Genomic DNA, 63,878 nt, shown 5'->3' with positions numbered 1-63,878 from the left:
TACAAATTTAATAAATAATATTAACAAGCTGACCCCACAGAGATATAACACAAACCATGAAAGGTTTTTTTTAAAAAAAAAAAAATGGGTAAGACCAGATATTTGGCTGCTATGGTTTGTTTTAGTTTTGCATGGCTGTGCTTACAAATCAAGTCAGGGGTCAGCAAACTTTTTCAGCAGGGGGCCGGTCTACTGTCCCTCAGACCTTGGGGGGGGGCAGACTATATTTTTTGGGGAAAATGAACGAAATCCTATGTCCCACAAATAACCCAGAGATGCATTTTAAATCAAAGCACACATTCTACTCATGTAAAAACACACTGATTCCCTGACTGTCCGTGGGCCGGATTTAGAAGGCGATTGGGCCGGATCCGGCCCTGGGGCCTTAGTTTGCCTACCCATGAATCAAGAGATGTGTTTTTGTGAAAGCTTCTGGCACAAGGAAACATCCTTTGGCTTAGTTACAACAGGCTATCTGTAAGCTGAAATAATTACATACTGCTGCCCCTTTTACTCCTGCCTCCTTCCACTTCTGTTGGCGTCTCCTTGTGTTGATTTTAAGACAGGAAGGTGTCGTGCATATAGGTGACCATTATATTTTAGTTGCCACAAGTCTATGGTCAGATGTCCTAAGTTTTGCGTGGTTAAAGGCACTTCATCCCTGACCATTATCTAAGCTGTCTGGGGGCTAGTGGGAGCTGGAGTTCAGCAACATTAAGAGGACCAGAGATTAGCCAAAATAGAATAATTTGTGGACAGGTGTTAAGGTTTCCCAACCAGAATATTACTGATTTAACAGCACATGTATAGAAGAAAGCATATTTTGGGCTTTTGGGAACAATGCACACCAACTTTTGTTGTTCTTTTCCTTTTCTAGCAACAAAGCTCACCTCCTTCCAACACCCTACTCACACCTTCCATCATACTTCTTTTGGAAATGTACCTTGAAAATTAGAATACTTTACAATGAAAGTGCAGAAGTTGCATTTTTCACCTATTTGTCACGCAGGCCACAGTCTTATACACACTTATGAGCAGATATACATAGGAGTGTACTATCAATTTCAGCATATTGATGTGGGAGAAAGATCCTGCCTACAAGGTAGCTGAACTAGCAATACTGGGTCAAAGTACTTTCTTTATCTAATCTCTCACAGTAGCAATTAAAGGTTATTCTGACCATCATCTCTATTAGCATTTTTAAAAATGCACACATATGCAGACCCACCCTAGGCTGGTTGCCACTGTGTCAGACAGAAAATCAAGGAAGCAAATCATACCCTTTAATACAGGGAACCTCAAGTTCATAATCAATATTGCACTGAATGCTAGTTTACTGAGCTACACACCACATGTTCCAATGTGCCGCAGCACTAAACTTGCGCATGGTGAATTAGTAGTAAAGCAGCAGCCATGCAGTTAATTGTTAACTCCTTAGTAGTGTGAATTAGCGCATAGCTAATTCCTCCAGACAATGCCAGGAGGCATTGATGAGCAGCTGCTCACTTCTGCAAATGGGTACACAGAAAATATTAACAAATGGCTTTTTATGCGCTCCAGTAATACATTCCAGTACTGTAGTGCAAGAGTTGTACAACCCTCAGGATGATTTTTTATATTTAAAAAAAACACACAGAAAAATGCATGCTATTTTCCTTTCTGCCACCTCTCCCAAGTGGGCATGATTTAGTTTTGATCTTTATTCCTTGCATTTCTCTCCAAGGTCCTCTTGTCCCCTAGAGGAACAATGCTTGCCTTGTTTCCATTCAGTGACCTGATGCAAAGATTAACATGCTTGAGTGGCTGTTCCACTATATTCCATTGTGCTCATTCCCTTCAAGGGGTGATGCTGTTGGGGCAGTAGGACTGGCCTTCAGTCACCATGCAGGGCACAGTGGCTCATTTGATTTTGTCATTTAACCACACACACACACACAGAGAGAGAGATCAATGCGGCAAGATACAGAAAGCCTGAAACTAACAAGCAGCTGAAATGTGTTACGCTAGCTGTGTCTGGAAAGGATGTTTGCTATGCATTGACGATGTAGTGTAAACTCAATGCAGAGTGAGAAAAAACATGTGACCTGCCAACTTTGTGCAGAAACTAGCACATCCCAATGTTTCAGCAAACAAAAATGCAATGGCTGACACAAATATCTTTATATATGTAAGTTCTCAGAGTGCCAGTACTCATGTGGCCAAAACAGTACCATCCACATACAATGGGATGTATCAGCAATCTGGGGTGTGTGTGTATTCCCATGGTTTGAATACAATACATTTATTTAGAATGTCCACTTTAGTAAGAGTTTTCCCAATAGCAGGAATATTGACTGAACATTTTCTTAAGACATCAATATGCACTGACATACTTGGGGTGGAATTCAGTGTCCTAATCATTTCATCTGGCAGCATCCCAGACCCCTTGAACTACCTTTCCAAAAGCCCAGTGGCGCCTTCCTTACCAGCCTCTAGGAAAGAGGTGCAAGGGCTCTGTGAGTGTCCCAGAAGCCGGTAAGGAAGGCACTTGCTTACTGGGGGTCTGGAAAGGTCGCAGTCCCCAGGGCCCTCCCACAACCTTCCCAGACCCTAGTAAGAAGCCCTATACTGGGGTCGGGGGGCAGTTCTGGAGTTCCTGACTTTGAACAATTTTGCATTTGCATAGGGACACCCCCCCCCCAACATAACAGAACCTCTGCGTAAGCGGCAGGCCCACTGCATTTTAATTAAGACTGGGATACAAGAATGCTAAATGAATAAAATATTAGACAGCACTGCCCTGCAAGTTGTGCTATGCTTCCTTTTGGTCACAAGTGCCAATTTCCAATATGAAGCAAGCAGAACAGCTGCTACTTAATTGGCACACATTTTTGCTCAATTTTGGCATCTCTCTCTGAACAAGACCCACAGTAGAAGCAAAGTCAGCTGTTGGCAGAATCAGAGCGCGATATCCAACAGAGTCGTCCCATTAGAGCAACATATTCTGCTTGCACAATGGGACTTGCTTTCCTTTCCCCAAGTGTCTGCCTCCTCCCCAAATCTGCTCAAGGATTCCTTCATTCCTCCAGAGCATATGGGAAGTCACATGGAGATGGACAGGAAGAAGACACCCCATTCTACACGCCCAAGTCATTGCACTAACAGGATGATTGCATTAGATACAACCCAGAGTATTAAGTTACACACCACAGCAGGCGTGGAAGGAATGCATTGTGTTCATTAGATACAGCCACATTTCACACCAGCAAGGTGTCTTAAAGCAAGGTGTTTGGGCCTGCAATTCCACCCCGATACTGCAGTGGCTTCTGAGAGAGTAGAGGTTGTAGGGTTCCTTCCAAAGGACAGCAGATTCAACTACAGCAGACTTGACATGATTAGAATTTAAACTGCTTCAGCAACTAATTTCCCCCTCAGCCACATTTGGCCAGCACAGCAAGCGCACCTCAAACTTATTGATCTAATAAAATCTATAGAATGTTTGTAATAAAAAATCTTAAGCGGTTGGAGAGAATTGAGCATCTCAAACTTTCCCCTGTCATAGCATTAGCATGCCAGGAAAAGCCTCAGCTGATTTTTTTTTCTTATCTACCATGCTATTATTACGGGTACTGCAGCCGTATCCCAAAAGGGAAGGGAACTGGACACCTCTGCTCACCTTCACTACAGCCTAGAGATAGTATTCTAAAGATCTAGCACAACTGAGGGACTTTCAAGGTCTTTTGGAGAAAGTTTAGCAGTTTGCAAGGCTCAGTGTTTTGTTCCCATCCATTATTTACCGTCTCCAATTAGAAGAGAGGTGGCCACGAAAGAAATGCTTTTTAGTTCTTAAATAATCAGCTTGCTCCTTCTTTGACTACTTTCCCCAAAGATGCTGCCAGCATTAAAGAAAATTCTGTTTCTATGGTTACAAAGACCTGCTTCCAGATAAGTTATTATAATCAATAAAACATGCCAGATGCCTCTTGAGGCACTTTGGCTAACATGATACGCTTCAGGTTACAGACTCCGCTAACCCAGAAATAGTGCTTCAGGTTAAGAACTTTGCTTCAGGATGAGAACAGAAATTGTGCTCCAGCAGCGTGGCAGCAGCGGGAGGCCCCATTAGCTAAAGTGGTGCTTCAGGTTAAGAAGTGTTTCAGGTTAAGAACAGACCTCGGGAATGAATTAAGTACTTAACCCGAGGTACCACTGTACATAACTTCAAGAATGGCTGCCTGAGATCGCTCGTTTTTATTTTCCCTTCTCATCCCAATTACCTTTTGTATGGTATGATCTAGACTATAAAACTCTGGGTAGGGACTAGCCTTTTGTTATTGATTTTACCTACCGCATTTTTCTGTGTATAAGACACCCCCATGTATAAGACGCTCCCTATATTTTTAAACCCAAAATTAAGAAATTAAGTTGTTTAGCTTTTTGAGGGGGAGGTCACTTCTGGCAATCACTCACCCACTTGCCCGCTACTGCCAATCGCCTGCCACGGCCACTGCCGATCGCACACCCCGCTGCAGCCTACAGTCTGCCCACTCACCGCCACCAACTTGCCACAGCTGCCAATCGCCTGCCCAATTGCCGCAGCCACAATCACCAGCAGGCCTTGCCACAGCCACCAATCACCTGCTCAGTCACCGCTGCCAATCTCCTGCTTGCTGCTGCAATTTATCACATGTCCCCCCCCCCGAGTCACTATCTGTATATAAGATGACACCCAATTTTTGCCTATTTTTTATAGCAAAAAGCATTGTCTTATACACGGAAAAATACAGTAAGTCACTCATGAACTGGCAGGTCGACAGGGAGGAAGATCCTAGCGGGGGGTGTAAACAGGACTGGGACAGACTGCGCAAAGCAGGGGATGGGGAAGGAAGTACTCACAGGGTGATAGAGGATGGGGGTAAATGCCCAGGAACCAGAGCAGCAGACCCCATCAGCAGAGTCAGAGGGGCCCCTTTATCTACAAACACAGCAAGATCTGAGGCGTAGGGAGTAGCAGAAGGGATGCTCCAGGAGGCTGAGGCAGGCAAGGGCCCAGAGCCCATCTCTCTAGCTGACTAAGTGGAGCTCGCTAGCTCTGGGAGGTGGTGTGTGGTTCCTCAGCTGGAGGAGGCTTGGAACAGGTGAGGGTCATCTGCCTCATCAAGCCCAGATGCTGCAATCAGCATGCAAAGTACAAGAGGAAGCAGAGCTGGGGTGCTGTGATTGAATAGCCCTGGTGATATAATTCCCTCCCATTAGAAGCTAGACTTGTCGGTTGCAAAACAATTCTCCCTCTCCCCAGCATTTTCTTCTTTTGGCAACCTTGGAGGGGAAATACTTCAGCTTTTGTGGACCCATTATCTGCATTTTTTAAAAGTCCAAATTGCTTTGGAAATCCAAACTGTTAACAAAACTACACTTTTTAATCACAGTGAAACAAAATTTCCCGTATTTTTCCATGAACAAGATGCCCCCATGTATAAGACGACCCCTATTTTTTTGAACCCAAAATTAAGAAAACGAAACCCTAAAATAGAAGTGAAAATCTGGATGACTGGCGGCGGCAAGCTGTTGATCTTTTTTGTGGCGATCGCCCTCAGTTTCCAGCATGAGGTGATTGCAGTGCACGGTGGAACAGAAGCAAAGACAGTGACTGGGGCACCATACGCCCCCCCCCCTCGGTGGCAGCTCCTGTTGTGGGGAATCAGGCTCCCAAACAGGATTCCAAGGGGGAAGGCAGCGGCTGCTCTGCGTCCAGCCATGCTGTCAAGCAAACTGAGCTGAGGAAGGTGGTGAGCGGGCTGGGGGCAGGGTGGGAGTTTGAGGGGGAAGAGGAAAAAAAGAAGGGCAAGGCGAAGTAAGCTGAGGCATCTCTCAGCGGCAACAGCTGCTCTCGATCCGGGGATCAAGCCAGTGGGGGCTTCAGGAGAGCCAGTCGCCAGCATACAGCCCAGAAGCGGGGGGGGGGGGGGGAGAAAGGGGGGGATTGCAGCAGGAGGGATCGCCTCAGCCCGCCTAAGCCAAACTCCCGGACATATGCTTAAATATGCCCATGTTCCGTATACAAGAAGACCCCCAATTTTTTACTAATTTTTAAAGTAAAAAACCTTGTCTTATATACGGAAAAATATGGTACTTATTCCTACTTGGCAATGAAATCAGAGTCCAACGGCCACAGCAAAAATTATCACCTGGCTGCTCCTACTCCAAATCTGAAAAACATCCCATTCATTACTGCAAAAAAATCACCTCCTACCTTACTTTGCAAGGAGCAAAGAACAATTGCAGACATGTCCTTGTGACGTGCAAATGGCCAGCTCTGAGTGTAAGACACCAAAAGATTCCTGAAGCATCTAATCTCTGAGCATTTGCACATTATAAGATGCATGTCTTCAGGCTGGTTTCTCTTCAAACTGAAGTAGAAAGCAACATTTATGCTGCCATTCCTCAGAGCCTTCCTGCTTTTCAGTCAATAGCTCAAAGATTTCCAGGTTCTTAATAGAAGTGATTGTTGCACCCCCTAGTGGCAAATATTTTTAGATGAATTCATTTCTGTTCACCCAGCCAGTTGGTTAAGATGTAAGCCATCAGTTCCATCACGTTATCTGGAAATGAGGTTTAAACATATTTGGATACAGCTGGAAGAGGGGTACACACTAAAATGTACAGGTTGACTAGCAAACAAAGCATGCGTTTTTTCTTGGTGTGGAAGTCAGCTTTCCAAAGTAAAAAAATTAGGACACCAGAGCCAGCCAAAAGCACGCTGCTTCTACCTACAGCAATCTACATTACTCCCCTTCAAGCTATTCTGACAAAGCTATCTAGGCCGACTTGTGTAAGGTCTTAATCAGGCCTGAGGCTGACTTTTTAATTATAAAAATAAAGGATATTTAAATAAAATTGTTACACTGGCAAGATGAGATTAAGAATGTAGGACTTCACTTCCCCAGCTGGTTCACGCATGATCTGAGCATGCACATGGAAGGGACAAGGACTGAGTTTCAGGATGACATCCCTGCGTACACAACAGAATACATGTATCAATATGAAGTACCCATGCAATACATTACCATCCAGGCAGCTTGCAAGGGTGAAATCTTAGGTTGAGTCCTTCTTCCTATGGGGAAAAACCCAGTGTATAAACTGGCCTTTAATGGGAAAATTGTGAGCTGACTGATGAAGCCCCCTTCCAAAATGCTCAGGCTCAATATAGCACCTCAGTACAATATATGGAGATACATAGGTAGAAAAAACAATGTCACCCAATGGCTACGGCCTTAAAAGGTTATATAGGTCTCAATGAAGTTCACTAAAATTCAAAGATTTTCTTTATTTAAACACAAAAACATTTACAGCATGCAGGTAGTTAAAACTATATGGCATCTTCTCCAAACCAGTTATTCTTAAATGCATTCTCATGCATTGAGAAGACATAACTGTTTATTCAGTGGCAGATCCTTGCCACAGGCAGACTCTTGTCATTTCAGGTCTAATTTAAAGTAGTTAATCAGTAATGTTATGCAAATAATTTAGTTTATCTCCATGAATAAATAGTCTTCTTTCATGTCATTCAATTCCTGTCCTAAGCCATTTTTTAAAAAATAGCCTAGAGGAATAAAAATTCAAGAACTGTAAATTGGAACAGTAACGCATTTAAAATTCTATTGCAGATTGAAGATTCTAAATTTACAAAAACCAAAAAATTGTCCTGTCCATGCAACCTACCATAGGAGAGCCAAAGAACATAGGAGTCCTTTTGAAAGTTTAAGTTGCAGTTCTTGATAAACTTCATAAAAGGTTAAAATAAAAAAGCTTAGGTATAAAAAGGATGTACATGTTGAGCTACATGCTAGTTACAGTTTATTTAACTGTTTAATTACACAGCCATGTCAGCACCAAAACCCGTGATACATTACTTACAGGAATGAAACTAACGTAAACAGCCATGAGAAAATATCCTGCTTCATTTGAGTAACTGCCAGGAAACCAGACTGAACTGTGTGAACCGAATCCAGACTGAAATTGTACGGCTATAGTTGAGAAACTGACATAGGCCAATGCAACTGAAAACACAACTTCAAGCACTTAACAGAGATTCCTTCTCCACCATTTTCCCTTTATACAAGTCCCCTCTTATTTCATCTTTTCAATTTGGAGTGTTTAATTCAAGCACAAAAGAAAGAGGTTAATCTTATGACAATTCCAAACTAACAAGGGTCTGGCTGATTAAAAAAAGAAAAGAAAAGAAAACCCCAGTCTCTAAAATAAATGTATTAAAAAAGACACTAATCAGAACTTAAGGTATTTGGGGGGGGGGTGTCAGTCAATTTTTTCTATTACTAGGCTCCGTCTTAATACAAATATTTCAATTTGTACAAAAGATAGTCATAAAGTTCTACAGAAAACCTACCCCACCCCCCGGCAAGTGCCTGTGAATGTACTTCAGTATAATATAAAACTGGCATCAACTTACTCTGGAAAAGCAGTTATTCAATATCTCTGAACTATTGGAAAGCATTTTCTTTCACTTCCTACCAGTCAAGTGACTGTAATGAGAAAACATTTCAAAGCCTTTGGACAATATCAAACAGTAACCCCTGTCAAAGGTGTTCTTTTGAATTTTGTGGCATGTCGTTTCAAGTGCTTTTTGCTGGGCAAAACTTGGTCTCAAAACTTTGCAAAAGTAATGATGATGACAATGATGTCCAACAGGATTGCTAGAGAAAAACACATTTACAGAACTTAGATTTACAAATAAGTTACAGTACAGTTTCAGTGTAGCACAATTTCCATTTCCATCCTACATTTCTGGCCATTTTATGCACTTTCTTTTCCCCCTTTATTCACTTGGTTCCACTTATTCAATCAATTCATTCTCTTAAAGTCAAATTTGTGGTTTGAATGAAATATGATGCACTGATAATACAAGGAGTTCTACAGTGCCCTGATTTCTCACTGGAAAAGTTAACCAAATTCATCCAGTTCTGGTGACCAATTAACAGGCTTATCAAGATGAAGCAGAATGTTTTCACCTCATCACACTATTCTGGGTATAATCAGGAACAGGACAGATGAAAAGTCATTGCCAAAGTCTTTCCATGTAAACTTACATTTACTACTTGTTATACAGTATTAACTCATTAACCTGATAACAGATTTAATCAAACAGTTAAGCAGCCTCGTCAAAAAAGGAAAATTTTCAATCCACTTTTTTTGAGAGACTTCAGTGCCTAAGGGCAGTCGTCATAAGCACACCTCAGTAATTGCAAACTGTACACATAATTTTAGTCTTATGCTCTATACAGCCATCCAGGCAAACTTAATGTACAGTGCTGCTCTAATTCAAGAGTGGGTCAAGTAGTGTTATTAAAAGTGGTAAAATTAAAACTTTACTTCAACATTGTTCCACAATCCCTAAGACCATTAAATATACATAAATTAAGCTAGGAAATTTTAACTAAGATGTTGCTTAACATACATTCAACTTGGCACAGTGCAGACTAAATTTAAGACGTGAAAGACAGATCAGGTAATGAAAAGAGCTACGTTTTAAGTTACACGTCAATTTCCCAAGAAGAAAGTTTTTCCTAGTTTTGTTTGGAGTCAATTAGCCAAATTTGTAGAATGAGGAGAGCTGTACAGACCAGTATAAGTTTATACAATTTTCAAAAAAATAATCCTACAATCCCCAGGGAGAGACAGATAGACGTCACTGTCACGGAATGACTCTCATTGCGCAATATCCAATCCTCTTCATGCTGTGTAGCTTTCAGCATCTAGAAAAAGCCAAAGAAACTTATGCATACATAGAAAAATAAGTGAACAAAATGTTCATAATTTTATTTTACTCTAAAAATTGTGAGATTTACACAATTATTTTCATCTACATTTACTCACTGAAAACTATTCACCATTTAAGTTTGTGCCACAATTTCAGTAGAAGATGCTGTACCAGATCTAATACAGAATTAAGGTATCAATGTTTTTCTAAATGCTAACTTGTTTAGCAATCATTTTAAACTAACTCCTTATATTTATCACTATACGTCTTACTCCCCTGGTTTCTTTGCAATTAATCTTCCAATCTCAACTCTGTCTTCCTTAAAACCCATGAATTCTGGTCTTTCTTTAGCTTGTTCCTCAGTTTATGTACTTTAATTTGGATTTACCCCAGTAATACTGAATTAAAGTATTCCTCTCTTATCCTTAACATTCCTTATAACTTACTGAAAGCCATCCCAGTCAGACAGGCAACTGCAAACGCTGTTTAGTTGCGGTATGGCAAACTCGGGGGCGGGGGGGAGAGACAATGTGTGGAACATGATAAGCTATTCTGGAACCTATTTGGTTCTGAACTAATTACTGTATTTTACGCTCCATAAGACGCATCTGACCATAAGACACACCTAATTTTTAAGAGGAGGAAAACGAGAAAAAAATATATTCTGAATGAAACAGTGGATGCATGATTTTTGTGGTTCATGCTGTGGCCACATACATGATATGTGATTTGACAGTGAGTTTGGGGTGACCCAATGCAAAAATCTAGAGGATCCATGTGGATCTATGCTTTGTAACCACATTTTTGCGCCATTGCGGCTCCACAAAACAGTGGATGCGAGATTTTTTTGGTGCAGTCTATAGCCATGGACATGCTATGTGCTCTGATGGTGAATTTGGGGTGCGCTTTTACCTCCCCACTCCCAGGCAGCCTCCTTTATAGCTAGCGTCCCTTATCTCCCTCCTGATTGCTTGCCGATCAGCTGCTCAGTGGCTTCGTTTCAACACCCCCTTCCCTCATGTTTGCCTTAGTGTCTTTTCCTTAGCTTGAGCAGTTTTTTGATCCTCCTTTTCTTCTAATTTCTCTTCTCATTGCTTGTTTTAGTACTCCTGTCTCCTCTCCTTGCAAGTTCACTGTCTTTACCTCCCTGCGCCCCCCCCCCGGCTGCCTCCTCTACCTGCAGCCTTATCTCCCTCCCAATCAATTGCTGATCAGATGCTCAGCAGCTTCGTTTCAACACCCCCTTCCCTCTTTCTAAAAAAAAGAAGAAGAAGCACAATCTGCTTTTCGCCCCTGGGCAATTCAGCTCCAGGGACCACGAACTGGCTCCATAAAACACACAGACATTTCCCCTTACTTTTTAGGAGGAAAAAGTGCGTCTTATGGAGCGAAAAATAAGGTAGTTTCACACAGCGTACTTGTTCAACTGAAGTTGCCCCCAATCACAAATACTCATATGGATCTGGACTATTATCCAATACTGTATTTAAACAATCATATTCCCTATTTTCCTTGAAACTACCAAACATTTTAAACTGAAGACAGGATATTAAATGGAATAGACAAATTAACTGCCAACCTTGTTAATGTAAATTCATGCCTTCTCCTGCCGTGCTCCGCCTCCACGTAGGGCCACTGGCTGGCTGTTTTGAGTAAAAGCACCTCCCCCACGAATTGCACTTGGATGAGTCGGAGAAGCTGCTGGATGCTGACCAGGGCGAATAGGTTTAGCTGCATGAAACAAATGCAAATGTTAAAGGTAAAGCCAAGTCAAGTTTTTAAACAATTCAGCTGTGCTGGTTTATTGATACTTCATTGTTATTTTATTTCCAAAGGAATATGCATGTTTGTTGTTTTTGCCGCAAACTTAGTCTTGTAGTAACTTAATGACCAAAAAAAGTTATTATGGTACAAACTTTTGTGCATCATGGTTATTTCATACATATGACCAAGCAGACTCAAATCAGTGTAAGTTTTTGCAAATGAATGCGTTAACACTTTTAAGGAGCCAAAGATTTTGCAACTTTTATTGTTACTAATATTTACTATGCTGCCTTCTAAGCAAGTTTTCTAAAAAATGGGTTCTCGGGGCCCTTTTCAGCAGAAGCCCTGTGCAAGCATACCTGCTTGCTCAATGGGACTTTCCCACCCCTCTCCTCCCATTGTGTGCCCCTGCAATTGGCTCAGAGGGGTCAGAAGAACCTTCAAAACAGTGCACTGGGGGAGGAGGGGCGAATTAACCTGGCTGGCAAGCTGCATGTCTGCATGGATAGAACGCTTATAATAATGTTGAATTCCACCCTAGATCTATAAATATTTCTTGCTCCTATAACCAACACCCAACCATGATGAAATTCTGAAACTATCATACCCATTCCATAACTGTGCAAGAATACAAGTTACAAATTTTATGTCCTGTAGTAAGCATCCTGATTTGTTATTTTTTGATACCGCTCCATGGTGATTTGATTAAAGTATTTTGATTTTACCTGTAGAAATATTTCTATTCTGAAAGGTGGAATATGCATATACATAACTATAACAAAACTTATTATAGTATGCAATACTAACAGGATCAATAACCCTCACATATTAAGCTTGTGAAAGTTTTGTTGTAACATGTGCTTGCACTCCAGAAGTATCTAAATCCTAAATTGTACTACTTCAAGCAACTAATGTCCTAATTTCCAGACTATACAAGTAACAACTTCAGATAATCTGGTCAATGGACAAATCAATAGAATTTATGGATATGCAAGTGATCTACCACCATTCTAAGATCCAGGTGTAGAACTAAGTGACCCAAGAACAAGGGATCAATAATTGAATTCATGTCATACCAGCACTGTTAATGTTCCCATTTTATCTACTAACCAATCTGCGCAGAATGTGCCTTTCTGATCATGTTCTTTGACCTCACAGCTTCCTTAATACGATCTACTTCCTGTTGGTAACGCTTGCGATCACGAGATGCATTCTCTTTGGCTTCCTTTAGTGCTGACTCCAAAGCTTTAACTCGCTCAGCTGTAGCTCTAAGTCGTTTCTCCAGTTTTGGAAGCTCACAGCGAAGATCTGCATTATCACGTACCAGCTGTGGGTAGAAATATGTTTCATATAGAGCTATGTTAAATCTGGACTATGGGAATTAAAGCCTTTGCAAATCCTTTCACTCCATAGTTACTTTGAACAGCACTTTAACTAACAAAGAATTCAAGGTAAAGTTAAAGCATCCAGAATAAAAATAAAATCTTCCCTCAGAGCTAACCCCTACTTAAATTTTCCATAGTAATAGCCTCCTTGAGAGACATGGGTGCAACTAATTGCTGCAATGTTTCTTTGGGATTCTCTAGGGACGCAAGTGGCGCCGTGGTCTAAACCACTGAGCCTAGGGCTTGCCGATCGGAAGGTTGGCGGTTTGAATCCCCGCAACAGGGTGAGCTCCCATTGCTCAGTCCTGCCAACCTAGCAGTTCGAAAGCATGTCAAGGTGCAAGTAGATAAATAGGTACTGCTCCGGTGGGAAGGTAAAAGGCATTTCAGTACACTGCTCTGGTTTCGCCAGAAGCAGCTTAGTCATGCTGCCCACATGACCCGGAAAAACTGTCTGTGAACAAACGTCGGCTCCCTCAGCCAGTAAAGTGACATGAGCGCTGCAACCCGAGTCATTCGCAACTGGACTTAACTGTCAGGGGTCCTTTACCTTTACCTTTTTTAGCCTTCTTTTCTCTTCTACTGCATGACTAGATTTAGTAGGATGTTGGCAAGTCATATGAAAGAAAGCATGGCAATGGTTAAATTTGGCCAAAGAGTTCTTGATTTTTACTCAGTAGCACGTTTACTTGAATAGGGCAACTTGTGGCAACTTTAAGAGATAAAATGTGTGAGCCAAAGAACTTCAGTATGTACAGCATGGATAAGCTTTTATAAAGCCATGGAAATAGATCAGATTATAAGAATATATTTCAGATTACCTGTTTGTGGACTTTTGTGAGCTGTTCAAGATTATTCTCAAGAAAAGAAATCTTCTGTTTCTGGGCAGCACTGCCCCCTGTGTCATCTGAGTCAATCTCTGCACTCTATGGAGATAAGATAGGCAATCTGAGTTTCGATCCCCATGGAATTAGTAAAAAAAAATCAATAGTTTCTAAAATGAAGAACTGGGCATTACCTTCTTAACTCTGGTAGCCAGATCTTGAACGAAGAGTTTCCTAAGATTGTGCAGGGTCTGAAGTTCTTTTGCCTAGGAACATAAAGATGGCAAACTGTAGCATTTTTAGGTGATAAATTCAAGAATCTGAAAGATACTTTCTGAATATTTAGCTTACCACAGTCTCTTCTAAGCCTTTCAAGTCTTGTCTTGCTTGTTCTCGCCTATCTTGCATAACCCTAAAGTGAACAAAAATGTATTACCTACTATTCTTCCCGTATCTAACCCAAAGTAGAATAATTCAAAACATCTAAAAAGGATGAAACATCACATAGACAGCTGCTTCCACTTTTAAAAACAGAACTATAAAATAAAACTTCCATTGGACAAATCATCCCTGCCCACATTCTGAAGCCCAGAAGTGCTGGGTTGAAGTAAGTTTCATTAATTTGGAGGCCACAATCAAAAGAGGAACAGAGTATACCCATTGTATTTTAACATGTGGTGTTGACAATGCACAATGAAAGAGGCAACTTGCATCTTACGTGAGGGTTCAGTTCCGGGGGTCCATGAGTGTATGCAAAACCATGTAAAGCCCAGAACCCCTGGAATCAGCCCTCCCCGATGGAGGACTGTTTGATTGGCTTCAGGAAAGAGGCATGAGAGCCTTGCCAGAGACATCGCCTCCTTCTCAAAGCCTAGGAAGTGCTTGCCCATCTTTGCAAAGAGGGATCTAGGACACTGCCAAAGCCCTTGTGCCACCTTCCAAGAGCCAGATAAACCCACAATCACAGCTTTGCGCAAGTGTGTGTGTGTGTGTGTGTAAATAAATAAATGGAGAGTGCATTTCCTAAGCTCTCCAATTATTTATTTATTTCTCCCCCAAACTGTGCAAAGTTGTGATTGTGTAAGTAAGATATATGTGTAAGATGAAAATTATTTGTAATGTGATTCAAAACTGTCTGACCAATTGTTCTTCAAGCAAAGAGTACATTTTTAACCAACTAACCTGTTGGTTAAAATAACCTGTTGGAGAGATAAGAAGGCCTTCTTAAATGAGCAATGCAAAGAAATAGAGGAAAACAACAGAATGGGAAGAACCAGAGATCTGTTCAAGAAAATTGGAGATATGAAAGGAACATTTCGTTCAAAGATTACCATAATAAAGGACAAAAGTGGTAAGGACCTAACAGAAGCAGAAGACATCAAGAAGAGGTGGCAAGAATACACAGAGGAATTATACCAGAAAGATATGGATGTCTCGTACACCCCAGGTAGTGGGGTTGCTGACCTTGAGCCAGACATCCTGGAGAGTGAAGTCAAATGGGCCTTAGAAAGCACTGCAAATAACAAGGCCAGTGGAAGTGATGGTATTCCAGCTGAACTATTTAAAATTTTAAAAGATGATGCTGTTAAGGTGCTACACTCAATATGCCAGCAAGTTTGGAAAACTCAGCAGTGGCCAGAGGATTGGAGAAGATCAGTCTACATCCCAATCCCAAAGAAGGGCAGTGCCAAAGAATGCTCCAACTACCGCACAATTTCACTCATTTCACGTGCTAGCAAGGTTATGCTTGGAAGGCTCAAGCAGTATGTGGAAGGCTCAAGCAGTATGTGGACCGAGGAAGGCTCAAGCAGTATGTGGACCGAGAACTCCCAGAAGTGCAAGCTGGATTTAGAAGAGGCAGAGGAACCAGAGACCAAATTGCAAACATGCGCTGGATTATGGAGAAAGCTAGAGAGTTCCAGAAAGAAATCTACTTCTGCTTCATTGACTATGCAAAAGCCTTTGACTGTGTCGACCACAGCAAACTATGGCAAGCTCTTAAAGAAATGGGAGTGCCTGATCACCTCATCTGTCTCCTGAGAAATCTCTATGTGGGACAAGAAGCTACAGTTAGAACTGGATATGGAACAAGTGATTGGTTCAAAATTGGGAAAGGAGTACGACAAGGCTGTATATTGTCTCCCTGCTTATTTAACTTATATGCAGAATTCATCATGCGAAAGGCTGGGCTGGATGAATCCCAAGCCGGAATTAAGATTGCCGGAAGAAATATCAACAACCTCAGATATGCAGATGACACAACATTGATGGCAGAAAGTGAGGAGGAATTAAAGAACCTTTTATTGAGGGTGAAAGAGGAGAGCGCAAAATATGGTCTGAAGCTCAACATCAAAAAAACGAAGATCATGGCCACTGGGCCCATCACCTCCTGGCAAATAGAAGGAGAAGAAATGGAGGCAGTGAGAGATTTTACTTTCTTGGGCTCCATGATCACTGCAGATGGTGACAGCAGCCACGAAATTAAGAGACGCCTACTTCTTGGGAGGAAAGCAATGACAAACCTAGACAGCATCTTAAAAAGTAGAGACATCACCTTGCCAACAAAGGTCCGTATAGTAAAAGCTATGGTTTTCCCAGTAGTGATGTATGGAAGTGAGAGCTGGACCATAAAGAAGGCAGATCGCCGAAGAATTGATGCTTTTGAATTATGGTGCTGGAGGAGACTCTTGAGAGTCCCATGGACTGCAAGAAGAACAAACTGATCCATTCGTAAGGAAATCAGCCCTGAGTGCTCACTGGAAGGACAGATCGTGAAGCTGAGGCTCCAATACTTTGGCCACCTCATGAGAAGAGAAGACTCCCTGGAAAAGACCCTGATGTTGGGAAAGATGGAGGGCACAAGGAGAAGGGGACGACAGAGGACAAGATGGTTGGATAGTGTCTTCGAAGCTACAAACATGAGTCTGACCAAACTGCGGGAGGCAGTGGAAGACAGAAGTGCCTGGCGTGCTCTGGTCCATGGGGTCACGAAGAGTCGGACACGACTAAACGACTAAACAACAACAACAAACCTGTTGGCTCAGGAAGAAGACGGCTTATTGGGGAAATGAACTTTTATTTTAGTTTGTGGGAAAATGATAAAGAACTATGTGTGGAACTTCAAATGCTGAGCAAAGCATGTGAAAGTAGCTGAAATGGAATTAACCTTCTTGGTCACTTTATAAACATGGAAGTGGAGAGTAAATATTAGATGTGCCTCTTTCACTTCCTTCCTCCAACTCTTTATATATAATTTATTAAAATGCTGAGCTCATCAAGAACAACATTACATCTATCTTTACACAGGACAGGGGGAAACTATGAAAAGGAACTTCTAAATCTAGAATGTTGCAAATGCATACTATAAACTGTCTATATACTAAGGCTAATGGGATTTTGAAAGACAGATAATGCATTATTCTGGTTTGCTAGAATGCATTTTAAAACAAAACCTGTACACGCATTTTGAACAACTAAATTAATACTTACATCATACAACTTATATAGCCTCTATCTATGCTTCAAACATCCAAGCATGTCCGTATTTAAAACTGTAGACTATCCTATCCTTCCAATTTCATTTCAGTAAATATTGATCTAAGATCCAAATCTGCATCTAACAGCTCTTGATTTTTGAGAACAGATGCTATTACAGTTGTTGGGAACTCCTACAGCAATACAGGGTCGCATCAGACTTCCTAATTAGCTTTTATTTTTTTAAATACCTTTCTAAAAGTTGCTAATATTCATTCATAGGTAACTTACATAGGCAAAAATTATGGAACCTTTCTGCTCAAAACAGTATGCCAGAATGAATACACTGTGTTCACACATCAAAGTTTGATTTGACCAACCAGATTGTCCACATTATTGTTCTTACTTACGTTAGTTCATGCAGTTTCCTGCTTTTATCTTGATCGGTAGCTTTCAGTTTATCATGTTCAATTCTGAGTCGTTCCTGCTCAAGCATCATCTTCTGATTTTGACTAACACAGAATAAAAAACATGTAATTATGATGTGAGAGATTTCCACAAAACCAGCACTTCAATCTTGTGACATATTATTAGTTGCCAAAACATGCACATTAGACTGGGATAGGATCAGATTAAAAATTCTGTTGGAACCCAAAGTGAACCATTAGAATTGACAAACAATTCTAGAACTGAAAGCCAAATTTAGAAACCCTCAAAATAAAGCCTTTCTAAAAACACTATGTCAATACTGGAATGAATTTTACATTTTTGGCACTAACATTAAGCTCCCATCTCATTAGGAAAAAAAGGTGCAAAATGAGCCATGAACCAAGGCTTACAGTTACATAAAATGAGGATATTTCTATTCTTGCTAAGGTACACTGCATGCCTGAACACAGGCTGGATTTTTATGTAAATAAATGAAAGTGAATAACACATTTATAAGACTTAGGATGCAATCCTAACCCCATTTATCTGAGAGAAAGTCCATCTGAATTCAATTTACTTCTGAATACACATAGTAAGGACTGCACCGTTAGAAGTTTTTTTTGAGAAAGCTGTTCTCTGCCCTCCCACAAAGACACATGCAGTAGTTGCAAAACTTACTCTTGCAGTTCAGTAATGAGTTTCTCCTTCGCCTCAACCTCATCTCTGAGACTGCTAATCTGCTTCTGATGAGTCTCACGGTGACTTTGAATCTGCTGTTCAACAGCTTGCTAAAGAACCAAATATTCTGATGTTACATCATCATAAGTGATTGCATTTTTGAAGAAACTAATTTTGAATTATTGATTAAAACAGATAAGAAGTTTACTTGCCTTGACTTCATTTGCTGTTTGAACCTTGTTTAGATGCTCCTTCTCCATTTCATGAACTTTTTCTAGTGAAGAAAAGAGCATTTAGTTAGAGGACACAGACAAATTTACTGGATTCACAACCTCAGACTGCTGCAAGATCATAGCATGCCACACCTAAAATATTATGCACCTTACAGAAGTAAGAAAATAACAACTGTACAGGACCAGACTAGTGACCTATCTTGTCAGGTATCCCAATTCCAATTATGGCCAAGTTGATGCCTCTAGGAAGCTCTCAAGCATAACTTAGCAATGTAACGTTTTTACAGAACCCTTTTCATAAGTGATCAAAACACTTGACAGGTACATTTAATCCTTACATACACAGCATATTTCTTAGTATCTTCCCCCTATTACAGAAGTGTGAGACAAACAGCTTGCTGAAGACCAGTTCACAGTTCATGCTCCTTAAACATTAAGCATATAGTAAAGCAATTAATACCTTGTGCTCGAAGTTCGACTAGCTCATCATTAAGCGAATCCACAGACTCTTCAAGCTGTCTTTTCTTCTGTTCCACATTCTGAAGGTACTCTGTAAGTGACTTGATCTTGGCTTCATGCTTTCAGGGTGAAAACAAGAATTGAAATTATAGAAGCTACATGTGAAAATAAACTTAAAACAGCTTGTGAACTTCACAGTTACATTGCAAGACTAGGATATATATCTGTAGAAGCATATACTGAAGTACTATATATGGAACTGCATATCACAAGCAGAAACATTTAATTCTCCAAAATAATGAAGTTTGATCAATTTCTCTATCTCCACTAACATTTAAGGTACAACTATCTTGCTTCAATATTAAAAGCTTCAAGAGTAAATGTTCTTTACATGATGTGGGCTGACATGGTAGCAAAATCCTATGCATTGTCCAAAATATGAAAGCCAGTTACTGACACATTTGATTTGTAGCTGCCTTTTGAAGTTGACCAGTGGTTTTGAAGTTGACTGCATGTGTTGGAAGTAGTTTGCATCTGATATAGCTCTTGCCCTTGTATACTAAGCATGAGACCCACTGTATCAGCAAACCTTTGCATCCAAGATGGGAAACTAGCACCTATAAGCATCCAGTCACTAGATCTAAATTTCAAAACTCATCCTGAAAAGCTGTTGAAATGTTGTAGCCCAAATTAGTCATGCACAATGTGGAAAATATATGAAAGCAAAGTGAACTGCTTATATTAACCAGTTCACTCTAATGCTTATTGGTCAAGCAAAAAACAATTCCTATTATTTCCAGTGTTCAGGCTGTGACAGTCATTGTTTCGCCAACTAAAATGGGATAACTCACACACAAGAGGGAGGTATCAGGAGGCTTGGGGGCTTGAAGAAGTACAAGAAAATGTTTAGGAAAACGTCAAGAATAGCTCCACGAGGACTGACTGCTGGAGGGAAACGAGGAAGGGGAATGGAACGGAGCAGCAGGATTTCTGACCAACAGCACTTCACAACACTACATTTTGATGTAGGTTCCACTTGTGATGATTATAATTTAAGAAGTGCACTTTTACTTACTTATAAAGCACATAGCTAAGATTGGAATCAAGAAGCAAAAATGACATTAACTGGCAGAGCCAAACCATTTCATTTACCTGTGAGATACGGAGCTGACAGGCCGCTAGCTCTTTTTCATTTTCTTCCATTTTCTTATTGCTCTCTGTCTGTGTACTTTCTAACTGCTTACACCGTTTTACCATAGTTTTCACTTCAGATTTCATTTTACTGATGTAGAGCCTTGCAACTGTGAATTCCTCATCTATCATGCCAGTTCCTTCTGGTTGCTGAGGAGGAACAAGTTTTTAGTTCAAAACATTTTTAATATTAGAAAATCATGTGACACATTCACAGTTCAATATAAAAAGGTAAAGGTACCCCTGCCCGTACGGGCCAGTCTTGACAGACTCTGGGGTTGTGCGCCCATCTCACTCAAGAGGCCGAGGGCCAGCGCTGTCCGGAGACACTTCTGGGTCACATGGCCAGCGTGACATCGCTGCTCTGGCCAGAGCCAGAGCCACACACGGAAACGCCGTTTACCTTCCCGCTGGTAAGCGGTCCCTATTTATCTACTTGCACCCGGAGGTACTTTCGAACTGCTAGGTTGGCAGGCGCTGGGACCGAGCAGCGGGAGCGCACCCTGCCGCAGGGATTCGAACCGCCGACCTTTCGATCGGCAAGCCCTAGGCGCTGAGGCTTTAACCCACAGCGCCACCTGCGTCACAGTTCAATATATTATTCAGCAAATAGATCTATGTGCATGCCAGCTGACTTACCTGTATAAAGATCTGCTTTAAACTAGGATTGTGACAAAATGACACCCCCGTCACAACAAATGTGCACTATTTTTGCATATCGTGAAGGTCAGTATAAACAGAAAAGGCAGGAGCAGTTCTTGCCAAACCTCTATAGGCAGTGAGCTCCACAGGGCAGGGCCTGCAACACACTAAATGCTTAGTCTCTATGGGGTGTGGAGAACCACCAGAAATGTCCAATCAGGTTTTTAATGATCCTCAATGTACTTTGGGCCAAATTATTTAAGGGTTCATGAACCCTGAACCAGACCAAGTAGCAAGTCAGCAACCAGTGCAGCTCCTTCAGCAGTTGAGTTTTATGCCTCCAGGAATCTGTTCCTGTGAGGAGTCTGGTTCAAAGAAACTGCTGCTGCCACAACTAAGCAAGCAACCCACCCACCCAATCTTTCACAAATACCCTGCTTCAAATATCTGCTTGCAAATTAATCAAAGTTAGTACAATTTTACGGAAGAGGAGCCCATGACAGCCATTCTTTATGCTGTAATTGTAAGCACCAGCTACAAAACAAACATTCACGGACACTGTCATGCTTGTTTTAAATGCTTGAAATGGTACAGAAGAGACAAGGACAAGGAAGCACATGCTTAATTTACCTACATAACATTTTATAAAAAAAACCTCAGGAGAATATAATATAGCTCAACTTACCTTCACATCATTATTTCCCACAGCAATTCCTATTTCTGCAAGGTCTTTTAGAAGAGATGCCATCATTTCTGTTGCTCGTTTTTTCTGGTGATTGGTCATTTCTTTAAGTTTCTGAAGCTCTGTATCTATACTAGCTAAAGTTACCTGGAATAAGAGAAGTGTGGATCAAATAAAGAACATATGCCAGTAATAATATGAATATGTGTATGCTTACCCAGAAAACAATTTAAATAACCAGAGTCAACCGATATCTGTCAATCTCAAGAACATCAGCAGAAGTTGAAGTTGGAGAATGCATATCCTTAACCAAAAGGAGTGACCTATTCTACAAATACATGCTTTCCAAAGTGTAGTGTTATAAGTAGTAGTAGTGTCAATAACCTTCTAGGACAGAAATGGGAATCTGTGGTCATCTAAATGTTGCTGGACTACAGCTTCCAACATCCCTGACCACTGGCCATGCTGGCTGGGGCTGATAGAAGTTGGAGTCTAACTTACTCCTGATGCTGCCCTAGGTAGATGCAGATACTATGGTGTTTACAGAAAATAATGGTGTATGAATATAGAATCATACAATTGTACAGTTGGAAGGAATCCAAAAGGTCATATAGTCCAACCCCCTGTAATGCAGGAACCTCAACTAGATCATCCATGGCAGATGGGCACCCAAACCTTTGTTTAAAAAGGCAAGAGAGTCCACTACGTCCACTACCTGTCATGGGAGCCACTGTGTAGCAGTTTTTACGGTCAGAAAGTTCTTCCTGATGCTTAGTCAGAATATCCTTTATTGTAACTTGAACATTGAGCATATGGCATGTAATTATGTTTTTTAAAGCCCAATGAGAAAAGAGTTTCAGTTGTAAAACCATTTGGACTGGCAACAAAAAAGGTGGTTTCTTACCGATTTCTGATTCAGCTCCTCACTAAGCATCTCGTATTCTTTTGCCTTGTCTTCCACTTCCTGAGACTTTTGATCATAGTTGACAGCCAGCTCCTCAAGGGCTTGGAGAACTTCTTTTACCTCCTCCTTAGAGGCATCGTTTTCAGCTTGAAGCCGATTTAGTTCAGCTTGCATATTGTCTTGGTCCCGCCTGGTAGATGCTAGAAGCTACACACAAAAGGTTATTTTAGTTGTGTGTTTTTTTAAGCAGTTGTTTCCTAGACTGTAAAAACCATCACAATTTGCTCATTTAGAAATCTTTATGTAATTAGCTGCTTCTGATATTTTTAACTTTGTTGTTGTTGAGTCCCACCTATGCCTACCTATAACTTTTGAGGCCCTTTTAAAGATACCTTGCACCAAATGAGGTGCAGCAGGCGGCTGAGAGAGAACAGCATTTTCACCATTAGACCCCGGCCATCTTTCCTGTGTGGTCTTTCCAGCATCAGGTGATGAGCTTTAGATTTTCCCAGACATCTCAGTCTCTTAATGATTTATAGACCCCTTGGATATTTCTGGAGTTTTAACAGCTGTGACTATTTAGTGCTTTTTATTTTTGCATAAGTGTTCTTAACTGTTATAGCAGGCCATATAGAAAGCTTTAGTGATCAGGCAGCACATAAATATGGTAAGCAAAAACCACATTTCCTTTAGGCTGTAACTAAGCAGTGTACACCAAAATTCAATAAGGACACTGACTACTCCTTTAAATCCTGGAAGACTCTGATATTTTGTGATTGCCAGTGGTGTCCCTGAAGACACTATACAGAATAACAGAAGCCCTTTTGAAATCAGTAGCCTGATCTCAGGATGGCATAACTTTCTGAAGTGTAGCAGTTACTTTTTTGTACTTCAGTAACAGTATTATTCCTAAGAGCAATGCTAACCTATATACTATTAATTTAGTGTCACTTATATACATTGCACTTTTTTTGCTCTGTATTCTTGCAATATGCAGAATTAACTAAAAGATCAAAACTCACCTCTTCCTGATCCAACATCTGTGTTTTTAGCTTTTCTACCAATTGGCTCTGCTGATTAATTTCTTCATCCTGAATTTTTAAAGAAAGAAAAATGTGCTCACTCTAGAATTCAGTAAAAGTGTCACAGATTGTTATGGGCTGATCCTGCCACAAAATTTAGAGAGAACAGTCAAGATCCAAAACACTTTGTGAATAATTCAGCACGAGAGGTCTTTGGGCATCACCTCATGCCAAATGGCAATCCCCTTTTCAAACTGAACTGATTGATATGGCATGGAAGTTTTGTTTTGTAACCAACAGAAAACCACAGGAGTCAAGAATGTCACTGTATGTGCCCAGAAGATTGGGTATGGCCAAAATAACCTGGGAGGGTAAAAACTTTTCCATAAGGAGGACAAATTTATTTTCAATTCATTAACTTTTAGCCACTGTAATTTTTTATACCAACTTACTGTATCCTTAGCATACAATTTTCATGTTCTCTCTACATGATCATGTTTAGCAATGAAGTGCTAAAATACAGTTAGGTTACAATCTTAAATACAGTGCCTGGCAGCAAATCCCTCTGAACTCAATAGGGCTTACTGCCAAGTAGACATATACAGGATTGCACTATCAATTTCAGATCTTAGGCTGGCAATTTACTCTTGACAAAGAGAAATAGCTATCTGCTCAATTACATTAATGAAACAATTTGATTTCTGATAAAGTATGGCAGTTCTTAGTTTAAAGTACATTAAAATTTAAAGACGTACCTTGTCATCTAGCTGTTTGTATAATTTAGCTATTTCTTCCTCACACTTTCTCCTTTCAGCATCAGTAAAGTTGCCAATCACTCCAATAGTAGCAGTTGGAGTTTCATTAGTAACAGTAATATCCTTATCCACTGCAAATGCTTCCAAGTTAGCCTTTTCTTTGTCAAACTGCTCATCAACAGGCACAGTCTCTCCTTTAAAACAAAATTACCAAATGCATCATCACTCTTGTTTGAAATATCTTTGCAAACTAAGTTAACATTAAGTCACCTTAGATAGCATGAGAATTTCACTGAAAATTGCTATTTGGACACAAAATACGAGTCCACTGGGTTGAATACTGCAGCTCTGATATTATCAATAGATATGATGATTTTATTAAACACTAGTCTACCTAATTGTATCAAAGCAGTGTACAATAAAAACAGCAAAAAGTAGCAGATACTTTCAAAACAAAGCTAATACAATACAAAATTGATACTCATAGCAACAACCTTAATATTAAGCCTGTTGTAACACAAATGTCTTTGGCTGTTTTGGGAAAGTACAGATAGTGGACACCTGTTGTACCTTGACAGAATTGTAATTCTATGGAACAGGAGCAGCCATAGAATAGCTCCACACTGTGGAGTGGGCTTCTGGGAAGTTTGGAATGTGCAGGAGACATATGTTAGTAACAGAACCTTAAACTTGTCCTGGTAGCAGAGTGACATGACAGCCAGTGCAAATCAAGCCAAAACAGTCCCCTCAAGCCAAAGTGTTATATGCTGACAGTGTTTGTCTCCACAAGCGACCAAGTCACCACGTCTGCCCCAGCTGCAGCTTCTGTTCCAATTTCAAGAGTAGCCCCACAAATAATGCAGTTTTTTGAAATACCAAGTTATTAGAACTTAAAGGTCCTTAATGTAAAGGATCTTTAAACTGATCAATTGTCACAAGAACATTTAGCCTCAACACTAAGCTGGGAAAAAATCTTGAAGTATTCCAGTTCCCACAGTTCTGGGATTTTTCCAGCTTTGCAACCAAGACTTTAGATTAATTTGCTGTACGGTGACCAAAAGTGGAATTTACTGCCACACACTATAATAATGTATAGCTAACACGGTTGTGAAGATCTGTGACATAACTCACCATTACGCCATCTATTCAGCTCATTCTCAAGCCACTGTATTGTGTTGCGAAGTGTCTTGTTTCTCTCCTTTTCCCTTTCATATTTTTTCTTCCATTGTTCTGCAGTTAGTTCTACATTGACACACACTGTGTTCTTGATAGTTTTGGCTCTATAAAGGTAAAGTAAATGTTAGCCATGCTAACTGAATACAGGGTTACTAGTCAGCTCACAAGGTAATTAATTTTTTTCTGTATAGAATATTTAAACTTTTATCTACAGCCTAAATACCTTTTCTAAGTAATTAAATTATCATCCATATTCCACCCACCCACAATTTCAGATACAGCTGCTATACTTTCTTTCCACAGAACAAAACATTTAGACACCAAGTTCATTTTGCATGTGATTCAAGCAGAGACAGAAGTACAAGGCAGTCATACAGCAGGAAACATTAACCTTAAATGTTATCTGCAACTATAACTTATCTGCAGATAAGAATACGATTGTAGCTGTTAATAAGCTTAAGGTTAGGTTTGGGGTAATGAATTGTTTCCCACTAAAAACATTACAATCAAGCAAAAGTTGAATAATAATACTATCATTGGTGCTGCCCAAATTCCAGGGGAAGCAAAAACATTTTTGCCTGGTACCATAATGATGACAGGTTTGACACCAAGCAGGCCACCTGGAATTCCTGCCCCATAAACAGAGAATGCCTATTCCTTCCCCATACTACAGAGAAGATTCACTCTTTCATAGTCACCCTCCGGACCTGCTTTAGAGGTAGCACACAGAGATGGCATCAAATGATATCTCAGGGCCCAGGCAGATTCATATGCAGAGAGGTGGCTGTATAGGCATAGGGTCCTTTAACTATATAAGGCTTAAGTTAAAGGTCAAAGCCAGCATTTTGATCTGTGCCTGGAAACAAACTGGCAGCCAATGCAGTCAGGCCAGAATTAGTGCTATATGTTCCCATCTTCTTGTTCCAGTTAAAAATCTAGCAGACATGCCTTTTTGCACTGGCTGTAATTTTTAAGTCATCTTTAAGGACAGTTCCACAAACAATGATTGCAGAAGTCTAACCTGGAGGTTACCAAAGCATAAACAACTGAAGTCATGCTATCACTGTCGAGATAAGAGTAAGAGACGATCAGAATTAGAAAGCACTCCATGCCACTGAAGCCACTTGTGCCTGCAAAGACAGTGTTGGATCCAAGAGTACCCCAAACTGCACATCTGCTCCTTCTAGAAGATCGTAACCCCGATCTTGAACTTGATACATTTCACCCATTTGAACAGAGGAACTGTCCACTAAGTGTCCCAATCTGAACAGCAGTTTGTTGACTCATCCAGACCATTAATGAGTCCAGACACTAATTCAGCAAATCAAACAATGTCAACAATGACTCTGCAGGGCAATAATGCATCAATCTCCAATAATATATTCCAGAAAGCACATCATCAATCCATTTGTAGAGCTCTATAGTGACTTATATTAAGAAAAAAGCATTGATTGCTTTCAATAGCATATTGGCTGTGGAAGACCTGCTGGCTTTTTACACTTGGATTGGGAGGGAGGACCCGACTTCAGCTACAAAAGCTGAGGCTGCTGAAAAGATTATTGGGCTGGGGTGTTGTATTGGGGGGGGGTTGTGGGGGATGGGTTGCTGATGTTTGTTTTTTGTATCTTTATTTTAGATATTTTTATTTATGTGGAAATGGTTCAATTTTGTTGTGCACTTTTTGATGTTTTATTATGTATATTATGCATACCTTTGCTATGTTTGTAATTATGTATTTTTTCACACTGTAAGCCACCTTGAGCATATGGAAAGGCAGCATACAAATAAATTGATGTGTGCATGTATATAGCATGCACATGGACAATTATCATGAACAGCAGCTTACTAGAACTTTGTGGGAAGTCTACAGTTTGTTTCCAATGGAAACAAACTGTAGAACTGTGCTCTAGAAGTTAGGCTTAACCTCATTACTCACCTTTGACCAAACAACAGTGTAGATTTTGTTTCAGATTCATTATAAGATGATGGAGAGCAGCAAATAACAATTGTGGTTCTACAGTTGCCACCTAGTGAATCTTGAAGGATTCTGGTCATTTTACTATCACGATATGGAACATAATTCTGCAAATAACAAAAAAGAAAGAAAGATGGCCTTAATGTGATTTATAGAACTATTTTATGAACTAAGCTTCTACATATGCATTTTGCTTTGTAAAGCTAAAGCAGTACCTAGTATTTTTATGTTCATTAACCAAGAAAGCCTGAACTTCTATATAGCATATTTTTGGTCAATACAGTATACATATGATTGATTCGCTCGTAATACTAAACCATGGTTTGGCACTATGTGGACGAGCCTACTTGAGTGAAACATTGAACTTACACACTTTTCTTCAAAGCCCTGTGAAAGTGGAACACCAGAGTTTAGCTTCATTTTTAAAGGGTCCTAGTTTAGTTTTAAATTCAGGCCAGAGGTCCTGGTTTAAAGCAAACCCTGGTTTCATTTCAAGCCAACTTCAAACCATAGGTTCTAAGGCTGGCTTGCTAAACTAACCATAACTTTTGAAACTAGGATCTATGGTTCAAATGCCATAAAAGTGAAACTTAACTTTGCTAAGTCCTCCTTATGGCCTTCTTCAAGGAACAAAGGGGAGGAGGAAGTGTCCAAGTCTGACACACTGCTCAGACTCATTCAGGCACTTCTGCTTAGTGCTAAACCATGGCCTAGCATTACATGCAAATGTGGCCCATGTCACATAAATGCTGCTGTGTATTTGACAACTACAAAATCACTGAACACTTAATCTGCTAAACTTCTTCAGATATGTATTGTGCTCATCCCCTGATGAGTAATTTCATCAAATGTTTTCAGAATAGAAATACACTTACACTGTTTTCAGCTAAAGCAGAAATGACATTTCCAAGAGCCGATAAAGACTTGTTGATGTTCTTAGCTTCATCTAGCACAGCACCTTCCGCTCCAGTTTTACTAACCTGCAATAATGTAGGCAGTTGTAAGTTTAAACAAATAAATTTTACAACCCCCTGCCTTGGTTCAAAGAAGCCTCCACACTATGTAATGGACTTTCCTTATACCCCCTTCCCACTGAAACCCCTCAACCTCCTTCCCCTGCCAAGCTATTTCATGCATTCCAAATGATAGAAAAAATATACTCAGTTAGTAGATTGAATTAAATAAGGTTTCAAATCTTGTGCAATTTGTTCAAGACAATAAATGGATTTTCATGAAATTGTAAAAAAAATAAAAATCCCTGAGTGCCAGCATTCTTATAAGTGAAAGTAATTGTCAGACTCTTGCAGACATTTTAATTTATACTATTGAACCCATGTAAGAATATAATATGTAGTCTCCACATGAAATAGCTGCAGCTGCTAAGGTCTCTGTTAAATTATTATGACTACAGGACTCAACTACTAAACAATCTGCAGAGGGAAATAGGAACTGCAAGATGACAATCAATTACACTCACTCTCTTGTTCAATATAAATGTGAATGGATCACCAATACTGCTCCTTCTGCATTTTCACTGGTATAGATTCTCTGGATTTATCATTGTATTCCTCAACTTCCATGGTTGATAATGGAAGTTCATTTATTATAGCTACCAAGGCATTACACAATTCTAAATAATCTGTTGTAAAAGGAATAGATGGAAAACACAATACTTCCCAGATGTCAAGCAAAAATGCCTTGCCTTCACAAACTGGTAAAGGGATGTAAATATATTTACATTTTAGCTGGAAGAATATTAAGTTAGGTGAACTTGAGTCTCGTTGACTTCAAAGGGAACTAAGTTAGCCTGAATCCAATTCAATATGACTACCTTACTCCAGAAGCAGAAGCAGACTAGGGCGCATGGTAAGATCAAATATTGAAACTAGGAACACAATTTATTTCAATTACATACTCAGTTCAATCAGCTTCAAAATATAAATGTATTATTACCTTTTCACTACCTGCCAAGTCTACAAGGTAAAGCTTTCCACTCAATTTCTGTTCTGTTTGAGTATTTTCTTGCTTTACGTTAATGAGAAAGATGCTATGGCTTCGAGAGCTATGCTCATTCATGTCTGTAATGAAATTTGAGTTGTGTAAGTATGCATTCTGGCAACAAACCTCACCTGTTTGTGCATTACAAGTACTTAATAATCAAAGGGGAAGAAGCCAATTGTTAAACCCATAGCAACAAACTACATGTCCACACTGATCTGCCACAGTGATCTGCCTAGTACATGAAATTATGCAGTTGCTTTTATACAGCCACACTGATTAATCCTTATGACAGTAGAAAAAGGAACTGGGCTAAGCTTATTTCATTTCAGAAGAAGTGTGAAAGTTAGCTGTTATCTCCAAGCTGGTATCCAAAGGTGCTCCAAGCTCTTTCCTGTCTAGGACCATGAATTTTCAACAATTGTTGGCAGAATAGTTGCTCTACACAGAAAATTAAACTAGTGATAATGTACCGTATTTTTCGCCCTATAGGACGCACTTTTTCCCCTCCAAAAATGAAGGGAAAAGGTGTGTGCGTCCTATGGGGCGAGTGCAGGCTTTCGCTGAAGCCTGGAGAGCGAGAGGGGTCGGTGTGCACCGACCCCTCTCGCTCTCCAGGCTTCAGGAAGCTATCCGCAAGCCTTGGGAGCCCATCGGGAACTCCCTAGGCTTGCGGATAGCAGCCTGCACCCCGAAGCCTGGGGCACGCTGAGCAGCGCGCCCCGGGCTTTGGGCAGATATCCCCAAGCCTGGGGAGCCTGCGGGAGTTCCCGCCGGGCTCCCTAGGCTTGCGGATAACAGCCTATTCTGGGGGCTGGGGTCGGGGGAAGCTCGGGCTCCCCCCGCCCCAGCCCCGCGCCTGGGGGGGGGATTTTTTCTTTATTCCCCCCCCCAAAAAAACTAGGTGCGCCCTATGGGCCGGTGCGCCCTATAGGGTGAAAAATATGGTACTATAGAACATGTATGTCCACACCAGCATTTTCTCCATCCAGGTGCCACATTTAACTTGCAAGGTCTTCTCATTTTTTAGTCACAGGCCTTGCCACCTGAGATGCTGGCCACAGATCAAAAGGAGTACAATAGAGTCAAAGTCCCCTTCTTTCCTTGCTAAGAGGCACCCCTCCCCTCAAAAGCTTCTTTCCAAGTTCTCTTAATTTATTCACAGAATGGCATTCATCAGCCAGGAAAGAAAGAGCCTATAAGCAAGCTGCTCAGATTTTGAGAGTATCATTGCCAGTATACTTCCATCCCCAAGCAGCTTGATGAAAACATAAAGCCCTCTCATCAGCTGGGGAATTTTGTCACAGTCCATGGTCACTTGAGGGCTCTGAGTATTCCATGGAGGCTGGTAGTGCTACCACAGGTGGAGGCAGGGCCAATGCTGACGCAATCGCTGAGGGCTGCTTTACATTACAGGTTTTGTCCATTCACTGTTGGTCCATTTAGTTGTTCCCTTCTGTTGGCCATAGCAACTGGGGTTGGGGGGAATTGGAGAGAGGTCTAGAGGAAAACAGTGAATAAGCAATAAAAAGGAGGAGGAAAACTCAAAGTTTGGATTAATTTTTTTTAAAAAAATGTTAATATCTGAAGAAAGGCACTAAAGAAAATGAAGAGGAGAAAATCATGGAAGAATTAGAATTGGCACATGCCAAAGATATGTGAAAAGGATCCTGAAGACAGGGGTTCAAGTAGGCATTCTGAGCAAAGGCAGGAAGTGAACAGAAGCTCCAACAGGAAGAGAAGAGTTACAGCTTCCCCTGAAGTCACAGGATTTCCTGCCTTGCCAAGCAATTGGAAGAACTGAACACACTTCGGAAGCAAGAACACCAAGGGGGAAAGGAACCATTTTGAAGCAAACTGAATACCCATACGGATATTGTATGTACTTACAATTTTATAGAGTTATATGCCCAGAACAAGAACTGGCAATTTGTTAATAGGATAACATGAGATGCCCTTATTTATTTATTTTTTAAAAAAATTCTTACAAAGTAAACAACTTACTTGTAACTGCTACATGTCTATTTGATTTTCCTTCATCTATAGTATCCATAACTTCATCTGGACTACATACAAAACGTTCAGTGCAGCCCTGTGAGAACATGACCGTAAGGTAAATAACATATACAAGATTTGTAAAGGAGGCCAACATACTTGTGTAATCTTTATACTCACCTTCACATAAGGTACTCTGTTTTTGTCCTCATGCACAGAAAGATTGGTCTTAGAGACTGAAAGAAAAAAAAGCACCGAGAGTTACTCTCGTCAGAAGCTACAGAATGAACAAATAAATAAAACTTGCTATTCCGGTGTTCTTTTAACCACAGAAAGCTCACAAATACAGCATGATCACAATGGCCATCTCCTATTATTCCTCAGCAATGATACTCAGCAAGCACTTCCTTATAACCTGGAGGTCTCAATTAGCAATTCTCATTAACAGCTGTTGATTGACCTATGAATTTGCATAGGCCAGTTTTAAACCAGGCTAAGTGGTCATCACTATGTATTGTGGAAATAATGTCATAGGGCAATTGAGTCACATGAAATAATAATTGCTTTTATCTGTAACAAACCTATTGCCAGCCAGCTCCATTTGGCAATTCTTAACTTCTACTGTTATGCAGCAACATTTATCCATTTACATTCTCCTTGGATTTTATCACTGTCTAGACTTTGTTGTTCCTTAGCTGCTCCCCCCCCCCCCCCAGTTAAGCCTGGAAGTTTTTAGTCTTTCCTTTCAAGGCAGACATTCCATAGAGGTATAGATTCCACAAAATGAGCCTTTCTGCAGACGCGGATTTAGGACCAAGTTCTATTTTCTGGTTAATCATCAAAAATAAAGTTATATATATGCATATATGGTAAAATAAGTTTACCCAGTTTAATAGATAACACATTTTATTTATATCATTATAATTACAGATAATTCCTTGCACTAAACAAAAACTAGTAACCCTGGGTGAGATATATAATTCTGAACACTTCTGTCTGCTGACCACCTTTTAAACCAGACATAAACCACCTATAATGTTAGAAAAGTTCTGACCCATTATAAATATTATTAAACTTGCAACTGTGTCCTGCATAAGGGTTGCAACAGTAAGCTATAAAAGGCCTTCAAGAAATCTTTTCAGAAATTTGAATAATTACTAAAGCAATACAGATGCTATATACCTATGTAACATCCAAGAGGCATAAAATAAACTGCTATTTACTAAAACTAATTTTACTACACCATTATCTTCCACAGCCAGTCCTCTATATTTATCACTGTACAATATACATCTAATATCCCAATAATACTTAGCCTCTAGGCAATCTGCCAGAAATCACGGACAGAATAACTTCTTTCTGGTTTACAGCCTGAAGTTTTATTTTCCTAATTTATATCCTCTAATTATTCTACCCTTTTGTCTTCATGTTTCATTTGCTTTGTGGGCCCATCAACATCTCTTAAGTCTTTCTTAATCCTCAAAAACTCCCTCAAATTAGTGCCTTCATTATTCTGGTTCTTATCCTCCGTTGCACACTTAAATCTGTTTTTGTGTACATATAGCTGGAACAGAAATCCAACTGATTATGCTTCCCATTCTAACTTTTGGTTCAGAAGACAGGTGCAAGATCCAAGTTTCATTACACCTTGCTTGCAACACAAACTGCTCCTATTCTCCCTCAAAGGAAAAAAATGTACTCACCATCCAAAAGGTCCCTTATTTTATCCAGATAAATTTCAAAATATGACACCTGAAAAAATATAAGGGGGGGAAGGATAGTAACCACTGCCCAATCAAAGTCCACAGCAACTTATATTAATGATCTATCATTGGGAGGGCAGTGCAATCCATTTAGAGATCTGATGTTATTCTTGTGAACCACTTTGAGAATTGTTGTAACTGAAAACTAGTACACCAATACCATAGAAAGGATCTGTAAACTTCAACAAATATATCTCTATAGTAAACTATCAGGCATTAAATCTTTGAATAACATTTGCACACATCATACAGTTAACATACAAGTCAAGTGATGTGTCTAAAGAGATCACTAACAGCCCCAAATATAACTAAGATACAAAGCTTCATACTTGCAGCTGAAGAAATACCATTCAACACAATGGCACTTTGCAGAATTTTAAGTATTTATATCTAAAAGAATACTATGAAAGTCTATAATGTTGATGATCAACCATGCCCAAACATCTGTGAAAATGATCTGTTTTAATCCCACAAGTAATGACTATTTGTACCCCACCTATCATACGCAAACAATATGCCTTAACCATAGATCCCCAACTATAATCTATTTCATTTTTCACAACCTTTGAAAGAGCTTTTCTAGCAAACTACAATGTTCTATTCCCATACTAGATTTTGAAAGAAAATAAATTTAGAAAGTGCTGACACATAATACTACATAATATAGAAATTACTGTACCATTCAATCTTATTAAACCAATTCTTTTAAATAGAGAACAAGCGATGGTTCATGATATTTTAGGATATTTTTAGTGGTTTATTATACCTTGGTCAATTATAGTTTAAATCATTTGAGAGTCATTCTTTCAACCTAAACTGTCTTGGGATCTCCAAACCAGATGGAAATTGTGTCTCTCTTATAATACTTAGAATTCTGTTGTCTTGAATTTGACATGTGTATAATTTAAAAACAAACTTGCCTTAATATGAAACTCCAAATTCTCATCCATGGAATAAATATAATTAAAAATATCTTGCACAATCCTTGGAATAATCCCCATTCCATCCACATCATGTAGCTTCCCCTGGATTTAAAAAGAAAGAAAGAAAGAAAGAAAGAGAAAACAAAGACCACATACATTACAGATTTTTAGAACACTAACCAGAAAGCCTTTAGGAAATGCCTTTATAAGCAATTAATTGTCTAAACATATAAGCATGAAACCACTTTGAGGTTTTTTAACAATCAAGCAGAGTAGATATTCTTATGAAATAAAGAAATAATCCAAACAAATTTAATTAAGTATGTTCCGAAGATTTCAATTGTGAGGAGAGAACAACTGTTAAATCACACACTGCAATAGGACTTACAGCCCAATCCCAAGTAGGTTTACTCAGGAGTAAGTTCTATTGAGTTAAGTTATACTTATATCCAAAAATACATTTGGTAATATGCTAAACCTTGGGTGAGACAGACCATATATTGGAATAAAGTGATTCACAGTTATCATTCTTTTTGTAAGTTCCTAAAATGAGCAGTTAACTACCCTAAGCTGTTGACTCAGGCTACATTTAATGTGTTGCCTTCTGAACTGTTTTGAGGTAGTTACGCTGCTATCCTTCTCTCCTAGGTTGTCTTTTAACAACCAGAAAGTGATTTTTATGATAAAACTCATCAGCAAATGATTCTCACTTTACTGCTCTGACTACCAGCTCAATATGCTAAATACTTGTTGGGAGAATTGTAGCCAATTTGTTATCAATGGCAATAAGCACAAGGAGGCAATCACCTGATGCTGGAAGGATAATTGTTGGAATCTACTTAGGACATATGTTATCTTGTATATATGTATATGAGCCAATGACATCTGTGTTATACTCTGTTAGGTCTACACATTTTTTGCATTAACTTAAAAAAAAAACTTTTGTTGTAGAAAAGTCTTCCATTTTAAAATATATCACATATAGCAGAAATTGTTAGCTAACTTTGATTTTCTCCCCACACCTGGAGGCTTTACTTTCTGAATATGGAAACAGGTTTAGATATGTTTAGAGAAGTGTGTCCCAAGTATGCCTGACCACAATATCTTACCTCCATAGTGTGAGTTTTCCCAGATGATGTTTGCCCATAAGCAAATATTGTACCATTGTATCCCTCAAGTACATCTAGGGTAAAAGAAAATGCATACTAATGATATATCCACAACTCATATGAACCACCCTGAAACAGTTGCTATCTTCCAAAAGTATTCGAACAAATTTTGCAAACAAGTACAAGTAACCTTGCATCTGGTGAAGCCTTGTAAATAAGTCCCATAACATGAGGCTGAAAGAGGGACAGAATTCCATCCCTCCTTCGGCAGCCCACTGCATTTTGCAGTTGGGCAAGGGGGTGCTCCCCTGAGGCAGCCTTATGGTTTCCACGCTGGACAGATTTGGACAACTCCACTACATCTCCGCTAGTCCAAAGATTCATCTGCATGCAATTCCCTGTCAACTACAGCTAATAGGCTTGCAGCTATACTGGTTCATGAGAAAGGCTTCAGGTGTAAACCCAGAGGAAAATTCTGTACCTGCTGTCTTGTGGGACATCTTTAGGAGAAGAAAAGGCTAAGGAGTATACCCTACACAACTCCAGAGCGGAGTCCCTAAGACAGTTGGATGGCGTATTGCACACCTCCTTTTGACCACTCCTGCAGCCAAGCTGGTGCCAAATGTATTGTTCTGCTTTCCTCTGGACCACATCAGCAAGACCAAAAAGGGGGTGCAGCCCTGGACCCCCATACACACTGCCCAGGCTTGTCTCCCAGAGAGGTCACTTCAGTGCTTCTAATACAGCAAAAACAACGCAGTAGGCAGCAGTTATGAGATACTGGTCTCTGCAGCCACAGCAGGCGCTGCAATTTTCCAATGGTTTGACTTCATCCCCGGAAATGCACTCCACTGTCTCTTGAGACAGATACAATGTCAACAGCTAATAGGCAGTTGTATAAATTCAGGTATCAAATGCACAGTTAGCTGGAAGGAGCAGATGATGGGAATCAGCTATTGCCCTATCTAAAGCTCCCGAACAAGGTAACCAGTAAAGAGCCTGAACTTATACTTGCTCCTCACAATACAATGTTCACACCTGGGAAGACTAAAGACATCTTACAATTATATGTATTGCCAATATCAAAGTCTCATAAGCAGATATATCCAGATGTAGCAAAGTAGCCCTAGATCTTGCATACCTATACTTTCAGCCGATATAGGGACAGAAGGCCAATCTGTCTTACTACCTATTCCCACACCTCAGCCCACACCACGTTCACAAGATTTTCAGCACAATAATCAAAATAGAACAGACAGGGGGGATGAAGCCTGAAGAATGGCAGAGATTTAAGAACCAATGTCATTCTTTAACCTGAACTGTATAAATATCTTCCTGTCTGCATTTTAATTAGTACCTCAAACGCATGTTAGGTGGAAATACAAGATGAATTACATTATGCCCAACAACCCCATTTGCGATTCATTTATTAAGAAGTCTCCTCTTACCTTTGACAATCTTTTTTGCACAGTCATTATATACTTGCTCCTGTGATGTGTGTGACTGGAACACGCGGTCAAATGCGTAAGGCTTGGACTGAAAAATATACAAAAATAGAACTATAAAAATCAAAGTTAGAAATTAAAGAGACCAGATCTTTACATCTCCACTTTTAGCTTTGTGCCCTTTCATATCCCTATAAGAGCTGCAGCAAAAATGAAGCTATATTCTTGAAATACCATCCTGTTCAAATATTGAATGGTGGTTTTTTTTGATACCAAACAGAGATATTAATGTACCCCGTGCTAAAAGACTGTGAAGTGTGGAAACAGATTCCCTAACTGATGAGGCAGGAATCCCTTTTAAGAATAAAAATAAAAGTATTGCCAAGGGGGAGTGGCACTAAGAACAATCCAGCCAAGTCAGGACCCACTGATTTCATTTTTTTAAAAAAGCAGTTGTTAACGCTCCTTAGTCATAACAGTAAGATTATTAAGCACTGAAATTTGGCTGGATCACGCTCAAAACGTTTAGAGGCTGAATTTCAAGCAAATAAATGGCCTGAAAATAAGCCTCAAAGGTATATCACACGATCCCTGCTAAAAATGACTACAATACACTGAGATTGGGGAGAGTAATTCCTGCTAAATCTACTCAAAAGTAAATCTCATTGAATTCAATGGGGCTTTGATAACATAAGGGAGAAAACGGATGAAGTAGAATTTCACAACTTAAGTCTGAAAAAAAGTTTTAACCATGACAGGTTAAAAATGGAATCACATCTTGCATTTTTATATTGTTACAGAAGAGGAATACTTTGACAAACTGAACCCCGTCAAGGGAAACAGCTATAAACAGCAACGTTGATTCAAAATCCTTTCCATTAATATATGTTTTACTATGCATTACTATCAAATACAGTCTACTGTTAAGTCAGTTAAAATCCTGTCACCACAAAGTTATGCTATTTACATGTCTGGACACCTGCAACTCTACAATTGCTGGAGAAAGCCAACATCTGTGAATATGGAACATAGTAAGATGTCTTATGCCAAGTTAGAGCACTGGTCTGTCTACAAAACTGTCTACAAAGACTAGCAGCAGATCTACCACTGAGTTATGGTCCTTACAGATTTATAATCAAAAGAGTACATAGGGGTTTTTGGGGGGGTTTGGAAGACGCCTGTGTGTGAATTTGTTTTGTGTGTAGATCAGTGCAGTAGGGCTCTGTTCTGATTGAATGAGCAGTCATGACGAACCCGTAGATCCTATCTGCAGCAGCCTTCATCCGCCTTCACAGCCGTTACACTCACTGAACTACACATACAAAACAAGTGTTTAGATCTGGTTTGCTTCTTTTTCTGCAGTCATTCCCAGATTGTTGACTGCAATTGTGGCTATCAAGGCCCCACAAATACAGTCAACAGTATTGAAATGGTTGAGAATGGGAACCAAAACAATGTTGCGATACCAAGGCCAGCCAAATGTGTAGGCTCCTGCCAGGTAAGTAAACAAGTGGTAAACAACTTTATCCAAACCTAAGGAAGGGACAAGTTCACGCAAAGAGCCATGTGAGCGTAGGTAAACTACAGCCCACTTGGGCCTTTATTTTTTGTATTGAATTCCATGTAACCAAAAATAACTATAATACTTTTGTCAGCAAATATCTGATCACATGCTAATAAGTTCTGACTTTGTCGCTGCTTGTTTGTGTAAAAGTGTTATTTGGATCCGTAGAAGTGTTAATCCTGAGTAATTCGAAATAATAGCTGGAGTAGATGCTTTATGCCATCTTGTTTTCTTAGTATGTTTGTTCTTTGCTCTAAAGTAGATGCTGGTATAAGAAGCAATGTAATCTCCATGTATAGTTCAACATACAGAATTACAGCTGCATATAAATATTGAGCCAACACCTATGTTTTCCCATCCCAACACAAGCATGCTTAAAAATAGAAGCCTGCCCTAGACCTGTTTCATGCTATAATAATAATAATAATAATAATAATAATAATAATTTATTTATACCCCGCCCATCTGGCTGGGCTTCCCCAGCCACTCTGGGCGGCTTCCAAGAAATATCAAATACTGTAATACCTCAAATATTAAAAGCCTCCCTAAACAGGGCTGCCTTCAGATGTTTTCTAAAAATCTGGTAGTAGTTGTTCTCTTTGACATCTGGTGGGAGGGTGTTCCACAGGGAGGGCGCCACTACCGAGAAGGCCCTCTGCCTGGTTCCCTGTAACTTGGCTTCTTGCAGTGAGGTAACCGCAAGAAGGTCCTCCTCCCTTCCCAAACCAATTAATTATTTTTGTTGTTGATGACGGCTTTTGATCTGATTTCATTCTGACCCATCGCTCCATATTTATTTCTTAAAATTGAAAAGGAAAGAGATAACAGTAACAGACTTTTGGTTTTCCTTTCATTTGAGCATCGTGGTTTTTTTGCAGCTGTTTTTGAGCATCGTGTTTTTTTTGCAGCTGTATCCATCTATCTGTATCACCACAAATCTTTTTCATAATCATGCAAAGCTGTAACACACCAAGTTTTAGAATATAGAGGAATTCCCCAACACCAAGTATACAAATTTACAAATCTTTTCTTCTTTGTGCTGTCCAGGAAGGGACCATTTAAGTCACCTTCTTTTAATATGTCAAGAAGTTGATCTGAATGCAAAACATGCCTAAATGTTTGTAAACAAACTGCTAGAGAAAGCAGTAAGAATATCTGTCCAAGAGTTTCAACCTTTTTTTTTTTTTGGAATATGCTACAGTATTCTGCCTTTTTAAACCTACTTATAATGTACTTTTAATTCATGTTGTCCAGTAAGGTTTACAAATGATGTAAATTTCAAAGTCCATCAAATATACCCTGAATTATTATTGAAGACCATTAAGGCATTAAATAATCCCTCATTGCTAAGATAAGTACTATAAACATCTGGTAGCTTTCGTTAAAGCCAGTGTGAAAACTATTGGCCAAGTATGTAAAGTGCATCATAATTTGATATGCAAAACCCATGGCAAAATAGATCTGGAAGACTAAGACATGTGTCAAGTTTTGTATTAGACAGTGAAATCTCTGAGAGAAACAGATATGCAATTAGAAGATAGACTGCTCACCCATGGCAGGTAGTATATATTTCACGCTAGCCCTGGTTCACTTGCTCATTGAATACTTTGAAGCTCAATAGCAAGTATATTGTTTCTCCCATCTGACTCTGCTCCCATCAGAGCTGAGCTTACTACTTCCATTCTATCTCCCTCCTCTAGTAGCCAGTCACTCCAGCCTACTCACCATTTGGAGAACAAATGCTGTGGAAGCAAGACAGACAATAGGATTAAGCCACTAAGAAAAAGGACAGGTGACAATATGGGGGAAGCAAAAGACAGTCAGCTACGGCTAACCCAAATGTCAAAGATGGGGCAGAAACTCTGCTGGAAGAGATAGTAAAGAAGCGCAGACATTGAGTCAGAAGGAGAGAGAAGGCATTAGTTTGTGGCATAAGCACATCCTGTGATGTTTTTCTCCATGCATTTCTGTTGATGGGAGACAATAAGAACCCATCTTGCACGCACAAACCTGATCTCATTGTGCCTACTAAGGCCTACCATGTACTTGGGCTTCCCTATTTCTACCTATGAGTAGGACTCATTTCAAACTACTATTCTGTTGCTGCATCTGGATGTCAAACTAAACCAAAGTTTCGTGCAACATAAATAAGCCTATCTTACCTTGTCAGATGAACCAAGGTTCAAGGTTTAATTCTCCTGGTCAAACTGTAAGTTTTAAGCCACAAGACAAACCTTGGTTCAGCTCATGATTGGTTTGGGAAGAGCTAGACCCCATGCCTGGGTTCAGACAATATGCGAAACCAAGTTTTGACTAAGCTCAGCACAACAGGATAGCAACTAGGGAAGAGCAAAGTGATAATGATTTCCTATTTGGAAGCCCACACATACCCAAAGTCATAGTTTGGTTTAGTGTGACATGCAAACCAGGTCTGTGTCATAACCCCCATGCCTTGAAGTTGGGTTGCTGAAAATCACCCATGGTTGTTAACCACTGTTTGAAACACTGGATATGACAATCTGCAGTTAAGTGAAGGCAAAAGCTTCAACACAGCTTCTCCCAGCTGCAGGGTGGTGGGGAGAAGATTGCACAAGTCCAGGAAGGGACTAGGTACTGTCCTGATAAACTATGGTTTAATATGATAGTCAAATATATTCTCTCCTTGAGAAAAGCTGTGGCCTAAACTGTATAGGTTTTACCTGTGAGGAGCTTGTAATGTCTCAATGATGGAATGAACAATAAAACCATCTAAGTTGCTTAAAAATAATAATAAATGTGCATTGTGGCTTTAAAACACTACCAGAAATAATGACACAGACTGTTTTCATACTCAGCCATTTTGCTAAAATGTTCCCAATTCAGTCTACAGGATGGGAGGCTAAACTGGTTGCAATTAATTCAGTTTTTCAGTACAATAACTGGATTCCCTCATGGATAGACTGGCTTACCACAGTTACGAAAACTCTAGTAACTTTCAGATTAGACTTCTGTAATGTATTATACATGGGGCTGCCTTTGAAGACTGTCCATAAACTGTAGTTTGCTCAGATTCTTGAGACCTAACTAAGCTCTGGCATTGGGAGCCTAATTTACCAATCCTAGTACTTTTACAAAACCAGGGCTCTACACAGGAAAGTTAAAATGTTTAGCAGCAGAATGCTGAATACATTTTAGACAAGGAAAAATAGGAGAGCAGACTAATAAGAATGAATTTGCACTACAGTGGTACCTCTGGTTATGTACTTAATTTCGTTCCAGAGGTCCGTTCTTAACCTGAAACTGTTCTTAACCTGAAGCACCACTTTAGCTAATGGGGCCTCCTGCTGCTGCACCGCCGCATGATTTCTGTTCTCATCCTGAAGCAAAGTTCTTAACCAGAAGTAGTATTTCTGAGTTAGCGGAGTCTGTAACCTGAAGCGTATGTAACCTGAGGTACCACTGTATAGCAGTATCTTACTAGCTCACATCTCAGAGGCTCTGCACTCCTACCACAATTCCAAGTTGCAGGGCCTCAAACACTAATTGTTCACTAATATCAACGGCATTTTAACTGCTGCTCATCACATCACTCATCATCTTAACACTATATCATGAATCCCATCCGGGTAAGAACACCCCAGGTGAAATTACTCTTCCATGCCCAAGGATTGGGGAGGACACAATGTATTGTTTAATCTCTTGGAAGCTTGCCATATGCTTTAAAGACTATATTGTTCATCTTCACAGCAGCCAAATTGATGATTACCATAATTCTTGTTTTAGAGATGGGCAACAGAGAGTGAGATTCTGAGTGCCTGAAGTCAATCACTGATCTGGGATTTGACCAGATATTTTGGTGCAGCTGGCAACACTGTTACAATGTTAGAATCACAGTATCGTAGAATTGGAAGGGACCCAGAGGGTCATCTAGTCCAACCCCCCTGCAATGCAGGAATCTCAAATAAAGTATCCATGACAGATTGCCATTCAATCGCTGCCTTAAAATCTTTTTTTTACAAGATTTTTCATTTTACAAGAAAAATCTGTTGGATATTATTAAACCCTCTAAATAGGAATGCTAGATTGTAAAAGGAGACACATGAGTGGCCAATAATGGCACGCTTTCTGTATATGTGTGTGTGTCTCCACACACAGTTTGTTGACCATTTAGTGACCCAAATATACATACACACACGACCCAATTACTAACACGTTAGTCTGTTCTAACGTCAACAGCATGCTGAGCATTTTCAAAGTCCAAGCTTAATTTATCAAGATAAACAAACATTAATGCCCAGCATTTCTTAAAGTTTTGAAAAGTAAATTTAATATTGCAGTTCAATAACTTGTTTTACCAAGTTAGTTGCTTGAGCTGCATGCTAGTTTTTCAGATGTCTGATGGGTGGGGCTTTGAAACAAAAACAATCTACAGCACTACAAAAAAGCTTTTATCAAGTCAGTTTTAAAATGGGACTCTAGACTTAGTGTGACATCATGCTGAAGATCAGAGAGGATTTTTAAAGAGGTACCTGTCTGAGGGAAAAAGGAAGTGCAGTCTTGTAGAAGAAATGCTTAACAAACAAAAAAAGCTGTGCACATTGTTATGCGTGCTGTCAAACTGATACCATGAGTTTCACCTATGGAACTCTTTTTCATCAAGTCATTGTTCTCTCTGATGAAAACACTTTTTGAAAGTGCTGACTTCTATCCCAAGTATTTAAACATCAACAACTAGTTCAGTTACGTTAAAAAGCTTGTCTTCCCAATATAAACATGTGCAATTTTCTTCCTTCAGTAAAACACCCATTCATGTGATTTTTGAAGTACTGTATTCCGATCTGTGAGTTCCATTCAGCGGTCAAACTTACCTTACAGAGACTTCTAGTTATTAACTATTAGCTGTCCACCTACACCTATTTTCATAGCGGCACTGAAGTTTTACTATAAATGACATTGCTACAATATCATAGCCACCTTTAGTACAGTTCCAGCGTCATATCTGTAACATGTTTGAACTCTACTTGCTTAATACCGCTTTATAGTCTGGCAACTATCCCAGTGTATGCAAGGTTCATTATTCAATATTTTACAGCCTGTTAACTGCAAAGGTGGAAAAAAGAACCTTAGTACAAATAACTGTCAGCTGATTTCTTTGGAAAAGGCTCAGTGGCAGAACACATGCTTTGCATGCAAACCGACTCAAGTTCAACTCCCAGCATATCCAGGTAGGGCTGGGAGAAACTCCTGCCTGAAGCCCCAGAGGGCCGTTGCCAGTCAGCTGAGACAGTACTGAGCGAAATGGGCCAATGGCCTGACTTGGTATAAAACCATCTTCCTATGCGGCTGGTGTCAAACCCCCTGAGATGGAGGGCGGGGGCTGAGAAACCGCTACACCACCGCTCTCTATTGCAATGTGCATTTTACAGCATCTGTTTTTTTATGCATGCAATAGAGCCGGCACCCCGGGTAAACACGAAGCAAAACAACAACATCACTGGAGCGGCTTTTGTGTGGAGCGCTAGGAGCGCCTCAACTCCCTTACTCAGCAGCTGGAATTATGACATTAGGAAGGTTACAGCTTCCCCCCATTTCAACAGATTTCACAGGCGCGGCGCAGGGAGGGAGGCAGAGGAGGAGGGGGCGCTCCTGCAGCCAACGCCCGACCCCTCAAGACGCCCCTCGGTCCTCACTGAGCCCCCACTTCGACGCCCTTCCCTCCTCTGCTCCCTCAGCCCCGGTTCCACCACCGGCTCGCACGCCCCCTCACTCACCCCGGGTGAGCCCACCCTGCTTCTCCCCTCCAAGCGCCCCGGCAACAGCTTTCCTTCCGCCCTCCCCCCACCCAATTCCTCACCCCCCACCCGAGGTGCTTCACACCGCCGCCCCCGCCGAGGTTTCCAGAGTTTGCTGGGTCATGGAGCCCCCACCTCCGGCTCCGACCACCCGGCAGGGGGGCTGCGGCCCCTCCTCGCCGGCGGGCCGACCCCCCTCGCACTCACCGCGATGACGACGGTGTCTTCGCCCTGGAACTTGGCGATGTACTTGTCGCCGCGAGTCACCTCAGAGTCGTTGAGAGGCCTGAAGCGGCACATCACTTTGATGTTACACTCCGCCGGGTCCGCCATCTTAGGCCAAAGCCGTCTCCTCCTCCTCCTCCTCCTCCTCTCGGGCGTTCAACGCCTTATCAAGCGGCCGCGTCTCCAGCCGCCCGCCGCCGCCTCCGGCCTACCCTTCCCCTGCCTCTGGAAGTGGTGCGGGGAGACTCTCGGGTCGCAGCCGTGAGGAGACCCGCCGCGGCCGAGAAGAATGGGGAAGGGCTGCTCCGCCCAGGGCCGCCGCCGCCGCTGCCGCCGCCTCCTGCACTCACTTCCTTTCCAATATGGCAGCCATGGCAGCGCCTGCAGCCGGCGAATCCGGGCCCTCCCCTTCTCCGGGCAGAGGCGGGGCGGGCGGGCAGGGCGAGGGAGAGGGGGTGACGTCACCCACTGCAGAGAACGCCGCCGGCTCACTCCGCCGCGCGACGCCCCGCCTCGGACTTGGTGCGCACGCGCGGAAACGGCCCTTCTTCTCCCCCCAACCCCAAACCCCGCCCTTTCGATAAAAGAAGCCGCTATGCTGTAAGAACAGACTTTCGAGCCGAAGCGAGCTTTCGTCGCCTTCCGACGAAGAGGCCGAGCGCGCAGGCGCACGTGGTGGAGGCCGGTGGGCGGCAGCGGTACTGCGCCTGCGCGTGAGGCTCGAGGAGGGAAAGGTGGAACGAGGCGCTGAGTAGCAGATAAAAAAAGAGAGTTCGCAGGAGGTGCAAAGCAAACAGACAAAATTGAATCCTGCGCTGGCCGTGCACCTGCTTGTTATTCTTTCTCGGACTGCTCCCTGTCTAACCGCTTTTGCATTGTGTGTCGCTAGATTATAAAACAATGCTCTGAATTATAAACTGATATGTCCTTTAAATGTGTTTGTGGGAGAATATGTTATGGGTTTGTTTTGTTCTTGTTTTCATCATGTGTTTTTTGCATTTTTATGCTGAGAGCCAGCTCTGAGATGAAGGACGGTATACAAATTTAATAAGCAAATAAATAAAAATGGTATTCTGGATTATAAACCTGTCAGAGGAAGTTGATATATTTATACAGCAAATAGAAGATGATACACCACTTAAAGATGAATGTCACACTGAAGCGTTCTTTCTTATTTAAGTTATTGTATTGGCATCAACTTCCTTTCAGAGAGTTTATTCTGTTATTATAAAATGGATATATTAAGTTGTTTTATATTGTATTGTGCTTGGATTTGGAGATTGTATTTCATGCATATTGTGAGTTGTGTTCTGGAACATGTTTCTCAGAATGTGAATTTTAAATCATGTAAAAAATTACGCTTCCTTCGACACTCCATTTGTCCACTATTCCCATAGTCATGTAATATATATTTTTGGTGAGATAATTGTTTCTGTTGCATCAAAATTAACTCTGCCCCACTACTGAAATGTATCCCCTTCCTACCTTCAAGAAAAAATAAATTTTACTTGAAATAAGTCCTGTTTAACAGAGCTGTGAAGCACACCAGCTTCGTTTCATTCCACTCTCCTTGTATTGTGCTTGAAAGAACTGTTTCTCCCCTCCCACCATGCGTTCAAGCATCGATAATCACCTGTGTATGACCAACATTTGAATTCTTTGGCCTGTTTTCATTGTATAATTTTAGCTTGAGGGAGTGTCTGAAAGACAGCTAAAAGCTTTGGGTTGGGGGGGGGGGAATGGAACCAACTAGTGAAGATCCCTGAATGTCTACCCCACCTATCACTGAAATGATTTCCAATGTGGTTTACCAACAGAGTTGGACATTTTAAAAAACTATTAAGTGCTTTTTGTTCCTCTTGCCCTTCTTGTACTTCTGGAGTCTGAGGGCAACTGGTTGATTGGAGAGCCAAGTGTTGTTTCCAGCAGAGAGTGGAGAAGCAAAGTTCTCAGCAGCTATTCGTTCTCTGTCCAAGCTGTTTTTCCATTTATCATTACAGTGGTACCTTGGGTTAAGTACTTAATTGGTTCCGGAGGTCTGTTCTTAACCTGAAACTGTTCTTAACCTGAAGCAGTACTTTAGCTAATGGGGCCTCCTGCTGCCGCCGCGCCGCCGGAGCACGATTTCTGTTCTTATCCTGAAGCAAAGTTCTTAACCTGAAGCACTATTTCTGGGTTAGTGGAGTCTGTAACCTGAAGCCTATGGAACCTGAAGCCTATGGAACCCTAGGTACCACTGTATGCCCTTTCTTGAAAGGGCTGTAGCTCAGTTGCATATCACATGCTTTGCATGCAAATGGTCCCGGGTCCAATGTCCATCAGTGTCCACTGCCAGTCAGTGTAGACCATATTGAGCTAATGAGCCAATGATCTTACAGTACAAAGTAGCTTTGTTTGTTCCTATGAAAGGCAAAAGGTGCATCTTCCCAGTGGACCTTGGATGGAGACAGAGTTTGCTTCTCTTCTGGTCCTCAAACCAAGGGCAACTGGCAGTGCTTTCTGACATGGAAGGCACAAGCAAGCTCCCTGCAGCTGCTGCTCCTCTGATGGCTGGAACCCGGTTGATAATCCTCTTGCTGGTGCCACGGAGTTTTTCCTGGGATGCAATTCGACCTCCCACTGGCAACTTATTCAGAAAGTGTTGAAAACCAGCTTCATCAACAGCTTTATCCTAAATAAAGCCCCAGATACACAAACCAAGATATGGGCATTTACCTCTTAGTTCATTTAAGGCCACTCCAAGCTGGCACTCTACTGGAGCATCTTTTAAATGGACTTGAAATCAATCAGGTATAAAAGAGGCTTTGCCTTAGCAGAACAGAGCTGCTCTGAATGACGCAAGAAAAGAAAAAAGCACAGACACTTTTGCAAAGCAGTTGCATTATTTATTAATGTTATATAGAAAGAAGGCGCTGTGACTGTAGGTAGAGCTGCATTCATGAGAATTGTGTGAATTAATGAAATTTTGCTCTACTACACATTACATTCCTCAAATGTCCCCAGCAGCTCATCTGAAGTATTTATAAGGGTGCTGCTCTTACTATTTTAAAATCCATATGATTTATTACAATAACAACAATAATAAAATTATTGGAGCAGAGATTAATAGCTCATGCTTATAAATTTTATGGTTTAGAAACTCTTGACAAATATGCTAAACACATTCATTGTAACTGTATAGTGAAATCAGTTAGGAGTTGGGGTTTATTTAAGATCTCAGCTATGTATATTATAAAAACATTTGGCTTTACTAACCAACATGCTTCTGGAGTCAGTAAGATTTTTATTGTTTGCATAGTAGCCAATAGCCATTATGGTATGAATCACTGGAGGAGGGAGACAGACAATTGAAGAGTAAGTTAAACCATATCACATAGAAATGCAAATTATCAACACTTGAAAATGTACTGTTCCCGAAACCATTTTGGCTTTGCAAAATCCCCATGGCAATCAACATTTTCTTGCATTAAAAAGTAGCCCATAAACTTCCTCACTGCTTGTGCATATAAAGGTATTGTATAGGTAACAATCTTCTGTATTTGCAACCATCTTAAGTGTGAAATCATCTGACTGAGAAAATACTGAAATTAAGAAAGGACTCTTCATAGCTGAATTGCATGAATGAGATTACAGGATACAGCACCCATGTATTCTGTCTGATCTGATATTACATTTATTATCTGCCCTTTAAAGTACATTAACATACTGTACATTTTGAAAATCGTGAGTAAATAGGAATGCACTTTTATAGTGACTAGCAGCACAGTCACATTAAACCTTTAATTATAGGATTTGGTACTTTTTAAAAAAAGCATCTGTCAAGGTGACATTCTTAGAATGTTGAGAATAGTAAGAATTCTCAGATAGGTGAAATATGTTGTTTAAGTGCAAGGGAGGCTTTAAAAGAAATCAAAAGCATAGGCAAATTATTCTTTAGCTTATAGCTATGGAATGTTCAGGGTGTTCAGTTTGTTTATCCAGAAGTTCTTTTGAGTCTGTTCTTGCAGTGATAGTCAATTACCTTGTCAGGTATGTTGCCTGTTCTACTCTGCACCCTGCTACTCTGGGACTATATCCTGTATGCCTGGTATGGTGGCTGCTGGCTCCTCAGTTTCTGATCTCTTAAGGTCTGCCAAGAGGGATGAAGAGGGTGGAGCAAAGGCAGGCGCTGCGTTGAAGTCTCAGATTGCTTGGGAAGCACTGGAGCAAGTGGAGGAGGAGACTGAGGGAACTGTGGGAAGGCAGGGACCTTCAATCCCCACAACTGCCTCAAAGGGGCAAAATCTACCAAGACAAGTTGCTATGCTCACTAAGGCTGGCCTCCAGTCAACTGTGTTTCCTTGAATAAAGAGTTAACTTCATTGATGCTATGTGATTTTTTTGCCAACCTACCGTACTTCTGACTCCTGCTCTGCAATGCAGAAGTTAATCTGAGTGCTATGTCAAATTGGTTAGAATACAACGGGGGCTCAGGACCATGCCTTCTTGTTATGTCTTCTAGCAAGACAGAACCCAGCCTGTGGCCTGTGTCCACCTGACATTATTTTATTGCATGCCAGATTCAAATAAGAATGGATGTGAGTTGAGTTCAACACACACAGGCCAGTTTCTTGTTATGACCTAAATTTGATGGCTAGCAATTATGCCGACTGGTGACCAAGACATTAGTGGATAGTCTCTGAACTGAACCTGAAGTTTTTATTTATTTTTCTTAACATATGAAATAATTTATTTTAAAGTTGTTCAGTGTTGCAAGACAAGTTTTCAGGCTTCCCAATGAAAATCATGTTGTAACAAGTCCCTCTGTCTTAGACTAGTGTTTCATCTTAATCAGGACAAAAGCAGCTCTGCTTCTCAGCCACAGACATGCTGTAGGCAACAATTATTCACTAGGCTAAGGATGTCAACACAGCTTTTAAAAGACCACTGTTCTTTGATGGAGTCTGACGTCAGACTCTCAGGAAGAACATAGTGGTGCTGTCAGGGCAGGAATTTAGGGCAGACGTCCAGGGCCCCACTCTGCAGAATCAGCGGAAAGGGCCCCAAATGTAGCATGACTGGCTTGCCATATATTGATGGAAGTGAAAAGTAATACACATTACCTTCCAAAGAGTCCACCCACCCAAAACTATTTAAAGTCCAGAGTGCATTACTACACCACTGGAGTGCATCATTCTAAACAGGTGCCCATGCCGTTATGTTTAAATGCCAAAAAATAATCACCAAAAGCTGCACCGTGGTTGCACATGCACAGATGAGGGTTTCATTGAATAGTGGGAGTTCAGGGGGAGTTGCAGGCATGGGGAATCAAATCAGGTAATACACATTAGATCAGGGGTCAGCAAGGTTTATCTTGCCTGAGCCAGATCGGTCAAACGCGCCTGTGGTTTTCGGCGTCTGCATCTGCGCAGATGTGGTTTTCGGCGCCGCAGAACGAGTCTGCGCACCACACTGTGCTGGTTTAGCACACGGGCGGGCAGCTTGGTTTGGGGGTGGCTCGTGGGCTGGTCAAACGACCTCTGCGGGCCACTTCTGGCCCATGGGCCTTAGGTTGCTGACCCCTGCATTAGATGAAGACATTCCCACCTGTGTACATAAAAATGACCTCTGCATTTCAAGCAACAAATATATACATAGCCTAAGTCCCATGTTCAACAGAGCTTGATCCAAATAGATGTGCATAAGACTGCGGCCTCAGACTCTTACCGCTTCTTTCCAGGTAATGCAATAAACTTTGAAAAAAAATCTGTAATTTCTGCTGCTATTATGTATTATAGAAACAGTCACTTTAGCACAGGGGTTGTGCCAACTCCGAAGCTTACTACATCTACATAATGATGTAATTATCCTGTCAAAATTGGTTTGGCATCAGCTAGCTTGATTTTATCTTTTTAGAAAAACCCCAATTTGACTAAATTGTCAGTGCAGGTGCACATGCAGAGTCAAACAGAATTTGTTTTCATCAAATTTAAAAACCAAGATGCTAGTTTAATCACTTGGCAATGGATGTGGAAATTCAGCATCCGTAAAGCAACCGGTGCTCTTCTCATTAAAGGCAACTGAAAATATGCAGTATGGGTCTTAACAGCATTTCAGGCATATTGAATATACTTATAATCTATGAAGCATAATGCAAAGATACATAAGTGAAACGTGGCTGTACTCATGTATTTGGTTAGCCACCATACATTTTGCATGTATTCCACTATTTCTATGCAGCATCGAAGGTGAAATTGGACTATTGGTTGTGCCTTTTTATAGAATGTGCAGTGCACTTCAGGGGCAGAGGAGTCCACAAATCAAAGTTTAATTTGGGGATTTTATAGCCTAAAAGGAACAAGATTTCATAAGGGGAGATTATTATTCTTAATAATGTTGTTACAGTTTTTGGGTCTCCTTAAACAGAAGTCTCAGGGGAGAACACAAACCAGTAAAATGCCAAAAATGAAATCAATATTGTCTAATTAAGGTTACTAGATTTCAATAAATAAATTCCAGAAGTAAAGGTCATTAAATAAGAAACACCCACCTCTGAAAGTCTAAACTTTCATTAGGTCCAGATTGAAATGATCTGGAAATTAAATTAATTAGCACATAAACCTCTGCACATTTCAAGTGATTCAGTAGGCTGTTCCACTTGAGTGGAGATCTAGAGTGTTTGTGCCTTGCACTGGGCATTCAGGGTAGATTAGGAATTCTGCTTATTTAACTCCCCCCTGCTCCAAACTCATGGTCCAGCAGTCTCCCTACCTGAGCTGACAAACGTGATCTTGGACGTGGTGTTGAGGACCCCCAAGTTGTTGTTCCTGGGGTTCTTCAACATTCATGCCAAGTCCGGGTTGGCTCAGGACTTAATGGCCACCACAACAATGGGACTGTTCCAACATGTGGACAACCCAACACATGTGGCAGGACACCCTCTGAGGGCATGGGATTTTAACATCAAACGCTTCTCACCTCCTACTGAGATTTTGACCTTCAGTAGCATCTCCCCTCCACAGAGGCAGGGAACCTCCCCCTTGGAGGTTGATAGATCCAATTGGTTTACAGATGGCTGAGGGAACAATTTTCTGGCTGATATGACTGACGCTTTTGATGCAGCCCTGGCTGAATGATCTGTGGAACACATAGTAAAGGAGAAGCACTTCACTGTTTTCATCACATCCTCACTATGTCATCCAGTGGAGCTTCTCCAGATAGTGTAGAGCAATTTACTGTCTGGGGTAAAGGAAATTACAGTTGGTGCATAATTTAGCAGCCAGATTACTAACTGGGATTGGAAGGTCTCTCTCACACACCCATTTTAAACTACATAGGACGAACAACGTGCCCTATTTTCCTTTGTCAGCATAGTTTTATGCAGCAGTGCGTACATAACCCAGCAAAAAACAAAAGACAAAAGAGCACACAATATGGATTTGTTTGCTTTCTGGGCCAGCCTGTTTGTTTCCTTCTTGGATTACATTTGTGAGAAGCAGGTTTTATTAAATGGATTAAGAAAAGGGACACTCTTCTCATATCTCCCTCTCTAAAGATGACCTTTCTTCAATCTCCAGGGATTCATCAGTAGTTAATTGATGGAACAAGGAGTATGGGAAGAAAGAGTGAGTAGGGCAGAGAGACAAGGCAAATCTATGGCCAGAGTAATGAGTTGGGGGGTAGGCAGGCTGTATGGCTTCTAATTCCTGGATTCAATTCCTGGAATAGCCAGGCTAGCTTCCTGTTGAGGTAATGGTCCTCTAAGTACGGGTCATTAAGGAAGGGGCTCTGTGCCAGATAATCTAAAAAGGGTGGGGGCTCTCCCTCAACTGGCTGGTAGTTAGAAAAGCAAAGACCAGAGCTGAGAGTGGATTTATGTGAGCTAGACACTAGAAGCAAGGCTGAAGACTGGTCAACTGGGAGAAAAAGCCATGCCTGATTTCTGTTGGAATCCAAGGCTGTGGCTATAGGAGAAGCAAGACCCTTGGCGTGTTAATGCTGTGAACCCTTCCATCATAGGCTCAGGTTGTATATATGTGTTAATAAAATCTGCTTTCCCTGAGTATGTGCCTGGAACCCCTGGAATCTCACACTGCTCGGAGATTAGGGTGGTGTGAACCTGTTTATTCAAGACAATAATAAATAATAATAATAATAAAAATTATTTATATCCCGCCCTCCCCAGCCGAAGCCGGGCTCAGGGCGGCTAACAATAATCAAATAATCAAACAATCAAATAATCACACATTCTAAAAATATTTCATTATAAAAATTAATTAAAATCAGATTAATGGCAACCGATTAAGCAAAATTCTGTGCAGGTTGCCAGAGGAGGGAGTCAGGCTGCGCCCTGACCAAGGCCTGGTGGAACAACTCTGTCTTGCAGGCCCTGCGGAAAGATGTCAGGTCCCGCAGGGCCCTAGCCTCTTGTGACAGAGCGTTCCACCAGATTGGAGCCGCAGCCGAGAAGGCCCTGGCTCTAGTTGAGGCCAGCCTAACCTCTCTGAGGCCTGGGACCTTGAGGATGTTATTATTTGCAGACCGTAGATTTCTCTGTGGGGCATACCAGGAGAGGCGGTCCCGTAGGTACGAGGGTCCTAGCCCGTATAGGGCTTTAAAAGTTAAAACCAGCACCTTAAACCTGATCCAGTACTCCACCGGGAGCCAGTGCAGCTGGTATAGTACCGGATGAATGTGATCTCGCAGCGAAGACCCCATAAGGAGTTTCGCCGCAGCATTCTGCACCCGCTGGAGTTTCTGGGTCAGTCTCACGGGCAGCCCCACGTAGAGCGGGTTACAATAATCCAGTCTGGAGGTGACCGTCGCATGGATCACAGTGGCTAGGTCAGGGCGAGAGAGATAAGGGGCCAACTGCTTAGCTTGGCGGAGATGAAAAAATGCCGCCTTTGTTATAGCTGTAATCTGCGCCTCCATAGAGAGGGAGGTATCAAAGATTACACCCAAACTCTTAACAGACGGTGCTGGCAAGACTGTAGCCGGACTGTAGTAATCAATGAACTAGAAGCAACCTGCATGCTATGAGGGGAAAGCTGCTTTCCGGGAATCTGATCCAGGATGAGCAGTTTTGCATCCTGTTGCAGGAATCTGTTTGCTTCCTCTATGCTCTGTTTGTATGTTTGCAATTACATCAGGTATCTTTTCATACAAAGGTAATTAAACTTCGTTGTTCTGCTTTTGGATTTCTCCCCACTGGTAAAGTGGAAAGGGCTGTATAATAGTTTGGAATTGTAACCCCCACACCCAACTTGAATAACATATTGAGGTAAGCCCTGCCCCACATAATCAAACACAAGAAACGGCACACACACATATACAACATTTGAATGGCAATGCCCATCAACTCAGGGGAGGGGCTCAGCCTCCTCAAATATTTTATGGGGGAGGGGGCGTCAAAGGGACCTCAACCCCTAGGAGTTGGCTCCTATGCCCACACATAAAATGCTTAAACTATTTCTGCAAGGGAGGAATAATACTTAATCAGAAGATCTGTGTCTCATTGGCCCCTTTCTGAAGTAAACACAAGCAGGCTTCTTCAACAAGGAGCAAGCATGTTTTGCTATTGCTCTTACCTTAATTATGCAACAGCTTGAGCTGAATAATAAAGCAGGAACAAAACCTTAGAGTACGGATTACATCATTATGACTCCCATGAGATATAAACCTTTATAAGGTGTATGAAGAATCTCTTGAAAACTGGAGCTCTCCAAAGTGCTATCAGTGCTGTTGCCATGTTGTTAGACCACAGATAATGTAAGTGTTCAAAAAGGAATTGTGTGACCTTCTGATATTAATAAAGGCAAACTTGCTTGAAAAAATGAGGGAAATTTTAACTGGAAAGAAAAGCAATAAGCAACAACTTTAAAGAATATTTAGCTGTGCAGTAAGTCTGCCAATAAGGCACTATTCATTTGTCTGCGAAGTTCCAGAAACATCATTGCTAATTGCAGTCCATTATGAAAAGTTGCCAGGGTAAAAATAAAAAGAAACAAATATAAAAAATAACCTCAAACCGAATGCTCGTGCATTAAAGCAGTCATCCTGCATGGAAATAGTATTACACAATTTATGTGATGTGCTATATACCTAGCAATTTGGCACTTAACAGTATTCTAATTCAGGTATTCATCTGGAAAATAACAACAAAAGCAACGGCCATAAAGCAATTCTGCTTTGTCTATGCACTGGCTTGTTTGAGACTTATTTTAATCTATACAGATGGTGGTAATTACGTTGTTAACAGTGACCATTCGCACACACAAAATTGTATCTGATAACGCAGACATCCGGATTACACAGACCTCAGTTGCTAGGGAACAGCAGCAGGAGAGGGCTAACGGCTGGCGAATCTTTGGTACTCCAGATGTTGAACTACATCAGCCCCAGCAAGAATGGCGAGCAGCCACAGAAGATGGCAGCTGTAGTTCAGCAACTTCAGGTGGGCCAGAGGTTCCTCACACCTGCTGTAGATGGACATTGGGTTGGCTGCTGTAGGAAACAGGATGCTGTGCTAGGTAGATAGGCCTGGCTCTTACGTTACATGTAGAAATCAGTTGGCAGGGTTTTGTTTTTGTCTTTTCAACCCGTTCCTCCAGAGAGCCCTCTTCTGAGGCCTTCTGGGAAGCAACCAGCTGTGTTAACTAAGTGAGACCTGCGGATGGTATCGTTGGATATGTTTCTAATGAAGCACTTGGAGATCTACCACACCAATTACACAGGTACCGGCTGCAACAATGACTTGACCCTGTTTTAAACGGACTCTTAAGTATCTCTCATAGAAATTATTTACAAATAAAAAGGTAAAGGGACCCCTGACCATTAGGTCCAGTCGTGGCTGACTCTGGAGTTGTGGCGCTCATCTCGCTTCATTGGCCGAGGGAGCCAGTGTACATCTTCCGGGTCATGTAGCCAGCATGACTAAGCAGCTTCTGGAGAACCAGAGCAGCACACGGAAACACCGTTTACCTTCCCGCCAGAGTGGTGCCTATTTATCTACTTGCAGTTTGATGTGCTTTTGAACTGCTAGGTTGGCAGGAGCAGGGACCGGGCAACGGGAGCTCACCCCGTCACAGGGATTCGAACCGCCGACCTTCTGATCGGCAAGTCCTAGGCTCTGTGGTTTAACCCACATGTGTTCAAAATGAGAGGTAGGACTGCTGAGATATATTGTTTGCATATATTTTTTAAAAAATAATATTTATTTTAGATGTGCAACCCCCCTCCCTCAAGATAGCATCCATTAACAAGTAAACTCAGGTTTCCAATGTTTACATTTGGTGAGAGCATAAATTACCTTTTGCATAACTTACCTACCAGTAGCACTGCTGCCACCATGTACTTATTTTATCTGAATGCATGGAAATATAAATTTAGTGTATTTTAAAGGGGAGAAAAGGCTGTTCTGAGTCCATTCTTCTTCTAACCATTAGGACAGACATGGATTGGATCCTCATTATTGAACTCCAGTTTTCTAATGTAGGATATTTATTAAATTATTCAAGACTAAAGTGAGTGAGAATTGGTCAATGGCATTAAAAATAAAAGACAAGAAACACTGTCTAACTATTGCTACTAGAATCAGTTCCAGTAATTCACAGATAGGCAAAGTGTCCTTTGGCACAGTTCAAGTATGTGTTCCGCTCTGACAGGGAACAGTTTCCTCAGGCCCATGAAAATGAAGGCAAAAGACACATGGCAAATTATCTCTGAGTTCAACTGGATTGTTGGATGGGCAAATGGTCCGCCATCCAGTCAGAGATAATCTTGAGAGTCACTAAGACTACACACACATCATACATTGGCAGTACTGTATAATATTTCCCCCAAAGAATCCTGGGACTGGTAGTTTAAACCACACAGAGCTGCAATTCCCAGAACACTTAGCAAGCTAAAGTTCCCAGGATCCTTTGGGGAAAACAATTGTTTAGTTACTTCAAGAAAGCTAGTATAGGCACAGTCTTAGCACAAATATTTCCATTGTTTATTAGAAGGCAGGTTTACAAACAAGGCAAGTTGAATATGGTTATTCAGAAGTAAGTCTTATTGGTGAGTGTGTTCAGGTGTTAAATATTATTGGAGATAGGCTCAGGGCTTTCTTCAGCAGGAACTCACTGGAACTCAGTGCTGGCACCTCTCAGGTAGGCGCCATTGCCATTAAAAGAAAACAAGAGAGGCGTTCATGGTGAGTTCTGGCACCTCTCTTTCTATTAACCAGTGCTATTTTTCAAAACCAACCCCAGAGAGAGGATCCGAACCAATTTAATTGAGTCAGTTCAGGAGGATAGCATGGTCAGTGGTATCACAAAATGCATAATTATAACTGGTAGATTATAGCTGTTTCACAGTCAAATTGCCATGTGGACAACATGAGCTGAGTGAATCTACTAATAATTTGGAATACAGGGAAACGGTTGCCTGACTGTACCCAGTTTCCGGTGCACAGGCTGACACGTGAGCTGTTCATCACATGAGCTTGTCACATGCCAAACTTTGAACTGATCCACCCAATCCACGGCTTAAGGCAGTAGACTTCAAACAGTGTGCCATGGAACTAAATTTCTCTTGCTGAAAACAATACAATGAAAATCAATAGGGAGGGAGTTCCAAAGTGTAGGCACTGCCATGCCAAAATATCAATTTCTTACAAAATTTAAAGGTCTTTTTAACCCCTATCTCAATGCCTCCATATTTTAACCAATACAGTACTGAACACCTTCTTTCTCTCAGCTTTGCTACCCGCCCCCCCCCCCCGCCCTTCACAAATTGCACATTTTGTGAATGGCCCCTAAGGCATTTCTTTCATCTGACTTCTGCCGGGGTTAACAGATGTCATTGGCGATTTGCTTCGCCAATGGCCTTAGTTTATACTTGGAGGAATGTCATTAAATGTCTCCAAGACCACATCTCATCATTTTAGATGGGATTTGGAAGCGCGTGCTAAGCTAAAACTGACTCTGAATAGCTTACACACTTGCCTCTGTTCCCCCCTTGGATCCATTACTGCCATTCTTTCCGTGCTGGCATTCCAGAACTGCTGATTCACAGATTGTGCCTCATTCCAAATTTTGTCTTTCCCACACATAAAACGAAACCTAGTATACTGTTCAGCTCTGGTCATCCAGCCGTTGCCTGCTTATTAAGAGCTATTCAGTTTGCGGTGTTTGTTTTTGGCATGTCTTGTGTTTTCTTGCTGCTTTGTCTTTTTGCAACTATTCTTTCACACAAATGTCCGCAAGGCCCTTTCGCCACTGTGTTTCTTCTGTTTCCTGCTGCGTTCCATCTTCAATGCATTCACTCCTTGGTTTACAACATATACATTTAGACGTTTAGAAGAGAAACGTGGCCATTGGGCGACATGGTCAGTTGTTGTCATAGGAAAATCCCTGCGGTTGCTGAAATGTCAGTCTCTTCAGCTAGTGACAGCTGGCAGAATATAGCAGGGCTCCACTGACTGTTTGCCAGGCCTATCCGTGTTTATTAGGACCATAAGGACCATGAGTTTCAATGGAAATACTGTACAGTGAATACGCAGGATATTGGAAGACTTTATTATCCACCCTTTCAACATTCTGTTGGCCGCTGAAAGCACAGAAGGCTTTTGTCTTATTAGTCATGGTTAGAAGCAGAATGAGGTCAGGAAATTGGCAAAGACAAAAAAATATACATTTTCTGCAAAAAGACACAAAACTTTTGATTCCCTCTGTTTCTTCTAGCTGGATTTGATAGTCAGTGATGGAGTCTAACTCCCTCCAGCTCTGTTGCATCTCTGCCCACCTGTAAAATGTAAAACAGGTTTTGCGATGTAGGGATTAATCATTTGTCTTGAAAAGGTTCTCATAGGAATTTGTTCTAAGAGCAACTGTTGCAGAATGTTCCCTGTGATCATTAATAATTTGTAACGTGTGATATAATCACCTTCTATAATTATGATACATTTTGCCGCTTTCTGGGAACTGAGATGTCCTGAAGTATAGAAGTCTCTGTAGGCACTGGATGGAAGAATCCCTAGATGAGTTGTAATTTTTGCCTGAACCTTGGAGCCTTGATATTTTAGGATCCTGGATAGTACAATAATAATGACTGGTCATGTTCATATTATTTTTTTATTATATGTTGGATCCCAGGGCAAGTTTTAAAATATTAAAAAATGCATCAAAATTGCACCATAAGTAGTTTCAATACAACAGCAACAACAAATTGACAACATATTGCTAGAGGCAATTCATCAGTTGGTAGGAGAAAGCTACCAATGAGTAAGACAGTCACATTTTTACAGGGATTCCATATCCCAGGTGCCACAACAGAGAAGGCCCTGTCCTATGTCACTGCATGACATGCCACATTGTCACTTTAGTTTTACAATAGCCCTGTAACATAGATCAATATGATGTTCATGATGATTCTTTCATTGTATTTATATATCATCCCTTCTAGTATAAATACACCAATCAGGACAGCTTACAATTTATAAAACCAATTACAAAAATGAGACAGGGTCAGCAGTTCAACTAAAATTCTAACAAAAGCCTCTGCCTCATAAAATAAAAGCCTGCTGGAATAAAATATAAAAAGGGCCTTCCATAACTGGTGAAAAACAGAAGGGGAGTATTATCAACCCCCAGTTGCAAACAGGGGACTGGGGCTTGGAGAAATAGTGGTTTGTCACATAGCGGGTTTGGGGCTGAAGTGAGATTTGAAGAAGGGACCAGATCATTTTGAACATAGGCATTACTTGATAAAGTTCATTGTCATCTCAGATATTTTTTGTATGTGGATTATTTAGGGTCAGAATGACACATAAGCTAAAAATAATCCCTGTCCTAGCAGCTGGAGTTGAAGTTGTCAGACACCACATCAAGTGACCATGCCCAGAATAAAAAGTCATCTGCTTCAACTCCATGACATTAGTGTGCTGTTTGCATGGCTGGCTGTCACCACAGTGACATCTGTGCAAATAGCTACGCAAGTAGCTGCACCACAGGGGACAGCGACCAGTGGTACTCATTCACATTGCCATTTCCCACAAACTAAGCTAAGCAATCCATTGCATCTTTTCTCATGAGCACATTAGACAAAATTTAAATAAAAAATAGTAAGGATGACTTGATAATTGTTTGTGCCATAGCATTAAAAACGTATTTTAAAATTATTGTAAAAATGAATGTGATTTTTCCAAAACAAAATATTTTCTTTTTAAAGCAAAGGTGATATTTCTATCACGTAACAAAAAGATCCATGAAGGAACAGTGCGCAGCAGGCAGAAAAATATGATGTACATCAGTGCTCTGTGTTCTAAATCACAAACCATATTTGTTGTCTGGTTCTTCCCTGGGGTTAGTCCTTACCATACATGATTAATGGTTGCCAAATAATTACTGAAAAACTGCAAAAGCATCTCACAAGCTCCCATAGTAAGCGTTTTTATTCAAGTGGTTTTTATTCAATTCACTTCCAAGTCCAGTCCAAGGCGTTTATGGTGATGTAGGTTGGGAGGGGGTATGCAGGCAGATGGGCCTTCTCTGTGGTGGTGCCCGACATTTGAAATGACCTCTCTGAGCCGTGTCAAACACTTTTCCTCAGCTGCTGAAAATGCACCTGTTTACTCTGGTCTTTGGGAAGGGCAGAGGTTTTGAGCTACTCAGGTACTATTTTTTTAATTGCCTGCTTAATATGTTATTGAAGCTCTGTTTTTTGTTACTACAGTGGTACCACAGGTTAAGTACTTACTGTAATTCGTTCCGGAGGTCCATTCTTAAACTGAAACTGTTCTTAACCTGAAGCAGCACTTTAGCTAATGGGGCCTTCTGCTGCTGCCACGCCGCCGGAGCCCGATTTCTGTTCTCATCCTGAAGCAAAGTTCTTAACCTGAAGCACTATTTCTGGGTTAGCTGAGTCTGTAACCTGAAGCGTATGTAACCTGAGGTACAGTACCACTGTATGATATTTTATAGAATAGAGTTTATATTTTATGAGGGTTTTTTGTGACGTACCTCCATCCAAGGATCAGATGATGGGTGGCTAATAAATCAGATAAAATATATCATAGGGAAATGATGGCTGTGGAATTGCACCTTACCTAGGCAAATGCATCTTTCCATGCTTGCTGAGGTCATGCAGATTTGGGGGCAGAGGAGAAATTTGCAGAGGATGAGTGACCAGAAGGAGGATGGATGGTTAAAGCCTTTCCCTTGGACCCCTACCAGTTGTCCCTTGCAAATGCTTACTTATGAATCCAGCTGCTGGTGGGAGAGATTTAAAACAGCTTGGGGACATTTGTGGAAAATAATCGGCTGGTGGGGAAGGGTTAGGCTCCCTCCCCCTTCAGTTATTCCTTTCAAACCAGTTCCCATTTCCACATTTGCCTCACATCAAAAATATGGGATTGGGAATCCTGGATGGTACCAGCCATTGCAAATTACGGTGCTGAAAATCATGCATTTGTAGCATAACAATGGGATTTCTCTTCCCAAGTGCCATGGCAACCAAAAGGTAGGATTCCTCATAAGCAGGCTGCAACGATGCCCTCTCTGATAAACAAACCAACTTGTCAAGGACGCCAATTGTTACTGACAAGAAAGGCAATTTCAGAAAGTGTTTTCTGCTCTGATTTTCCTATGTGACAAGAAAATAAATTGCCTGTGTAAATAAGGGTTTGAAAAAAAGGCACAGAGTTGGCCCAAGGCATTTTTGCTGCCTGAGGCAACGGGGAAAATGCTACCCCTCTCAATTCCATATACAGTGGTACCTCGGGTTACATACGCTTCAGGTTACAGACTCCACTAACCCAGAAATAGTACCTCGGGTTAAGAACTTTGCTTCAGGATGAGAACAGAAATTGTGCTCTGGCAGCGTGGCGTCAGCAGGAGGCCCCATTAGCCAAAGTGGTGCTTCAGGTTAAGAACAGTTTCAGGTTAAGAACGGACCTCCGGAACGAATTAAGTACTTAACCTGAGGTACCACTGTACAGAAAGCAGCAGGACTGGCCACTTTTGTGACTCCAGATTTCAGGACAGCTCAACTCCACATCAACAGTTCCCTGGCAAGCCATAGCCTTTCCAACATTTGCAGGTACAGTACTAGTTTCATAATTTTAGTGGAGTCGAATGTTAGCATAGAAATAACGGAGAGCCAAGCTACATGTTACATTCATCATGCTGTTTAAAAGGTGTGCTTGATGCCACCACTTTTACTTTGGAGGTAAAGCAGTTGCATGACACACCCAATCTAGAACAGGTCTCCACACTTGGTTACTCTTGACAATTGACCTTTCCCTGCGCTTGCTAATATTTACCCCTCAAAGTGCAGTTTACGGAATATAGCAGAGTGCCAATAAGTTGGGCAAGCTGCCTCAGAACAGGATTCACTCCTGGAACTGGGAATTGGCCCCCAAGCAAGAGTGAGTGGACTGTGGGGATGAGTAAGGTGTACAGGGATTCTCTTCCAAAACCTTGAGCTGGCCGTGGAATTGTTCACATTATATATTCCTCAATTCTCTTCCTGTAAACTGATTTGAGGTTTTACTGCCGTCAAGTGGTATATAAGCGCTGTGGAAAAAACAAGACGAAACAATTTGAGAAAATAAAGCTGATCAAAAGCTTCAGTAGGCCGACTTTGTCGTTCTTCCAGATTCTCCTTTGACAAAGCTTCTTCCAACAGAGGTTATTTTCCACTTGGCGTGTGCTGCCAAAGAGTCCAGAGTCTGCATTAGACGCATAATATGATTGCCAATTTTAATACTTTAATGCACATTTCCTTGATTGTTTTTTTTTTTAATGCAGCGAACAAAAAGCTCCCGTGTAGACGTAGGCTTTGGCAGCGGAATAGGAATCCTACCCAGAAACTGAGGCGATGCCCATGGGTGGCTTCTGCCCAAAGAACTGAGGGGGGCAAAGAAAGGGGAATGAGAAATTGCAAGAACCAGCCATCCTCATGAGCTGGTGAAGAGGTAGGACTGTGCCAGTGTCATACCCAACACTTCCCAGCACATAATCACAAGCTGTTCCTTCTCCACAAGGGATCTGCTGGAGAACTGTTTGAGAGGTTGTACATGGAGGTGGGGGAGCTGCTGAGGAAGACCTGGCTTCCAAGAAACGCATACTGTGGCAGCGGGTGATGCATTCCTTGGAGGCCGCATCTGCTGCCCCTGTGGACCTTGCCACCTGAGGCACTTGCCTCATCTTGTCTAATGGGTGGGTCAGTCAGTCCTGCTCACTGCCTTTCGCCCCACGACCCCCGACACCAGGCACGTCTGTCCTACTGGATCTCTGTCTTCCCTTCGCCTGTGTCCAAAATAGATTGCCAAGGGCACCATGTACACTTTCAGCCTCCAGATGGCGCCATTCCTTCATTTCTCAGCCACTAGGCAAGGATTCTCTAGTGAACAACACTATGTGGTGAGCTAGCAAATGGGGAAAACCTCCCTTTCATTCTTGGAATTGTGCTGTTTCCCTTTCCCTAATGGTTTTTGATCCACTCAGTCTCCAGTGAGCCCAAGAAGGCAGAGAGCAAACAAAGCATGAGAGAATAACTTGTATGGCCATATAGGCACTTCTCATGGGCTTTTAGTAGCCAACTTAAGCAGCCAGCACAGAATGGGATAAAATGCACTTCATGGTGATGGGAATAATTAATAGTAATAATTTATTATTTGTACCCCACCCATCTGGCTGGGTTTCCCCATTCACTCTGGGCGGCTTCCAACAAAGATTAAAAATACATTAAAATGTCACACATTAAAAACTTCCCTAAACAAGGCTGCCTTCAGATGTCTTCTGTCAGGTAGTTGTTTATCTCTTTGACATCTGGTGGGAGGGCGTTCCACAAGGCGGGTGCCACTACTGAGAAGGCCCTCTACCTGGTTCCCTGTAGCTTTGCTTCTTGCAGTGAGGGAACCTAAACATTATGCAGAGAACAATCACGGGCGCAATAAAGCCCTGGCATATGATTCTCCTATTGACTAAACGGGGTGCTGTGAAAATAGGAGAGGTGCAACAATACAGTTCCTTCCTTTATCCCCCCGCAAAAATGGGTAGAGATCCACATTCCTGTTCCTGGTAACCAAACAGTTTTAAACAAATTCATAATTAAAGAATACAAATTTATTTTTCAAACCTTTCGCAAACCAAGGCTATTATTTCTTATAAGTAAAAATGAAATACTGCACACTCCCCATATTATTTATAATTAAAGGGGTCTCTGCCAAGAGACATCACTGCTGTGTTGAAAAATTGTTCTGTAATTGTTCTGCAGTCACTGGCAAAGTTCCACAGAACCACCCAACTAATTATCACCCATCCATATTCTGTCCCCAAGTCAATATGAGAACATTGTCTTCAGAGGGAACTCCTCAGAGCCCTCCAAAGAGAGGGTGCTGCTGATATTATAAGTACTGTGCAGTGAGAAAATGTAAGATAATGAGACTCACTTATCTTTAAAGATGCAGCAATCCTCTGTCAGAGCAGGTAACCTAAATCAGTGCCTCCTAAACGTCTCATAGCTGAGGCCTGAGGCACACCTTTCTTTTGGTCTAAACTGGAGACAAACTTCATACCTGGGAAAGTTTACTTCCAGAGCAGAGATGGGAATGTAGCCCTCCAGATGTTGCTGGACTCCAACTCCCATCAGCCTCCACCCAGCATAGCCAGTGGCCAGAAATGATGGGAGCTGTAGTACTGCAATGTCTGGAGGGTCACAGGTTAGCCTTCCTCCTTCTAGAGCAGGCTTCCTCAAACTTGGCCCT

At 41.2% G+C, this 63,878-nt stretch overlaps 1 protein-coding gene across 1 annotated transcript; it reads right to left on the bottom strand.

Moving 5' to 3' along the window:
• Window positions 1-7,291: 7,291 nt before the first annotated feature.
• Window positions 7,292-44,562, bottom strand: KIF5B (kinesin family member 5B). Its single transcript, XM_079996448.1, has 26 exons — window positions 44,126-44,562; window positions 36,587-36,674; window positions 35,139-35,212; window positions 34,027-34,131; window positions 33,047-33,095; window positions 31,524-31,579; window positions 31,353-31,440; window positions 29,304-29,428; window positions 28,226-28,330; window positions 27,312-27,457; window positions 25,331-25,479; window positions 24,200-24,393; window positions 23,445-23,513; window positions 22,423-22,629; window positions 21,522-21,665; window positions 20,156-20,344; window positions 19,005-19,122; window positions 18,520-18,585; window positions 18,312-18,417; window positions 17,615-17,716; window positions 14,082-14,142; window positions 13,925-13,996; window positions 13,728-13,832; window positions 12,632-12,848; window positions 11,337-11,488; window positions 7,292-9,752 (listed from the first exon to the last, which is right to left on the bottom strand). The coding sequence occupies exons 1-25, from the start codon at window positions 44,249-44,251 to the stop codon at window positions 11,352-11,354; spliced, it is 2,898 nt and encodes a 965-aa protein (XP_079852574.1). The 5' UTR covers window positions 44,252-44,562; the 3' UTR covers window positions 7,292-9,752; window positions 11,337-11,351.
• Window positions 44,563-63,878: the final 19,316 nt, after the last annotated feature.

Source organism: Podarcis cretensis (assembly GCF_951804945.1).
Source record: "Podarcis cretensis genome assembly, chromosome: 12".
Taxonomy (NCBI): domain Eukaryota; kingdom Metazoa; phylum Chordata; class Lepidosauria; order Squamata; family Lacertidae; genus Podarcis; species Podarcis cretensis.
This window is presented reverse-complemented; position numbering and strand designations above follow the sequence as displayed.

Bases quoted from the DNA above. Each gene is read 5' to 3' on its own strand.
- KIF5B (XM_079996448.1), bottom strand. From the start codon at position 44,251: ATGGCGGACCCGGCGGAGTGTAACATCAAAGTGATGTGCCGCTTCAGG. The intron at 25,480-27,311 runs GTGAGTAATGAG...TTACCTTTATAG, and splicing joins ACACTGTTGTTTGGTCAAAG to AGCCAAAACTATCAAGAACA. The intron at 19,123-20,155 runs GTAAATGAAATG...TCACCCTGAAAG, and splicing joins GTCAGCTCCGTATCTCACAG to CATGAAGCCAAGATCAAGTC.